Here is a 72,089-nt window from a genome sequence, read left to right as displayed (position 1 = left end):
AACAGTACAAATCTCCATCATATTCAATCATTAACAACACAACACACAACACACATATGATACTGGAATACATCCATTCATATCATATGCCATACATTCATTATGCAATGAGACTCTATGCATGCGGTACCGACTATTTGTGAACATATAGTTCAACCTCACCGTCCAAATCCAGGCACGGCTACCAAGCTCACTAGTCCCACTCAATTGAGACATAGTGACTCACTCACTAATTCCTCACCATGGGAATTAGCTACCACCCCAAATGGGCCATGAAATGCACGCTAATCACCTAGCATGCAAACAACAACAACAACAATCAACATGACTTACTCACTAATTCCTCAGCATGGGAATTAGCTACCACCCGAAGGCCACAATACGCATGCTAATCACCTAGCAATGCAACATCAACGATAATCAAGAATAGACACATGCTCACACTCTAAGCCATAGAATAGTCTATTCACAAATGCATACATTCACAACATCATGTATACCATTCCACATTATCAACACAATTTATCACAAAAGCATATTATATCATGCCAAACAACAACCACAATATTAGTACACTCCACTAATATCTATACTGCTCAAAACAGCGGGAATTAATCTCTATTACATCATAGGCTAACATAGGCCAACCCTCAATTAGGCACACAACATTAAAATTAACATTTTTCCACTCTGCAACAGCGTTAACCGGTTAACGCCCTGGGTTAACCGGTTAACGCAGCACAACACGCCTTCTGTCTCAAATTTAACAGTGTTAACCGGTTAACGCCCTGGGTTAACCGGTTAACGCAGCACAAACAGCCAAATGTCAGAAATTACAACAGTGTTAACCGGTTAACACCCTGGGTTAACCGGTTAACGCAGACAAAACAGCACATACTCATAATCCACACAGTGTTAACCGGTTAACACCCTGGGTTAACCGGTTAACGCAAGACAGAAGCTGTTCCTGCGCTAACTCAAGGCAGAATGCAGAATTCTTCGCATTTTCCGCCATTGGAGGACTTCCGGACCTCCGAATCCGATTCCGTAAAAAGCCATACGATCGGGAAATTACAACAGACTCAATTACCGACTAAATTTCAACTTCTAACACGGTTCATCCAACAAAATTTCAGCATTCACAATTCCCAATTAGGGTCAATCAACAGCTTATCACTACCCATGACATATTATCCCACAATACCCATTAATCGACGATAAACCCCCCTTACCTGAGTTAATCCGGCAGCCTCTGAGCTCCAAGCTTCTCCTTCCTTCAGCCTTCGTTCTCTGGCTTTTTGCCCTTTCTGCCTCTTTTCCCTTTTCACGTGAAAACCTTTTTACCAAAAATGGGATTTTTCTAAATTCCAACTTATATATTATTCCAATAAATAATTATCCCAATAATTATTATTCCAAAATAATAATAAAATAATAATAATCCAAACTTCCAATTATTCAATTAAATTAATAAATAAAATATTAATTTAAATTAAATAATTAGCTTAGTTTAATTGGGGTGTTACAACTCTCCCCCACTAAAAGAGTTTTCGTCCTCGAAAACATACCTCAATCGAACAACTCCGGATAAGATTCTTTCATCTGGCTCTCCAGTTCCCAAGTCACATTGCCACCTGCTGGTCCTCCCCAAGCTACCTTCACCAAGGCAATCTCTTTACCCCGCAACTGCTTCAACTCTCGATCCTCGATCCTCATAGGTGATGTCTCAACAGTCAGGTTATCTCTCACCTGTACATCATCTATTTGGACTACATGCGACGGATCATGAATGTATCTCCTCAACTGAGACACATGGAAAACATCATGCAAATTCGCAAGTGACGGCGGTAAAGCGATACGATAGGCTACCTCTCCTATCCTCTCCAAAATCTGATAAGGACCAATAAAACGAGGCGTCAACTTCTTCGACTTCAAAGCTCGACCAACTCCAGTTATCGGAGTAACACGAAGAAACACGTGATCTCCCTCTTGGAACTCAAGTGACTTCCTCCTCTTATCATGATAACTCTTCTGACGACTCTGAGCAATTCTCATCTTCTCCTGAATCATCTTAATCTTTTCTGTAGTTTGTTGAACAATCTCCGGTCCAACCACAGCACTCTCACCGGACTCATACCAACATAAAGGTGTCCGACATCTCCTACCATACAAAGCTTCAAACGGTGCCATACCAATACTCGAATGAAAACTATTGTTGTAGGTAAACTCAATCAAAGGCAAATAACAATCCCAAGCACCTCCTTTTTCCAAAACACAAGCTCTCAAAAGATCTTCTAATGACTGAATCGTCCTCTCAGTCTGACCATCAGTCTGCGGATGATATGCAGAACTCAATCTCAGCTTAGTTCCCAAAGCCCTCTGCAAACCTTCCCAGAACTTCGATGTAAATCTAGGATCTCTATCCGAAACAATACTCGACGGAATACCATGCAAACTTACAATCTTCTCAATATACAACTCAGCCAGCCTCTCTAACGGATAATCCATTCTGATCGGAATGAAATGAGCCGACTTTGTCAATCTGTCAACAATCACCCAAATAGCCTCAAAATTCTTACTTGTCCTCGGCAAACCAGAAACAAAATCCATACTGATACTATCCCACTTCCACTCTGGAATAGCCAACGGTTGCATTAGCCCAGACGGCTTCTGATGCTCAATCTTTGACTTCTGACAAGTCAAACAAGAATAAACAAAACTCGCAATTTCTCTTTTCATTCCCGGCCACCAAAATAACTTCTTCAAATCATGATACATCTTCGTAGCTCCAGGATGAATACTCAAGCCACTACGATGTCCTTCTTCAAGAATACTCTTCTTAAGCTCGGCAACATCCGGAATACACACCCGGTCACCAAATCTCAAAACATCATTCTCATCAACTCGGAATTCACTACCCTGACCTGAGTTCACCAAAGTCAACTTATCAACCAAAAGCATATCAGATCTCTGACCTTCTCTGATCTCATCCAGAATGCCACTTGTTAATCTCAACATTCCCAGTTTAACACTATTGTGAGTACTCTCACACACCAAACTCAAGTCTCTAAACTGCTCAATTAAATCCAATTCTTTAACCATTAACATAGACATATGTAATGATTTCCGACTCAACGCATCAGCCACTACATTTGCTTTACCCGGATGGTAATTCAACCCAAAATCATAATCCTTCAGAAACTCTAACCATCTCCTCTGTCTCATATTCAGCTCTTTCTGATCAAACAAATACTTTAAACTCTTATGGTCACTGAAAACCTCAAATCTTGATCCATACAAGTAATGCCTCCATAACTTCAGAACAAACACTACAGCTGCCAACTCTAAATCGTGCGTCGGATAGTTCCTTTCATGAACCCTCAGCTGTCTCGAAGCATAAGCTATAACCTGCTTATTCTGCATCAACACACCACCCAAACCCAACAATGAAGCATCACAGTAAACCTCAAATGGTTCCGACGAACTCGGTAATATCAGAATAGGAGCAGTAGTTAACCTTCTCTTTAACTCTTGGAAACCTTCTTCACATTTTGAATCCCAAACGAATGCTTGCCCCTTTCTAGTCAACATCGTCAACGGTAACGCCAACTTAGAGAATCCCTCAATAAATTTCCTATAGTAACCTGCAAGTCCAAGGAAACTCCTTATCTCAGAAACTGACTTCGGAGCTTCCCACTTAGATACCGCTTCTATCTTAGAAGGATCAACAGCAACACCACCTCTTGAAATCACATGACCAAGAAAACTAACTTCTTCTAACCAAAATTCACACTTAGACAGTTTAGCAAATAACTGCTTTTCTCGCAGCACTCCTAAAACCACTCTCAAATGCTCAGCATGCTCTTCTTCAGATTTCGAATACACCAAAATGTCATCGATAAACACCACAACAAACTGATCCAAGTACGGATGGAAAATCCTATTCATGTACTCCATAAATACTCCAGGCGCATTAGTCACACCAAAAGGCATTACAGAATACTCATAATGTCCATACCTCGTTCTGAAAGCAGTCTTCTGAATATCCTCAGTTTTCACACGTATCTGATGATACCCAGATCTCAAATCTATCTTGCTGAACACACTCGCACCAACCAACTGATCCATCAAATCATCAATCCTCGGCAAAGGATACCGATTCTTGATCGTCACTTTATTCAGTTGCCTGTAGTCCACACACAACCTCATAGTACCTTCCTTCTTCTTAACCAACAACACTGGTGCACCCCACGGTGACACACTTGGACGAATAAACTTCTTATCCAACAAATCTTCCAACTGACTTTTCAATTCAGCTAACTCAACAGCAGACATACGGTACGGAGCCATCGATATCGGTCTAGTACCAGGTACCAATTCAATCGAGAACTCAACTTCACGCTCTGGCGGTAACTCATTCACTTCTTCCGGAAACACATCAGGAAAATCACACACCACAGCTAAATCGCCAATCACCAGTTTACCTTTAGCCTCCAAGAAGGACTCTTGAGTGTGTTAGTGCAGTTCTATGATCCTCTCTACCGTTGTTTCACTTTCCAAGATTTTCAACTTGTGCCTACCTTGGAGGAGTATTCTCATCTTTTGGGGATACCTGTTTCTAGTAGAGTTCCTTTTAGTGGATTGGAGGAGATTCCCCGGTCTAGTATTATTGCTGAAGCTCTTCACTTGAAAAAGTATGAGATAGAGGCTCATTGGGTGCAGAAAGGAGGGTTATTTGGGTTGCCATCTGATTTCCTCATCAAGGAAGCTACTGCTTTTGCTCAAGCCGGTAGTGTGGACGCTTTTGAAGCTATCTTTGTGTTGCTCATCTATAGATTAGCTTTGTTCCCTAACATTGACGGTTTTATTGATGTTAACGCCATTAGACTTTTCTTGGTTGGGAATCTTGTGCCTACTTTGTTGGGTGATATGTATTTCTCTTTGCATCTAAGGAATTCTAAAGGTGGTGGAACTATTATCTGTTGTATTCCTCTGCTGTACAAGTGGTTTATTTCGCACTTGCCTCATACACCTGCTTTTGTGGAGAACAAACAATGTCTACGGTGGTCTCAGAGACTTATGTCTCTCAATAATGATGATATAGTTTGGTATGACCAATCTTTGAGCAGTTTAGAGATTATTGATAGTTGTGGTGAATTCTCTAATGTGCCTCTCATTGGTACACAAGGAGGAATTAACTACAACCCTAATTTGGCTTGTCGTCAACTTGGGTTCCCCTTGAGAGACAAACCTAATAACATGTTGTTAGAAGGTCTTTTCTATCAAGAGGGTAAGGATCCCCAACATTTGAAGGAGAAGATTGTGCATGCTTGACATAATATGCATAGGAAAGGAAGATCCGAGCTTGGTCCGTGCAATTATGTAGCTTTGGAAGCTTACACTCTTTGGGTGAAGAAGAGAGCTATGAAGTTGAAGATGCCTTATCCTTGTGAAAGACCTATGTCTATGGTTGTGGTTGAGCCATTAACTCTCCCTAACCAAGATGTAGAGGAGTTGGAAGACGCGCTCACCAAGATGAAGCAAGAGAAGGATATATGGGAAGAGCATTTCTGTGCTTTGAGCAAGAAGCATGAAGAGTTGCAGTTGGAGTCTAAGGACAAAGATGCGCTTATTAAGCTACTTGAAGACCGAGTGACAAAGAGACAGAGAGAGCCAGAGGTTTCATCTTCTAGCATGCCTCAGCCTTCCGTTGCTTGGAAGAAGATTGTTGATCAGCTTGTTCTCGAGAAGACTCAGATGAAGGCTTCTTTTGAGACTGAGATCCGTCGCATTCGAAGAAAGTATGCGCCTTCAGCCAGATCTTCTGACATTGTTGTTAGGGATCCTTAGGATGACTAGTCTCCTTTTCTCTTGTATTTTTCATTTTTTTGGTTTCTGAAGTTGTACTTAGTGTAATCCTTCCAATTATAAATGAAAAAAAAAGAGATTTTTGGTTATATCAAATTGTTGCAATATATATATATATATATATATATATATATATATATATATATATATATATATATATATATATATATATATATATATATATATATATAGATATATATATATATATATATTTGCAAAAGATATAGTAAGTTCCTTGAAAATAAAAATAAAACAAGCATTTCATTTCATGCATCATTTGCATAAGCAGGTTTTCTCCAGATGTCTGATTGGTGTTTCTTCTGTGCTTCATCCAAGCTGACACACCAGTACAATACCCGAGCCAATCATCTGAGAATTATGGAGAATTTGGAGCAAGAGAACAGAGAGTTGAATGACCAGATCGCCCGCCTGACTGCCATGATGGAGTCAGTTCTTGCTGCTCAGAGTCAATATTCTCCAACGCCTGCAACCTCTCCCGCGAGGACTGTTATTTCAGAGGTGACTACCTCTACCACACCTGCTGCTGCCGCCCACATCGCGCCAACTATGCCTGTCGGATTCCCGTGAGGAATGCCGTCCAACTTTGCACCTGAAGGCTTTGCGCCTACATTTGCTTCCATGCCGACATCTAGCCCGGTCATGTCTGTGCCACCTCCAGTTGTGTACACTTTGCCTCGCGTAGAGGACACCATCTATCATTCTGAGCCATCTGAGGGTCCGGATGTGTATGAGAAGATGGACGAGATGAAGGATCAGTTTCTTGAGTTACGCAAGGAATTGAAGACGCTAAGGGGTAAAGATCTGTTTGGGAAGAGTGCTTCTAAGTTGTGCTTAGTGCCCAACGTCAAGATCCCGGTGAAGTTCAAAGTGCCCGACTTTGAAAAGTATAAGGGGAAATCTTGTCCGCTCAATCATCTTGTGATGTTCGCTCACAAGATGTCTACTCATACCGACAATGATGAATTGCTTATTCACTACTTCCAAGATAGCCTGACTGGTGCCGCGCTCCGTTGGTACATGGGATTGGGCAGTGCCAACATTCACACTTTCAATGACTTAGGGGAGGCTTTTGTCAAGCAATATAAGTATAATATGGACATGGCGCCAGATACAGACCAGCTGAGGTCTATGTATCAGAAGGACAAAGAGACATTGGAGGGAGTTGGCTGCCCAGATCACTCCTCCTTTGGAGGAAGAAGAGATAACAAAGATCTTCTTCAAAACTTTGAGTTCATTTTACTATGAACAAATGATTGATAGTGCCCCCAGTGACTTTACCGAAATGGTAAACATGGGGATGAGGCTTGAGGAAGGAGTCCGTGAAGGACGTTTGTCAAAAGATGAGGCATCAACAAGCAAGAGATATGGTAGCAAATTTGGTAAGAAGATGGACAGTGAGACAAATGCAGTAAGCAGTAGGAGGCAGAGAAGGCGTCAGATCAGAAGGAATCCAACATCCCATCAACATCATCATCATCAAGTATCTTCCATTATTCCGGTATTTTCTAATCAACAAAAAACACCAGTTCAACAACAACAACAACCACAACCGCAACAACAAACGAACACCTACAACAACAACAATACCAACGACAATCATCATCAACAAAACTTTGAGAGGAAGAAGGTCTCTTTTGATCCGATTCCTATGTCATATGCAGGGTTGTAGCCGTCCTTAGTTCTCAAGAACTTAATTCAACCAAGAAACCCGCCACAGATTCCAGAACCACTTCCTTGGTGGTATAAACGTGAGCTCCGTTGTGCTTTTCATCAAGGAGCACCCGGACACGACATTGAAAATTGTTATCCATTGAAGTATGAAGTTCAGAAATAGATGAAGAGTGGTACGGTGTCCTTCGAGGACCGTGCGCCAAATGTGAAGCAAACCCTTTGCCCACTCATGGGAACTCTTCTGTGAATATGGTGGACGGTTGTCCTGGAGAATTCAAAGTTTTTGATTTGCGTTTTATCAGGAGGTCCTTAATGCAGATGCATAAGGATGTTTGTTTGGTGAGTGAATGTGAGCACGACCATGATGGTTGCGCTGTCTGTAGTGTTAACCCGAGGGGTTGTGAGGTTGTGAAAAGGGACATCCAACGTATGATGGATGAAGGCATGATCCAAATTGTTCAATCGCGTCATGTAGATGACGATGTTAATGTCACAGTGCCTGCTTTCAAGCAACCTGGGAAGTTGGTAATCCAGTATGACTCCAGTAACAGCAACAATCAAAGATCAGTATCGCCCTTGGTAATACGGTTAGCGGACCCAGTCCTGTATTCATCTGATAAAGTTGTGTCGTATCAGTATAATGCTACAATGATAAAGGATAGTCAAGAGGTCCCGTTGCCTACCACCAGTTCAGTAGTGAGCATTGCTGATGTTACAAAGGTGACCCACAGTGGTCGAGTGTTTGGGCTGGTGTTCCCAAAGTATAAAGAGGAAACAATTGTTGGGAAGAAAGTGGAGGTGCCTAATGTAGACCCAATTGGTTGTTCAAAAGATAATTCTGGTGAATCCAGCAATTTGAAAGCTAATGATGATGATGAGGTACTCCGACTAATCAAGATAAGCGAGTTTAATGTGGTAGAGCAGCTGCTCCAGACCCCCTCAAAAATTTTGGTGTTGTCTCTGCTGATGAATTCCGAAGCGCACAGAGAAGCAGTACAGAGAGTTCTCAAACAAGCGCTCATAGAACATGATGTTACTATTGATCAATTTGATCACATTGTGGCTAACATCACTTCTTGCAACAATCTCAGCTTTTGCGACAAAGAACTCCATAAGGAGAGAAGGAACCATAATCTGGCTTTGCACATCTCGATAAATTGCAAAGAAGATGCTTTATCAAACGTACTTGTTGACATCGGGTCGTCACTGAATGTGCTTCCAAAGTTAACTTTGTCGAAGCTATCTTATCAAGGAGCACCCATGAGGTACAACGATGTAATTATCAAAGCTTTTGATGGTTCGCGCAAGACGGTAATTGGTGAAGTGGACCTTCCAGTCAAGATAGGTCCGAGTGATTTTCATATTAATTTTCAAGTAATGGATATCCACCCGGCCTACAGTTGCTTATTGGGAAGGCCATGGATTCATGAAGCGGGAGTTGTTACTTCCACTCTGCACCAGAAGCTCAAATTTGTCAAGAATGGCAAGCTTGTGATTGTTGGTGGGGAGAATGCGCTATTGGTTAGCCACCTGTCATCTTTATCTTATGTTGAAGCTGAGGATGAGGTTGGGACTCTGTTCCAAGCCTTGTCTATTGCTGCTGAAAAGAGAGTTGGGGCATCCATGTCCTCATTAAAAGATGCTCAGAAGATTGTTGAAGAAGGTACTGTTGATCAGTGGGGGCGCATGGTAGAGGTCTCCGACAACAAGGGCAGAACTGGTTTGGGGCTCCAGAAAGGATCATCAACTGCAAGGTCTGAAGATATGCAACTTAGCTTCCATAACGGAGGATTCATTCATGGCAATGAATAACACTTAGCTGCTGTGCTAGAGGATGACGAAGAGGAAGACTGCACCAATTTTGTGACGCATGGAAAGGCTTGCAACAATTGGACTGCTGTTGATATTCTTGTTATTTTGCACCAATCTAAGTAATTACTTTTATATGTTTTAAAATCCTTCTCCTATGCCTAAGGGAGAAGTGAACATTGTTTGAGCATTTTCAAAATTGATCATCAATAAAATTAATTCTATTCATCCACATCTATGATGTTTTATTTTTACTTTTTGCTTTATTCTAAAAATGGTAATCACAAAAAACATAAATTAATAATATAATTGTCCATCTGCATAATATTTGGTCACAAATTCACTTCTCTAAAATCAAAATATCAAATCATTATGCAGGTTGGTTCCTAACCCCATTGAATACAATGATCCTTCTCCTTCTCCAAATTTTGAATTCCCTGTGTTTGAAGCCGAGGAGGAAAGTGATGTAGAAGTGAGTGATGAAATATCTCGTCTTCTTGAGAAAGATGAAAAGACCATTAAGCCATTCGAAGAGCAAGTCGAGTTAGTCAATTTGGGTTTCGAGGATGATGTGAAGGAAGTTAAGATTGAGTCTCGTTTGTGTCCAGAAGTCAAGAAGGGGTTGATTGATCTTCTTCGAGAGTATTCATACGTGTTTGCTTAGTTCTATCAAGACATGCTTGGTTTGGATTCTAAGATTGTGGAGCATAGATTATCGTTGAAGCCAGAATGCCCGTCAGTCAAGCAGAAGTTAAGAAGAACGCATCCTGATATGGCTGTAAAGATCAAAGAGGAAGTGTAGAAGCAGATTGATGTCGGTTTCCTGGTGACTGTTGAGTATCCGCAATGGGTGGCCAATATTGTGCATGTACTGAAGAAAGATGGAAAAGTCCGCATGTGTGTTGACTATAGAGATTTGAATAGTGCCAGTCTGAAAGATGATTTCCCTCTGCCACACATTGATATGTTGGTAGACAATACTGCTAAATTCAAAGTCTTTTCATTTATGGATGGATTTTCCGGATATAATCAGATCAAGATGGCACCCTAAGATATGGAGAAGACCACATTCATTACACCTTAGGGAACATTTTGTTATAGAGTGATGCCTTTCGGTCTAAAGAGTGCTGGTGGAACTTACCAAAGAGCAATGCCTACTCTTTTTCATGATATGATGCATAAAGAGATTGAAGTTTATGTCGGTGACATGATTACTAAATCGATTGATGAAGAGGAACATGTAGATAATTTGTTGAAGCTATTCCAGCGTTTGAGGAAATATAAACTCCGCTTGAATCCCTATAAGTGTACTTTTGGTGTTCGTTCTGGTAAGTTGTTGGGCTTTATTGTAAGCAAGAAGGGTATTGAAGTTGATCCTTTCAAGGTCAAAGCAATACAAGAAATGTCGGTGCCCAAAACTGAGAAGCAAGTCAGGGGTTTTCTCGGCTTCTTGAATTATATTTCCAAATTCATTTCCCACATGACTGCGACATGTGCGCCTATATTCAAGCTTCTTCGGAAAGATCAGTCTTGTGATTGGACCGAAGACTTCCATAAATCTTTTGATAGTATCAAGGAATACCTGCTCAAGCCTTCGATTTTGTCTCCGCCTATTGAAAGAAGACCATTGATCATGTATTTGACGGTGCTTAATGATAGTATGGATTGTGTTCTAGGTCAGTAAGATGAGACTGGAAAGAAAGAATTTTCAATTTACTACCTCAGTAAGAAATTCACCGACTGTGAGACTCGATATTCTGCGTCAGTATATGTTGAATCATACCACTTGGTTGATATCCAAAATGGATCCAATCAAGTATATATTTGAGAAGCCTACTTTAATTGGGAGAATTTCCCGTTGGCAAATATTGTTGTCAGAGTATGATATCGAATACTGATCTCAAAAAGCAGTCAAGGGTAGTATCTTGGCTGACCATTTGGCTCACCAACGAATTGAAGATTACCAGTCAGTGCAGTATGATTTCCCTGATGAAGAGATTTTGTACTTAAAAATGAAAGATTGTGATGAACCATTGCTTGAAGAAGGGCCAGAACATGGTTCCCGTTGGGGCATGGTATTTGATGGAGTTGTTAATCAATATGGGAATGGCATTGGGGCAGTGATTATTACCCCTTAAGGCACACATTTTCCCTTTACATCCAGATTGACTTTCAAGTGTACAAACAACATGGCAGAATATGAAGCTTGCATTATGGGGCTCGAAGAGGCCATGAATCTCAGAATCAAGTATTTGGATGTCTTCGGTGATTCGGCTTTGGCTGTGAATCAAATCAAAGGAGAATGGGAGATGAATCAACCCGGTTTGGTACCATATAGAGATCATGCGAGGAGAATTTCAACTTTCTTTACAAAGGTTGAGTTTCATCATATTCCTCGAGATAAGAACCGGATGGCAGATGCTCTTGTGACGTTAGCATCAATGATTATAGTAAAATATTGGAATGAAGTTCCTAATTTGACTGTGATGCGTCTTGATAGGCTAGCTCATGTGTTTGCTGTTGAAGAGATCAAAGACGAGAAGCCGTGGTATTACAACATCAAATGTTTCCTCCAAAGTCATATTTACCCGCCTGGGGCATCTTTGAAAGATAAGAAGACTTTGAGAAGATTAGTCAGCAATTTCTACTTGAATGGTGATATACTATACAAAAGAAACTTCAACATGGTTTTTCTCAGATGTGTGGATAGACACGAAGCAGACTTGTTGATGACTAAAGTGCATGAAGGTTCCTTTGGTACTCATTCCAATGGAGATGCAATGGCGAAGAAGATGTTGCGAGCAGGTTACTATTGGCTGACAATGGAATCTGATTGTTGCAAATTTGTGAAGAAGTGCCATAAGTGTCAAAATTATGCCGATAAGATTCATGTTCCTCCGACACTATTGAATGTTATCTCTTCCCCATGGCCCTTCTCCATGTGGGGAATTGATATGATTGGGATGATTGAGCCCAAAGCTTCGAATGGACATCGTTTCATTTTGGTGGCAATTGACTATTTCACAAAATGGGTTGAAGCGGCATCATATGCAAATGTAACCAAGCAAGTTGTTGTAAGGTTTATCAAGAATCAGATTATATGCCGTTATGGTGTGCCAAGTTAGATCATTACTGACAATGGATCGAACTTGAATAACAATATGGTGGAAGCTCTTTGCAAAGACTTCAAGATTGCACATCATAATTCTTCTCCCTACAGACCCAAGATGAATGGGGCTGTTGAAGGTGCGAACAAGAACATCAAAAAGATTATTCAGAAGATGGTTGTCACATACAAGGATTGGAATGAGATGCTCCCATTTACTTTGCATGGCTATCGTACATCCATCCACACTTCAACAGAGGCAACCCCTTTCTCTCTTGTGTATGGTATGGAAGCAGTGCTCCCCGTAGAGGTTGAGATTCCTTCATTGCATGTGCTTATGGAAGCCAAGTTGTCTGAGGATGAATGGTGTCAGACCAGGTTTGATCAGTTGAATTTGATTGAAGAGAAGAGATTAACTGCCATGTACCATGGTCAGTTATATCAGCAAAGGATGAAGAAAGATTTTGATAAGAAGGTCAGACATCGTGTGTTCAGAGAAGGTGACCTTGTGCTCAAGAAGATTTTATCATCCAAACCAAATTCTAGGAGAAAATGGACTCCTAATTATGAAGGCTCATATGTTGTTAAGAGAGCCTTTTCAGGCGGTGCATTGATTCTTACAACTATGGATGATGAAGAGTTCACTCGTCCTGTGAACGCAGATGCAGTCAAGAAATACTTTGCCTAAAAAATAAAAGAATAGCTCGCTAAGTTGAAAACCCGAAAAGGAGGCTTAGGCAAAAATTAGCGTCTCGGTGGATTGAAAACCCGAAAAGGAGGCTTAGGCAAAAATTAGCGTCTCGGTGGATTGAAAACCCGAAAAGGAGGCTTAGGCAAAAATTAGCGTCTCGGTGGATTGAAAACCCGAAAGGGCGATCAAGGCAAAAATTAGAGACATAAAAACAGAAAAAATTTCCCGATAAGTTGAGTTCCCCGCCCTGGGGCAACTTATGCAAAAATTAGGGATTATGGCAAATAACTGCATTCTGCTGATCTTCAAGGTTTTGAAGATTGGTTTGAGCACAAGGGTTGACATCGATTCATCACCCCAGTAGCGGTCAAGAGCACAATGGATATCAAGAGTTGGTAGAAGGATTAAGGATCATTTGTATTCAATGTAACCCTTTTCCATTGTAAATTACCATTTTCAACTTTGTAAAAATCTATGGAGTGTTGTCATTTACAGACTACTATTCCATTAAATAAAGTTGAGCTTTTATCCAATTGTTTCTACTCTTATTTACTTCAGCCAATAGTTTTAAATTTTATTATGATAATTTTTGGAAATTAATTTTATTAAAAGGAATATCAACAACATTTTAATAGATAGCAAGTCCTTAAGTGCGAAACTTCAGAGGTTCCCCAAGAAGTTAACCCTTTGGGTATCCTTGGATGTTTGTGTTGATTTAGTTCCTCAGAGGAGTGTTTGTTCCCCCAATGGAGCTTCGTTCTTTTTCCCCAGCTGAGTTGGTTGATTCAGACACCCTGTGGTGTGTTATTTTCCCTGACAGAGTTTCTGCCTTCCCCAACAGAGTTTGTGTTTCCTCAGCAGGGTTGATCTTCAGCAGATGTGGTTGACTTCCCCAATAGATCGCTTTAGTTTCCCCACCGATCGCCGTTCAACTTGCTCCCAGTCAAAGTTTCCTCCTGGTTTCTGAGAAGCTATTTTTTTGATCATTCTCTGTAGGGTTGTCTCCCATTTTTATGGTGTTGACCTAAAATTCCCTACAGATTTGAGGGTTCTTTCTTTCCTCAGCAAATCTCCTCCTTCCCTGGCTAGGTTTGAGCCTTTGGGTTGTTGATCTCTCTGTTCTCCAGCAGTTGTCTCCATATCTTGTGGATTGACCGAGGATTGTACCAATGATTCAAATTCTTTGCGACGCCTTTGTATCCTTTGGGATCGTGTTGTCAACATAATTATATATACATATACATACACATTCATATAATTTCATGATTTGCATTATCATATTTGATTGATTCATTCGAGATTATTATTCTTTGTTATGGCGGTACTCTATCCCCATAAAAATCTGGTGTCTGTCCTCCTTCAATTGTAGACTGTCATCCCCTTAAGTAGAAAGACTTTAACCTTTCTCCTTTTCCCCACTGAGTTTGTTTCCTCGTGTATGGTTATTATTTCAGTTTCCTCCCCAGTTAATTATCTGGATAGAATCACTCCCCTTGGGTTATGTCCTCAATGGGTTGAGTCTTGATTGACTGTTTCTTTCTAGTTCTTACCTAGATAGATGCTTTGAGTCTTCTGAGAGTTCATTACCCAGTAACTGGTAATATTCTTCTTAGATTGCAGTTTGCTACTTCTTGCCCAATACCCGACAAAAGTACTCATGTTTTTCCCTGCAGTGGAGTCCCTAGTGGATTCATGATTGATTCCCCAGGAAATATATCCTTGATATGTTAATCCTAACCGATGACGGATATCTTTCTTTCCCCTGCTTGAGTCTATCCTTGATATGTTCATCCTAACCGATGACAGATATTCTCATCCTTGGTATTCTACCCAGTAAAAAGGTAGTTGTAATCCCTATTTTTGTTCCCCAGAGAGTTAATCCTTGATATGTTCATCCTAACTGATGACGGGTTTCCTTCTCCTTTCGGTCTTCTACCCAGTAACCGGTAGTTATAAATCCTACTTTTTCCCCTATGCAGAGTCTATCCTTGATATGTTCACTTTTACCAGTGACAAATTTTCTCTTCGACGGTTTTCTATCTAGTGTTTGATAGATGTAATTCCTACCTTTTTGTCCAGTTGGTATATCCTTGATATGTTCATCTTAACCGATGACGAGTATCCTCCTTGACATGTTCATCTTAACCGATGACAAGTCTATCCTTGATATGTTCATCTTAACCGATCACGGATCTTCTTCCTGTCGAGTTTATCCTTGATATGTTCCTCCTAACCAATGACGAATATTCTCTTCTTTGGTCTTCTGCCTAGTAACTGGTAGTTGTAAATCCTATTTTTCTGCAGTTTTCCCCAGAAAGGCTATTCTTACCCAATAACCGGTAATGAATACTCCCTCCTAGAATCCTCAACGAGTCATCCTTGGTATGTTCATCCTAAGCGATGACGGCTGTCCTCTCTATCAGATCTTTATTATCTCCTTACCCAGTAACAGGTAGTGGATAATGGATTTATGCTCCTCCTGTGTTGAAGTTTATCTTCCCTAGTTGAGTTGAGTGTGCATTTCCTTAGTGAAATCGTTTTCCCTGCATGATTCAAGTACTTCAGTTTTATCCTGATTTACTCGTATCCTCTCCAGATGTTGTTGTTCCCCGGTTGAGTCTTTCCATTTCATATGGAATTTCCCTAGTCTCCCAGCAGTTTTAAGTCGTAGCCTGGCCTACGAGTAACCTCTTTCATCCTCTCAGAGTCTTTGTCTCCCCAATGAGTTTTCCTTACGGAATGCATTATGCTCCTGCGGATTTTCGGTCTCTTTAACTTCTTTTTCCTTTGTGGCAATATTTCCCCATAGAGCATTAACTTTTACATTCATATCATATGCATCATGAGGTCTCTTAGGGACCAAAATTTGTTTCTATATGTTGTTATTTAAGCCCATTCTACTGAGTCGACATGAAGATTTTAACCTTCGCCTCCTCAGTTAGAATGTCCTTAAATAGGGGTAGCTGTAAGACCCTAATTTTGACCCTAAGATACCTCATGCAATTTCATCATATGTATAAGCATTGGGATCATACCTTGGCATCCTCCTTACCCCTCTTTCATTGGGTTTATTTTGGGAGATATCACCAAGTACTTTGTGATTGTATCGTACTTGTATATTATCATTTTACTAACCAAAATACAAAAAATATGTCTTTGCATTTTCCTAACTCTTTTGTAGGTAGGGCATGATCTCCATTGATCTATCAAGTTCACATCTAGGGTTTGAGACCCTCATAAAAGTAAGAGCACAACCAGGAATTGATCCCAGGATGGTTATAAGCATCATATATGAGTCCCATTGATTACTACATGTCATATTGATCAAGTTTTCTTCAAAAGTTTGAGGGTGATTTGCCTTGGAAACCCTAGTTTGACTTGGTATCTTGAGTAACTTCTCCAACAAGCTATCTCACCAATTGATCAAATTTCTCAAGGGGCACTTCAAAAATTCAACATCTTATGCATATATGATCTACCAGGAACCTGTAAAGTCAAGAGAATTGAAAATTAGCAAGTTGGTTGATGGTGGTTGGCCAGATGATTTCATCTGATCAAAACTGGGTCTCCCTAGACAATATCTCCTACAATCTTTACCATATGAAAATTATTCCAAGAGCAAACTTACTCTAAATGACATTCCAAACAACTTTCATGTTGATACCTAGAGCTATTTTTTCTTGTAAAATCATTTTCTATGTTGAAACATTATAGGTCATTTTGTCTAACCCTAATTTGAAAGTCAACTTCCCAAGGCCATAACTTGCTCAATGTTTATGAGATGAAATATTTCCAAGTTGCACAATCAAATTCAATATGTCTACTTCAACTTTGATGTTTGGAGTTAAAGCTAATTCAACTTTTATGAGCATGTGATATGAGGCTACATTATAGGTCACTTTTGACCTATACCATTGATCAAGTGATTTTTCCAAACTTCAAAAATGCATAACTCTATCATTTCAAATCCAAATGACATGAAATTGGTGAAAATTTTGAAGGTCTTTAGAGAGCTACAACTTTGATGAAGACATTTTTCTCATTTGAAGCTCACATAAAAAGTTAAGCAAGGTGAAATATTGAGACATATGGCTTGACACTTAGAAAAATTTGTGATATGTTAAAATTTCCAAACTTCCACCTCAAAATTCATCATGATACAAGCTCCAAATGAAAAAAGTGTTGAACATGAAAGTCGTTCCTCTTGATCTCACCTTTCTAAAAAGTTCAAATTCATTCATTTTGGACAAGAATTGAATAGGTTACGCATGGCTTGAACATTGCATCATCATTTGGCAAGATTGAACTTCAAACATCCATGCACAATTGCCTAGCATTCCAACATGACTTCAGCCTTGCTTACACTCAATTATGGATCAGATGGAATGATTTCATGGGCATGTACACGCCCATGCACTCATGTATCACACATTGCTAATTTTGGAAGTTCACTTTAAGTGTGCAAATATCAATTGAATTGGCTATAAATAGAGACCTTCAGCATCAGAATTTGACACACATTCGCGCCAACTTTGATCCCAAACCACTAACCCTCTCATTCCAAAGGATAATCCTGAGAATTTCACTTGAAATTGAGTTTGAATTCTCATTGTTTTGAGATTCAAAACTCCAGGGATCCAAGACCTTTTGTGCATTCCATTCTACTTCTGCAAGCATTTGGAGTAAGATCAAGCACGAGCCAAGGCAAGAACAGTTGAATCCAGACCTACATTGAAGGTATTTTTCAGAATTTTTCATCTCTTTGATTCTCTCTCAATCTTGCTCAATTCTCTTGATTCTTTGGTTGTCTGAAGTCCTACCAATGTAGGCAAGAAGATTGAGTTGTTTTAAGGCCAAATCGAAGTAACTCAGTTCATGTACCTCAAATTTCAACTCCATGTATCTCTCAATATACTTGGAGTTAGGATGAATTGAGGTCAGATTTGTGCTCTACGCCATTTTTTCTTTCAGATCATGTCCTCATTTTTCATTTTTTGGATGGTGATGAGTGAACCAGTTCGGCCAGGGGTCGTCGAAGAAGACGACCAGCCTTTGGACGCCAGTGATGTGTTGGCTTGGTTCTGAGCCATTGATCTCATTTTTATTATTTTAATCACGAGCGTGCATTGTAATTACCTTTCCTGTGGTGCATTGACTCAAGACCACAATGGAACGCGCGCTGGTGGCCACTTGATCTGCCACCTCAATTAATGAGGGAGATCAAGTGACTCACGTCTTTTGGTTATTTTCTGATTTTCTTTTATTCCTTTTATTTTCATTAATTCATATTAATTTTAATATTGATCCAAAAAATATGAGAGTTTCACCAAATTTTTTTAAATAATTTCCTCTTTCATATTCTGAATTAAAATTATTTTTTGGATCATTATTAATATTTTTCATGATTTAATTGGTTTTTCATTTGTTTTTAATTGTTTAAAAATACTTTTAAATGTCCGAAAATTATGAAATATTTTCTCCAAGGTCCTTTGACCTTGTTTGACCTATGGTAAATCTCATGGCAATTCCTTTGGTGTTTTGATGAGGTTTTAGGAATTGGACAAACCATATTTAATTTAAATGCCTTATTTTAGTATTTTTAATTGGAATAAATGCCATATAATTTTGTTGACCAATTGTGATGACTTGTTTGTGTTTGACTATTGTTGTTGGGCCTTAGTCAAGGTTGATTTGACTTTGTTGAGTTAATATCATTGGATTTAGGAGATTGATGGAATGTACATCCCATCTCCCAAAATGAATGGATGATATTGTTTGGTAAAAGTCCTCCTTTGACCAATTTGTGTTTTGATCCATCCCTCTCCCACTTCATCTCATTCCCCTTCTTCATTCATTCATTTCATTTGGCCAATGATGTCTCAAGATCCTAAGGCTAGTTGATTGAAAAATTAACATAAGTATGGATGAGATTAGGCCATCCCTTTTGCATATTCTTTTTGTGTGTGGTATGTTTCATGAGCATAGTCCATTATACTATGTCTCTAACATGCATTAACACCAGAATTCTATTGCCCGGTCTCAAATAGTTGTAACTTCTACATAAGTCGAATTACGATTGCTTAACATAACGCTAAATTTGTGACATAAAAGGCATAAGCATTCTAGTTAGTGAGATTGTAAGTCTCCCCTCTTTCATGGTATTGTGCGGAAACTTAGCCTTTTTTCCTTCCTTTGGAAGTTGTCTTGGTTCAAGGATCCATGCTTGTGATAAGTGGGTTGAGTGTTCTCCAAAGAATGTCTTAAAATGGAAAGCAAAAGTAAAACAATACTAACTTCTAACCTATTAACTACTAACTTTTAATTTCAAGCCCTTTATTTTAATGCCATTTAATTCTAGCTTTTATACATTTGTCATTGTTCATATCATTTTAATTATTTATGTTAATGCAATTTTCACTTTGTCCACTTGGACCATATTGTGTGTGTATGACCCCAATTTTGACCCTAAGATCCCTCATGGCATCATAACATTGCATTTGCACAACCTCAAGGATCATGAGCATCTTGGTTCCCTTTGCCTTTGGATGGGACTTCTTGTGATTGGTTTGAGATCACCAAGCATGCTTGAATTATACATCATTGTTTCTCTTACTTTTGTTTACTAAAAAAAAATAAAAATAAAAAATAATAATAATAAAAAAACGAAATAAATAAATAAATAATAATAATAATAATAAATAAATAAATAAATAAATAAATAAATAAATAAATAAGTAAATAAAATATAACAAAAAAAAAATTGGACTTGGGTCTCTCTCATTTGAGCCCACAGGTCCACAAAAACCAGGTTATAAATTCAGAGTTTCAGTGAAACAAAAGGACAGGCCATTCCTATTACCCTGGCAGGAAAAAGAAACTGAGAGAAGAGCTGACAGAGTTCAGAGCAACCTCCAGAGGCAAACCCTCAGATTGCTCTGCAAACCCAACGGTGCAATTCAATTTCATTCGATCTCTCCAATCAGGTTTGCCCTATATCCATCATCTTTATGCCTTCAATTTGAATTTTCTGAATATATGAGGTATTATGGGTGAATTTGATACCCTTTTAATATATGTGTTTGACAAGAGGTTTAGGCCTCCTACCCTTGGTTGCTTTTTGTGAGCTTTTTTTTTGTGAATTTTAATGGCATGATTCATGTGGTTACATTTTGATTTGGGGGCAACTCTTGATTACCCTATCTTGTTTCTCTAACCTGTTTGTTGAGTTTTTTTTTGTGAGGGCTCACATGACTCTTGAAGAGATGGCCTGGTGTTCCACTTTACTTGTGGGATACCCCCTGGAGGTTTATTCCGATTACCTGTGCTTAATGGCTTGAGATATTTGTTTGTGACTGCTTATTCCAAAGGATGGGAGCTACTTGGATCATCAATATGATCTCAAGAGGGGAACTCCTAATGTGGTTTTATTTTCTTTTCCCTTATCTCTTGTATGTTTAGGAATTTAACCCTTTTTTTCCCCATTCTAACCCAAGCCAAAACTTTTTGTGCAAACAATAACTTTTGTTTTCAACATTAGAAACCTAAGCCTTATGCTTTTGATTTTCAAACTTATTTTTCATAACACTTATTTTGAATTGAACCTTTTAATCCACTTTAACCATATTTTTGTAAATACTTTTAATTGGTAAATATAACCCATTCAAATACTTTTTGTGGTTTCAATGGCCACTTTCTTAATCAAACCTTTTTTTATAACCATTAGCTATTAGGTTTGAATTATCCTTGAGGTAGATATAATACTCACCTTTATCCTTAGTGATGGACAATGAGTCTTCCATGCTTATTATAGGGTTAACCCCTCACTAGCATGTTGAAGCTATCCTCACATGGTGGATTTGTGGTTTTAGGTTGAGTTTTCTCCCTTTGATAACAAAAGACCTTAAGGTTTTTGGACCAATCAATTCACCAACTTTTTTTTGAATTGTTTTACCCCGAACTACGAGGTTTTGATCCTAATCTTTTTTTAAGATGGTACGTAGGCAATGGGTTCATCCATTCAAACACAAAATGTAAATAAATTTGTATATTCTTTTCTCATCCCTTCAATCATGTTTGCACAAACAAATTTTCACAAAAAAAAAAACAACAACCTTACAACAAATGTGAAAAGGGCTCCCTAGGAGTACCTAGGATGCTTTGGGTGCCTAATACCTTCCCATTGCATAACCAACCCCCTTACCCAGATCTCTGACATTTTTACTAGTTTTTGATTCGATAAAACTTTTAGGTTTTTGTTCGCTTTCTAACCATTCCTTTGGATAAATAGAAGTGTGGTGGCGACTCGACTTGTATGATTTACCTTGGATTTAGTCAATATCTCTAATGGTAACGAATACCCCGCTACAGAAAAATGGCGACTCTGCTGGGGACAAATAATTTGCCTAGTGGGTTTTGCCTACTTTTCATATTTGTTGTATTGTATTGTATATTTTTTTGTGACATATTTTTGTGCAATTTGGGATTACTGTATTGTATGTAATGATTGAATTGTTTGAATATTAATTCCTTGTATGCTTGGTGATCTTCGTGAGATGAGTTCTATACCCGAACTCGAGTGCACTTAGGATAGGAGAATGGCATAGTCTTGTCGACTTGTGTGGAGTTATTCCTTAGCAAGTTGACTTGCAAGTCCATTCACTTGGTGGAGGTTATGTTGGGATCAATAATGTCACACAAGTAAGTTGTGGTTAGACATTACTTTTTCCAATATAGACCTTAGAAGCCAAGGACCTTAGTTTACCAAACCCATCTTGGCCTATTCTTAGGATGTAGTGCGAAAGTCGTTCAAGTGTAAGATTTGATACGATTGTTACGCGATACTACACTCATAAGAGTCTCTCTTGAGGATATTTTCGGAATACGAGTAGTCGTTTCTCCGACAATATCCAAAAGATGGAATGATGACTATGGGAACCTCTTGTAGAACATGTTTGGCAGGTTTAAACCTTAGTACATTCCCTTTGGGTGGTTCTTAACCTAAACTCCATGCTCGTGACTTGCAACAAACCCTTGATTCATGGTTGATCCGTTCATGAATTCTTAATATCAATGGAACTTGGGTGTTGATAAGGTGTAAACCATAATCCACCAAAATGGATGATTGATATTAAGGATAACATGATCTATCCCATGACCTTTGTTTGGTGTGCTTTGCTTGATCCTTGAGTGTGATTGTTGCATTCATGCATTCATGCACCCATTTGCATCCATATCATCAATAAATAAGAAAGTTTTCAAGGAACTTAAGGGGTTTATTTGCAAAATTTTCAGACATGGAAATACAAAGAAGGAATACAAAGAACTACAGCTTCAGGCAACCAGATTTGAAAGAGTTAAGGAATCTGACATCCTATGTATTAGATCCTTTGGGTTTCAAGACTCGTTTTGGGAAGCTTCTTCCTCTTCTGACTACTCAGGTGGATGAAGGATTGGTGAGTGTATTGGTGCAGTTTTACGACCCTTTGTACCGTTGCTTCACGTTTTCGGATTTCCAGCTTTTGCCTACCCTTGAGGAGTATGCTTATCTTGTGGGTATACCTATTCTGGATCAGGTGCCGTTCAGTGGCTTGGAGAGTATTCCTACTTCACAAGAGATAGCTGACATGTTACACATAGATGAATCTCTGGTTGGTGCTCATATGACTACCAAAGGTGGAATTCAAGGTCTCCCTTCGGAGTTCCTCATTGCTCAAGCTACTATATATGGGAATGCCATAAGTGAGGATGCCTTTGAAGCCATATTTGTACTTCTCATCTATGGGCTAGTATTATTCCCCAACATCGACAAGTTTGTGGATGTGAACGCTATTAGGATCTTCTCTACTCTTAATCCCGTTCCGACTCTGTTGGGCGATACCTATTTCTCTTTGCATATGAGGAATGCAAAGGGTGGTGGCGTTATTGTGTGCTGTTTGCCTCTGTTGTATAAGTGGTTTATTTCTCACTTACCTCAGACGGTCGCCTTCAAGGAGAATAAGGGATGTCTACGGTGGTCCACGAGACTCATGTCTCTCACTAATGATGATATCTTTTGGTATAACCGTGTGTATAATGGTGTGCAGATTATTGACTCTTGTGGCGAATTCTCCAATGTACCTCTTCTTGGTACATGTGGTGGTATTAACTACAATCCTGTTTTGGCACGTCGGCAACTTGAGTTCCCCTTAAAGGATAAACCCAATAACATTCTGTTAGAGGGTGTATTCTTTCAGGAGGGTAAAGATCCCCAAGGCTTGAAAGCTAGGATGGTCCGCGCTTGGCGCAAGATTCATAAGAAAGGAAGGAAAGAGTTGGATCCTAAGAATTGTGTTGCTATGGAACCTTACATTGCTTGGGTAAGGAGGAGAGCTTCTGAGTATCTCATGCCTTACGAGTATCCGAGACCTACACCTATGATTGTGGCTGGGCCTTCAACCCTCCCTAATCAAGGAGTAGAGGGGTTGAGAGACGAAGACCGATCACGTGCTTGGATCCGTGAAAGGGAAGAGTTGCTTCAGCAGATTAAGGAGAAGGATGCGTTGATTGAGTTTCTTGAGCATCAGGTTATTGATGACCCTGATGATGTATGGACTTCTCTACTTCCTCAGTCTTCTAAGTTCTAAAAGAGGAGGTACCATCGACTCGCCAAAGAGAAGGCCGATATGGAGGCAGCCTACGAGAGGGAGGTGAAGAGGCTTCGCGCATCTTATCTTCCTGTGTCCCGAGCTTTAGATGATTGTTTCTAGGGGTCCATAAGACGGTTATTTTCCTTTTCTCTTGTATATGATTGACGATGCTGCACTTCTTTCCCTGATATTATTTGATGAGATATTTCCATATGTGATAAAATGCTTAATATTTCCAAAATTTGCAAATAAAACTCTAAAGTTCCTTTGAAATAAAAAACAAATCATATGCACAAGCATTGCATGCATCATATGCATAAGCAGGTTCTGTTTCCGGTCCCTTGCCCTGTGGTCTAACTCTGTGTCCTTCATTTATTTTGAAGACAAGCTGACTCACCGGTACTACACTAGAGCCAACATTTCAAGACTGATGGATCACTTAGAGCAAGAGAACCGCGAGCTGAAAGAGGAAGTGGTCAGATTGACTGCCCTAATGGAGTCACTCATGGCTGCCCAGAACCAGTCTTCTCCGACACCTTCAACTCCTCCCTAGAGGACAGTTATCTCTGAGATTGTCTCCTCTACTGTGCCCGCTGCCAGTACGCACTTTGTTCCAACAGCCATGCCAACCGGGTTCACGTGGGGGATGCCTCCCAATTTCATGCCTGAGGGTCTTGTCCCTGCCTTTGCTTCTATGCCGGCATCTAGCCCGGTCCTTGCTATTCCTCCTCCTGTCATGCATACTTTGCCCAGGGTAGACGACACCATCTATCATTCTGAGCCGTCTGAGGGTCCAGATGTTTATGAGAAGATGGATGCTATGAACGATCAGTTTCTTGAGCTTCGCAAGGAATTGAAAACTCTCAGAGGGAAGGATCTTTTCGGCAAGTCTGCTGCCGAACTCTGCTTGATTCCAAATGTGAAGATCCCTGTGAAATTCAAGGTCCCTGACTTTGAAAAGTACAAAGGAAATACTTGTCCTCTCAGCCACCTGGTCATGTATGCCAGGAAGATGTCGACTCAAACCGATAATGACCAACTACTCATCCACTACTTTCAGGACAGTCTGTCCGGTGCCGCTTTGCGTTGGTACATGGGTTTAAACAGCGCGAACATCCGATCCTTCAATGATCTTGGCGAGGCCTTCATCAAGCAGTACAAGTACAACGTGGATATGGCCCCCGATAGAGATCAATTGAGAGCCATGTCCCAAAAGGATAAAGAAACATTTAAGGAGTATGCCCAAAGGTGGCGAGAGGTGGCAGCACAGATCGTGCCTCCGCTAGAAGAGAAAGAGATGACTAAGATCTTTTTGAAGACTTTAAGTTCTTTTTATTATGAGCGGATGATTGCTAGCGCTCCTTCTGACTTCACCGAGATGATAAATATGGGGACGCGTCTAGAAGAAGGGGTCCGTGAAGGACGGTTAACCAGAGAAGAAGGCTCTTCTGCCAAACGTTATGGGGCATTTGCAAAGAAGAAATATGGAGAGGCACATGCTGTGACCTTCCATGAGAGACCAAGAAGACCCTCTGTGATGAGGAAGACCGAGCGTCCCGCCGGTAACCAGCACAAGGTGGCTCATATAACACCTGTTTTCAGAGACAATCAACAATATCAGCAACAACAGCTTCGTCCGCAACAGCAAGCCTACCAGCCTCGAAACAGTAATCAGACCAATACAAGTTACGAGAGGAAAAGGGTCACCTTCGATCCTATTCCTATGACGTACGTAGAGTTATATCCCTCTTTGATAGAGAGGAAGCTGATTACTCCGAGAGACCCACCGACTATACCTGCTAACTCCCAATGATGGTATAAGCCCGAGTTACATTGTGTTTACCATTCTGGTGCTCCCGGCCACGATGTGGAGAATTGTTACCCTTTGAAGACCAAGGTTCAGGACCTTATGAGGTGTGGATTTTTGTGGTTTGAGGACGTAGGTTCTAATGTGAAGAAGAACCCATTGCCCGAGCATGGGAAATCCGTTAACATGGTCCAGGGGTGCCCTGGAAAATACAAAGTCAAGTATGTCAGTCATATCCGACAATCTCTGGTCCAGATGCATCGTTTTCTATGTGACTATAGTCATTATGAGCATGACCATGATAGATGCCGAGTCTGCTCTGTTAACCGATTGGGTTGTTGCCAGGTGCGCAAGGATGTTCAGGAAATGCTGGACGAAGGGGTCATTGAGATCCTTCAAAACAGGAGTGTTGATGAAAATGAGCCTGAGGTCAATGTGATCTCCCCAGTGTTCCGGATACCCGAGCCTGTTATCATCAAGTACAATGGTAGCAAGCAGAAGGCTTCTCCCGCTCTGATCATTAAGCCTGCTGATCCTATTCCTTACTCTTCTGAAAAGGCAGTTCCCTATCGCTACAACGCCGTAGCAGTAGAGAATGGGAAAGAGGTGTCCTTGCCCTCTTCTTCTGTTGTGAATATTGCCGATGTTAGCGGTTTGACCCATAGTGGCCGTGTATTTTCAGCACCGCCGAAGCCTCAAATTAATGCTGATTTTATTGAACGCCCAATCGGGAACGCTGTGAATTCTCCGAATCCGGCACTTGCTGTTAAGCCCTCCTCCGTATTGAAAACTCCTACTTCTATTGGTCCTAGTGGCAATGAGAAAGAAGACTGTGATGAGATACTGAGGCTCATCAAGAAAAGCGAGTTCAATGTTGTAGATCAACTTCTACAAACGCCATCCAAAATATCTGTGTTATCCTTACTCTTAAATTCAGAACCACACCGAGAGGCTTTGCAGAAGGTGTTGGATGTGGCATATGTGGATCACGATGTCACTTTGGAGCAATTCGATGGCATTGTTGCAAATATTACTGCTTGTAACAACCTGAGCTTTTGTGACTCTGATCTCCCTGAGGAGGGAAGAAACCACAACTTGGCTTTACACATATCTATGAATTGTAGAGACGACACCATGTCCAATGTACTGGTGGACACTGGGTCATCATTGAATGTATTGCCAAAGTCCACTCTCTCAAAGCTATCATATCAAGGATCTCCCATGAGGCAGAATGGAGTAGTTGTGAAGGCTTTCGGTGGGTCTCGCAAAACTGTGATTGGGGAAGTTGATCTCCCAATCAAGATCGGACCAAGTGATTTTCAGATTACCTTCCAGGTTATGTACATTCAACCATCGTATGGTTGTCTCTTAGGCAGACCATGTATTCACGAGGCAGGCGCCGTGACGTCCACCCTACACCAGAAACTGAAATTTGTGAAGAACAAGAAGCTGGTGGTGGTAGGGGGAGAAAAGGCTCTCCTGGTTATCCATTTGTCTTCCTTCTCTTATATAGATGCTGAGGTTGAAATTGGAACTCCTTTACAAGCTTTATCTATAGCTGAGCCTATTGAGAAGAGACCTCCTTCATTTGCTTCTTACAAAGCTGCAAAGTTGGCCATTGAGCATGGTGCAACCACTGGTTTAGGAAAAATGATTGAGTTAGAAGACAACGAGTCCCGGGCTGGCACAGATTTTTCTTCTGGTACTTTCAACAAGCAAGGTTATTCAAGAGTGGAGGTTTTATCCACACTGGTCTAGATGAGGAGGCTGTTGCCGTCTTAGAAGAAGATACAAAGGATTCTGGCAATTTCATCATCCCTGGAGGGGTCTGCAACAATTAGGTCGATGTGGATATTCCAACAGTTATCCATAAGTCAACGTAATGATCACTTTGTTTAAAAACCCTTCTCCCATGCCAAAAGGAGAAGTGATGACATTGTTGGCGTATAAACACAATGATATTTTCATTCAATAAATTCATGTTAAATGTTTGTTTTTCCATTTATTTCCCCTTTTCGCTTTTTGCATGAAATTGGTGATCACATAAAACCCTAAATAAGAATAAAATCAATTTTTTCATCTGCATAATGATTTGCCTTGTTTGAAATCTAAATCTTTTCATATCCAAAATCATTATGCAAGTTGATTTCTAAACCCATTGAACATAATGACCCAACACCATCTCCCAATTTTGAGTTCCCTATATTTGAGGCAGAGGAAGATGATGTTGAAGAGATTCCTGACGAGATTACCCGTCTACTTGAGCATGAAGAGAAGATCATTCAGCCGCATCTCGAGAATCTGGAAACAGTCAACTTGGGGTCTGAAGATTGTGTGCGAGAGGTAAAGATTGGGGCACTTCTGGAAGAATCTGTTAAGAAGGGGTTGATTAAGTTGCTACGAGAATATGTTGACGTCTTTGCCTGGTCATATGAAGACATGCCTGGTCTAGATACTGATATTGTGCAACATTTCCTACCTCTAAAGCCTGAGTGTGTGCCTGTAAAGCAGAAGCTCAGAAGAACTCATCCTGATATGGCAGTGAAGATCAAAAAGGAAGTTCAGAAGCAAATTGATCTGGGGTTCCTGGTGACTTATATATATCCTTATTGGGTGGCCAATATTGTGCCCGTGCCTAAGAAAATGGAAAAGTCCGGATGTGTGTGGACTAGAGAGACTTGAATAAAGCTAGTCTGAAAGATGATTTCCCTCTACCACACATTGATATGTTGGTAGACAATACAACTAAATTCAATGTCTTCTCGTTTATGGACGGATTTTCCGGATATAATCAGATTAAGATGGCACCTGAGGATAGGGAGAAGACAACATTCATCACACCTTGGGGAACATTCTGTTATCGAGTGATGCCCTTCGGTTTGAAGAGCGCCGGAGCCACGCATCAACGAGCTATGACTACCTTGTTTCATGATATGATGCACAAGGAGATTGAGTTATATCAACAAAGAATGAGGAAATCTTTTGATAAGAAGGTCAAGCCTCGTGTATTCCTAGAAGGTGACCTTGTGCTCAAGAAAGTCTTGTCTTTCGCGCCCGATTCCAAGGGCAAGTGGACTCCAAACTATGAAGGTCCATACGTTGTTAAGAGAGCCTTTTCAGGCGGTGCTTTGATACTTACAACTATGGATGGGGAGGATTTCACTCGTCCTGTGAATTCAGATGCAGTCAAGAAATACTTCGCCTAAATAAAATAAAAAAAAGAAGAACAACTCGCTAAGTTGAAAACCCAAAAGGGCGACTTAGGCAAAAATGAGCGTCTCGATGGATTGAAAACCCGAAGGGGCGATCCAGGCAAAAGTTAGAGACATGAAAAATTGAGTATATGTATCCCGCTAGATTGAGTACCTCATCCTGGGGCAATCTAGGCAAAAATTAGGGATTTGGCAAGTAACTGCATCCTGACAAGACTTTGTTCTACAACTGTCATCTGTCAGAGATTCTTGCTCAATCATTATGAACTGAAGCTCCAAATAGATCGGATTCAGAATTGGTGGAGAAATGGTCATTATGTTCAATGTAGCCCTCTTCCAATATATATCACCAATTTCAAATGTGAAAAGATCTATGGAGTCTTGCCATTCGCAGACTACCATTCTATCAAATAAATTTGAGCCTTTTATCCAATTATTGGCACTCTTATCTGTTTCTATTCAACAAATGTTTTGCATGTTTTGATTGAGAAAATATCATTGCTTTAAACAATAAAAATTTTCATAACTTGTTTTTAAACAAAGTGAACATTCACAATGACAGAAAGATACTTAGGAGATCCTCAGTGCTCTCCCGAGGGTGGTACGATCCCCAACAGGGTAAGATTTTTGTCCATATTCCTGGCATGACTGTATCTCCTCCCTCCGGAACCTCTTGTGGTTTATCCTACCTAGTGGATTGCTTGTTGAGAGTCACCTCTCTTCCCTTCAGCAAAGTAGCAATCTTTCTTCCTCAGCAGCTTGGATCTCTTTGGGCAAGAGCGGTATTTGGTGGTTGATCCCGATAAATCCTTTATCTCCTCGGATAGATTACCCAGTAGAGTTGTTGGTGTGGTGGACCTTATCTGTGATAACTCTCGTCCCCCGCTGGAATAATTGATGATTCATCCCTTGCAGAGTTCTTTGCTTCCTGGTATCTCTGATCCCCAGCAGATTGGATATTCTCCGGTGAACTTGGCTTTCTCTCTTGAGATGTAGTACCGGGTGGTTAATTCTTGGACCTGGTTGTGTTAGATATGTCTGTCTGTTAGCATACATCATACATAAACCACGCATATTCATGGATAATTATAACATTCAGGTATTCATGTTGCATTCTTTGCCATATATCATTGTTTGTTGTCTCCTGCTATTTGGTGATATACTTCCCCAAGCAGACGTGTGTGTCTGATCTCTCTATATAGAGTCAGCTCCATAAGCAGAAAGCGTCTATCCTTTCTTCCATATTCCCCACGGGTTATATCCTCGTGGATGTTGATTGTTTTTGTTCCTTCCCAACACATATATTGGGATGGTTTTCCCCATTAAGTTATATCCTCACCGGGACAAGTCTTGATTTGGTGTGCCTATCTAGTCTGATCCTAGATCAGTCTCTTGAGACTCTTTTCTTGTTTCCCCGTGGTAAATGAATAATCTCTCAATAATTAGTAATTATTATCCCGGCGGAGTCTGTGGTTCTCTACCCTCATACCGGTAGTTGTAAGTCATATTTCTATGGTCTACTACCCAGTAACCGGTAGTTGTAACCCCATTTTGTCCCCGTGCAGAGTTAAACCTTGATTGTTGTTCATCCTAACCGATGACGGGTACTCTCTTTTGTGGTTCTCTACCCTCATACCGGTAGATGTAATTCCCTCCTTGTTTGTTATCTTTATACAAAATTCGATATTGACATTCCTTAATTTTTTAGTATACCACCCAGTAACCGGTGATATATCTCTTGGATAATTGCTCTAATTACACAATTTATCCCCAGCGGGTCATCTCTCGTCTATCTTGTTGTTGTTAGTAACGATTGTTCCTCCCCTGAATTGGTCATCATTATATACCTAGTTTTGGTATCCCGATGCCTTTTCTTTTCGGTCGATTTATCCTTTATTAACCCAGTAACCGGTTGTGGATAATCGTCCATGCGAGTATATAATCTATGTTCTGACGGTAATAGATAGTATATCTCATGCACTCTTTGGTCGAAGCCTTTTGTTCTTCCCCAGTTGAGTAAGATTCGTACCCCCTTTTCGGAGTCGAATGTCCATCCCATAATCGAGTTTTCTTTTTGCCCTCTTTTTGGATGATGAGTGTTTTGGGAATATTCCCCAATTCACGCGTTGATTGGTCATCATTATATACCTAGTTTCGGTATCCCGATGCCTTTTCTTTTCGGTCGATTTATCCTTTATTAACCCAGTAACCGATTGTGGATAATCGTCCATGCGAGTATATTATCTACGTTCTGACGGTAATAGATAGTATATCTCATGCACTCTTTGGTCGAAGCTTTTGTTCTTCCCTAGTCGAGTAAGATTCGTACCCCCTTTACGGAGTCGAATATCCATCCTATCATCGAGTTTGCTTTTAGCCCTCTTTTGGATGATGAGTGTTTTGGGAATATTCCCCAATTCACGCCTTAGTTGGTCACCTATTATATGCCCAGTAACCGGTATCCCTGGTGTTCCCTCCTCTCTGCTCCCTATTATGACTTTTTATCCTCTGTGGAGTCAGATTTTCCTGAGTTGAGATATACCTTTTTAGGTCTTCCTCAGATGATTTGGTTGATTGATATCTCTCACCCTTATATCGGTCTTAGATATTCATTCTTCTCGAGCATGTTGTATCTCACCCTCATACCGGCGATCAGATCACATGTCTCCTTGAGCTTATTACCCAGTAACGGGTAATACCTCGTCCCGCTGCTTCCCCAGGAGTGTCCTTTTAGGCATCCCCAACGAAGTCCCTTAGTGGATTGTTTTCATCCGGATTTTTATCCGAAGTATCCGTTGTGGATAGTTTTTGCTGTATTGGCATATTCCCCAATACATGCACCTTTGAGTCAGCTCGGGTCTTTCCATTGGATATTTTCCCTTTGGAATTCTATTCCCCAAGCGTTGAGTCGTGACCTGCTCACGCATTTTATTCCCTCTCCTATCCCCAGAGTCTCTGTCCCATTGAGTGTATTTCTCATATGGATTGTCAGTTTCTCCGGATGTCTTTTCTTCTTTGTGGACATATATCCCCACAGAGTTCGTACTATTTGCATACATACATCTGCATCATGAGGTCTCTTAGGGACCAAAATTTGTCTCTTCGTTATTATTTAAGCCCATTCTACCTCGTCGAGACGAAGATTTTAACCTTCACTTCTCCGACTAGAATGACCTTAAATAGGGGCATCTGTAAGACCCCAATTTTGACCCTAAGATCCCTCATGGCATCATAACATTGCATTTGCATAGCCTCAAGGATCATGAGCATCTTGGTTCCCTTTGCCTTTGGGTGGGACTCCTTGTGATTGGTTTGAGATCACCAAGCATGCTTGAATTATACATCATTGTTTCTCTTACTTTTGTTTACTAAAAAAAATAAAAATAAAAAAAATAAAAATAAAAAAAAAAATAAAATAAAAAAATAAAATAAAAAAAAACGAAAAAAAATAAAATAAAATTATATTAAATAAATAAATAAATAAATAAAATATAACAAAAAAAATTTTGGACTTGGGCCTCTCTCATTTGAGCCCACAGGTCCACAAAAACCAGGTTATAAATTCAGAGTTTCAGTGAAATAAAAGGATAGGCCATTCCTATTACCCTGGCAGGAAAAAGAAAGTGAGAGAAGAGCTGACAGAGTTCAGAGCAACCTCCAGAGGCAAACCCTCAGATTGCTATGCAAACCCAACGGTGCAATTCAATTTCATTCGATCTCTCCAATCAGGTTTGCCCTATATCCATCATCTTTATGCCTTCAATTTGAATTTTCTGAATATATGAGGTATTATGGGTGAATTTGATACCCCTTTAATGTATGTGTTTGACAAGAGGTTTAGGCCTCCTACCCTTGGTTGCTTTTTGTTAGCTTTTTTTTTTGTGAATTTTAATGGCATGATTCATGTGGTTACATTTTGATTTGGGGGCAACTCCTGATTACCCTATCTTGTTTTTTTAACCTGTTTGTTGAGTTTTTTTTTGTGAGGGCTCACATGACTCTTGCAGAGATGGCCCGGTGTTCCACTTTACTTGTGGGATATCCCCTGGAGGTTTATTCCGATTACCTATGCTTAATGGCTTGAGATATTTGTTTGTGACTGCTTATTCCAAAGGACGGGAGCTACTTGGATCATCAATATGATCTCAAGAGGGGAACTCCTAATGTGGTTTTATTTTCTTTTCCCTTATCTCTTGTATGTTTAGGAATTTAACCCTTTTTTTCCCCATTCTAACCCAAGCCAAAACTTTTTGTGCAAACAATAACTTTTGTTTTCAACATTAGAAACCTAAGCCTTATGCTTTTGATTTTCAAACTTATTTTTCATAACACTTATTTTGAATTGAACCTTTTAATCCACTTTAACCATATTTTTATAAATACTTTTAATTGGTAAATATAACCCATTCAAATACTTTTTGTGGTTTCAATGGCCACTTTCTTAATCAAACCTTTTCTTATAACCATTAGCTATTAGGTTTGAATTATCCTTGAGGTAGATATAATACTCACCTTTATCCTTAGTGATGGACAATGAGTCTTCCATGCTTATTATAGGGTTAACCCCTCACTAGCATGTTGAAGCTATCCTCACATGGTGGATTTGTGGTTTTAGGTTGAGTTTTTTCCCTTTGATAACAAAAGACCTTAAGGTTTTTGGACCAATCAATTCACCAACTTTTTTTTTGAATTTTTTTACCCCGAACTACTAGGTTTTTATTCTAATCTTTTTTTAAGATGGTACGTAGGCAATGGGTTCATCCATTCAAACACAAAATGTAAATAAATTTGTATATTCTTTTCTCATCCCTTCAATCATGTTTGCACAAATAAATTTTCACAAAAAAAAAACAACAACCTTACAACAAATGTGAAAAGGGCTCCCTAGGAGTACCTAGGATGCTTTGGGTGCCTAACACCTTCCCATTGCATAACCAACCCTTTACCCAGATCTCTGACATTTTTACTAGTTTTTGATTCGATAAAACTTTTAGGTTTTTGTTCGCTTTCTAACCATTCCTTTGGATAAATAGAAGTGCGGTGGCGACTCGACTTGTATGATTTACCTTGGATTTAGTCAATATCTCTAATGGTAACGAATACCCCGCTACAGTGTGATACATTTTTTGTGTGTATACTTTGTTTGTTTGTATGGTCTTTGACTATTAATGTACATAATAACAACTAAAACCCTAAAAAAACTTTTGTATGGACAGTTGGCTTGATCTTGGACAAATGGACTTAGAATTTAGGCAATATTCCTATGCTAAAGGACTTGGCCAATTCCAACTTATTGAGAAACCAAGTGCTTGCAATTTGAAACTTCATCTGATACATCATTCAAGATTCTTCTGAGTTCATCTACAACATAATCATTGTGAAGCTGTTATTCTGAACCTGTGACTTGTGAAATTCATCTGTCACATGGGCTACCTTGAAGAAGATCATGGATTGGATAAGATTGGATGTGGCCATCTTTATTTGATGCCTTGCTCCTCAAGATAATATAATTGTGCATTTATGTGTTGCTTGATTCTAAAAGTCAAAGGGAATTCTGGGTTTTTATTATCATTCTTGTCTATTGGATGGCTACCCATTTGGTCAGATCTTTTCAACTCTAAACTTTTAATTTTGTACATAGGATAGTCTCTTCATCTTCTCCCCACTTATTTAATTTCAAAATCTCTCCCTCTCTTTTTCAAAACCTTCTTTGATTGAACTTATTTTGTTCGAAACTTTGACCACTTTTGCAAAAAGATAGAAGCTTTGGTCTTATGCCATTGCATTTTCAAACTTCTTTTCTTGAATCAAACTTGTAAATAGACTTAACTATACTTGACTTAAATTTTCAAAAAAAGCCAAAAAGAACTAACTCATTCAAACCATTTTTAGGTCTTTGTGCCTTTTAACTTAATTTTGTTAAAAGCAATGCATCCACTTTGAAATTTGTATCACGAACTAAGAGGTTTTGATCCCTCTTTTTTATGTTGCTACGTAGGCACAAGATCGAAGGTCTAGCCAAACACAAAAATATAATTAATGAATTCTTTTCTCATCCCCCCATTCTATTTGTTTGTAAACATCACTTTATACCAAGTACATATGCACACAAAAAGGGATCCCTAGGAGTACCTAGGACACTTTGGATGCTAACACCTTCCCTCTGTGTAACCAACCCCCTTACCTGTAATCTCTGACATTTTATTAGTTTTGATTTGAAAACTTCTTACTTTTGGGTTTTGTTTGTACTTTTTCCCTTTTCCCTTGGAAACAATAAAAGCGCGGTGGCGACTCTTGTTATTTGATCTCTTGCTTATCCATAGCTTTATGATCATGAATTTACCGCTACACACCGCATGCAACAAGAGCTTGGATCACGCTTAAGGAAAAGTTGACAAGATCCTGAAACTATTCCTAGACAGCATGACAACAGACTTTTCGGATCAAGTCGTGTTGGATGGACGAATTGATAATAGACCAAAGGTGGACAAAACCCAGAATGCAATACAAGCATTCTGCTAGTTTATCCCCAAAAGCAGTATCTCCTACCGTATCAAAAGCCCACTCAAGGCAATCATAAGCATATGCAGAATCAAATAAGCAAAGGAAACAACAATCAAGGAAGGATTCACCCTCACCATGATATGATTTTGACGGCTTATACACATCTACTTTCTACCATGATCCATTGGTTTAAACACCACTTCTATCTCTTTCTTGTTTTTAGCATCACCTTTTTTTCTGTTTCGGTCTAAACATTGCTTTTATCACTTTTTGGTTTAAACACCACTTCTTTTCTTGGTTTAAACACCAATCTTATACTCCTTCAGTTTAAACACCGATTTTATTTTCTCTTTAGTTTAAACACCATTCTTTTAGTTTAAACACCACATCTTTGGTTTAAACACCACTTATTTTCTTGGTTTAAATACCACTCTTATACTCCTTCAGTTTAAACACCACTTTCATTTTATCTTTTATATAAACACCACTCATTTGGTTTAAACACCATGTCTTTGGTTTAAACACCACTTCTTTGGTTTAAACACCACTTCTTTGGTTTAAGCACCACTTTCATCTTCTCTTTGGTTTAAACACCACTTCCTCAGTTTAAATACCACTTTTATTTCTCCTTCGGTTAAAACATAATTTGTATTTCTTTCTTTGGTTAACCACCGATTCTTGGTTAAAACACCACTTATACTATCCTTTTGATCTAAACACCTTTATACCTTCTCAGTTTAAACACCGCTTCTATAAAATCCTTTTTTCCTTTCGTATCCTTAGTTCCACGAACTACGAAGCTCTGATTTCTTTATTGCACTATGAGGATACGTAGGCATGAGATCCCCAATCCTCATCAAGCATACTAATTAATAAACTTATTTTTTCCCTTTTACCCATTCGAGCAAAGAAAAATTAAAATGGTTCTCGTTGAGTACAATAGATATGAGGGATGCTAATACCTTCCCCTTGCATAAACGAATAAATAAAGTTCGATGGTGACTCTATTGTATCTTCGAGCGTGCGATGCGCTCATGTATTTTTCACGGTGAGACACGATGGTTAATATTTAGGCTGAACCGCCATTATTAACGCTTAATTATGAGTAGTTCATAGTAGATATCACCTAGGCCTAGGGATACCCTGTGGAAACTAGAATATTCTTTATATAAATAAAGGTTAATTTCATTTGTAATTCACTATGGACATAACGGTTAATTTGAATGAATAAAGGGTTTCTCATTAAGAACTTAGGAGTAAACACCCTTAAGGACTGAAAGTCAATATTATTGAATTAAGTTGTTGCAAGGTTAATTTACTGTTGTTGATGAATCCAATCATACACCTTCTCTAACATGTTCACTCATAAGATATTTAAAAGTGTTCAACTACTTTCTTTACCTTATATTGAATTTTACTTCCAATTGTTCAAACAAACAATCTAAAACCCCCAAGGCTTTTGTTTAACTAATTTAGAATCAGAACTCTGTATCGTCAAACAGTCCTCGAGATTGATTTTTGGGAAATTTCCCTTATTACTCCATTGGAATATTAATACACTTGCTAACTTATCGATCGACGATGTATTCACCGCCCTCTAGATCGTTGCCCTCGTCTAACAAGTAGTATCACGAGCACCGATTTATCTTGTACTTCAAAATCACTTATTAGATTATGGCTTATGAACCTAAAGGGGCGTATAATAAAGCGCCTATTTTCAATGGAAAAAGTTATGGTTATTGGAAGGATTATATGCATATCCATATCAACTCTATTAATAGAAATGTATAGAATGCCATCCAAAATGGTCCATTTGAAATTACTATGCCCAATGCGGATGGTGTTGTTGTACCTAAATCAGAAGCACAATGGAACACGGAAGATGAGAAAAAGTGATCATGTGATTGGAAAGCAAGAAATATTCTAATATCAACTTTAAAAGTTGATGAATATTATTGTGTTTCTCATTGCAAAACTGCTAAAACTATGTGGGACTGATTACAAGTTGCCCATGAAGGCACAAATGAAGTAAAACAAGCTAGAATCAATACTTTGAACCAAGAGTTTAAACTCTTTCATATGAAGGATGGTGAAACCACTGCCGATATGCAAAAGAGGTTCACTCATCTTATAAACCGTTTGAATGCACTTGGTAAGTCGGTTTCCAATGAAATTTCTACTACCAAAGTTTTGAGATGTCTTAATAGGGAATGGAAACCTAAGGTCATCATCATTAAGGAAGCTAACAACCTATTGACATTAGACACTACTAATTTATTTGGTAAGCTTGAAGAGCATGAGCAAGAGCTCATTTTTTTGGAGAGCATGAGAAGAATATTCAGAAAGAAAAGAATAAGGAAAAGGAGGTGGACAAGAAGTCAATTGCTCTAACGGATTTTAGTTATAAGTCCTCTATTAAAGATCAAGATGATAGTGGAATATGTGATAATCAGTGTTTGGATGATGAAGAAATGGGTTTTTTGTTAAACTGTACCATAAGTACATTAAGAGGAATATAATGAAGCACTCCGACAAAAATCTCATCAACTATAAAAGACAATCAAAATCCTCAAAGCAAGATTAGAATAAGAAATACAAATCTAGAGGTTCATGTTACAATTATGGAAAAGTCGGTCATTATAAGTCGGATTGTCCATTTCTTAAGAAGGATAAAGGAAAGGGTTAACACAAGAAGTCTAGCAAGCCTAAAAGAGCATACATTGCTTGGGAAAGTGATAGTGAATCCTCAAGTGAAGGTAGCTCAAGTGAAAGTTATAAAGCGAATTTTTTTGCCTCATGGACCATCATAATAATAAGAAGAATGTAAGTCATTGTAAATATAAATCTATTGATAACATATCTTATTAGGAATTACAAATTTCTTTTGAAAATCTACATGGTGAAGCCGTAGAAGCTTTTAAAAGGTTGGCTTCAAATAAAAGAATATTTTCATACTTAGAAGCCATGTTTTAGAAACCGAAAAAAAAATGGAAGCTCTTAAGAAAACCATGTTAGAGGCTTCAAAATTTAATTTTGAGGATGATAAATCTTCTTGGTTTGGTTGTGAAACTTTTCACATTTGGCAAAAATAAGTTATTACTCTAAAGCCAAACTGAACAAGGCTTTAGAACCAAAAGTTACATTCGCTATTAATCCAACAAAATTTAAAAGATCTTTAAATGTACCATAAAAGAAATGTAAAATTTTGTTGTAAAGGAATGAAATAGCGAAAGTCATTTTCATTATCACTTGACTTGTACCTATTATTGCAAGAAAGGACATACGATTGATAAATGAAAATTTAGGAGATACTTGGTTCCTAAAGGTGTATTTCCATGGTTGCCCAAGTGCAACAATGTTTCCACTCACTCTCAAGGACCCAATGAAAATTGGGTACCTATCACTCTTGTTTGATCTTGTAGGTTGAACGACTTGGCTCTATGGAAATAATGTGGTTTCTTGATAATGAATGCTCAAGGCAGATGATGGGTGAGATTTCCCGATTCATTGACTTCATGCCAAAGAAGAAGGGCTTTTTGAGCCACGAAGACAACAATAAGGGTGAATTACTTGGTAAAGGTAGTGTAGGTAATCTCTCTTCTACTATGATCTCCGATGTTATAATTGTTGAAGGTTTTAAATATAATCTACTTAGCATTAGCCAACTATGCGGAAAAGGCTATAAAATAACTTTTAAAAATAGTTGTTGCATAATTTAACTTAATGAAAATAAATATTATTCATTTAAGGGATTGAGGGTTAATAACATCTATATGCTTAACTTGAATGATGTATGATTAACAAGTACTAAGTGTTTAGTAACCATGAGCGAAAACTCTTCGTTATGGCATATACGCTTAGCACATGTTAACTTTGATTTACTAAACAAAGTGGTTTCAAAGGATCTAGTTATCGATATACCTAAAATTAAAATTTCAAAAGACCATCTATGCGAAGCATGCCAAATGGGAAAGCAAACAAGAGTCTCTTTTAAATCTAAAAATATTGTTTCAACTTCTAGACCTCATGAGCCTCTTCATATAGATCTTTTTGGTCTTTCTAGGACAAAAGCTTAGGTGGTAATTTCTATGGTTTTGTTATTGTAGACGATTATTCTAAATTTTTTGGACCATCTTTTTGCATCGTAAAGATGAGACTTTTTCAGCTTTCACAAAGTTTGCAAAGTTGTCCCAAAATAAAATGAAATTCAACACAGTTGTAGTTCAAAGCGATCATGGAGGTGACTTTAAAAACCACCTCTTTAAAGGATTATTGTGATAAACATGGCATTGAACGTAATTTTTCCACTGCAAGAACTCCACAATAAAATGATGTTAAAAACAAAATTTTACAGGAGTTAGCAAGAACTATGATTAATGAAAGTGGTCTACAAAAATATTTTTGGACTGATGCTATTAGAACGGCGTGTTATGTTTTAAATAGGATACTTATTTGTCCTATTTTAAACAAAACACCTTATGAACTCTTAAAAGGTAGAAACCAAATTTATCATATCTTCATGTATTTGGTTGCAAATTCTTTGTGTTGAATAATGGTAAGGACAACCTTGGAAAGTTTGATGCAAAAGTTGATGAAGGTATCTTCCTTGGATACTCTTTATCAGGCAAAGCTTATAGAGTGTATAATAAGAGATTACTTACTTTTGAGGAGTTCGTGCATGTCACTTCTGGTGAATCTCATATGCGAAATGTCAGGAGATGTATTTCTTTTCATGATGCAAGTGTATGTTCTGAAGACATACTCAAAGGCACCAAAAAAGGAATTGATCAACTTGAAGCGGTGAAACCTAAGGAGTAGGAAGATGACAATCCTGAAAAGGAGAAGGATGTGAGTCTAACTAAAATGGATGATTTTCCTTTGGCTTGGAAGTCTTCCAAAGACCATCCAATCGACAACATTCTTTGAGACATCACAAAAGGCATGACTACACGCTCTAAGATAAGTAATTTTTGTTATCACTTTGCACTCATGTCACAAGTTGAACCTAAAAATGCAAAAGATGCCTTAATTGATGAGCATTGGCTTATGGCCATGCAAGATGAGCTAAATCAATTTAAAAGAAATGATGTGTGGGACCTTGTCCCACCTCCACGAGATCATCACGTTATTGGAACTAAATGGGTTTTTAGAAATAAACTAGATGAAAATGGAGTGATAGCAATGAACAAGGCCTGACTAATGAATCAAGGATATAACCAAGATGAGAGCATAAATTATGAGAAAACTTATGCTCCAATTAGCCACCTCGAGGCTATACGCCTTTTAATAGAGTTTGCATGCTCCAAAGATTTCAAACTATTTCAAATGGACAAGAAAAATGCTTTTCTTAATGGTTCTATAAATAACGAAGTGTTTGTTTCACAACCTCCCAATTTTGAAAATCATGAGTATCCTAATCATGTTTTAAACTAAAACGAGCTTTGTATGGTATCAACCAAACCCCTAGGGCTTGGTATGAGCGACTTAGTAAGTTCTTACTTGATCAAGCATACTCTAGATAGAAGGTAGATACAAAACTTTTGATTAAACATCAAGGAAAACATATCCTCCTAGTTCAAATTTATGTTGATGACATCATATTTGGTTATACTATTATGCAATTAGTCAAAAAGCTTTTTAAGCTAATGTAGGACAAATTTGAGATGAGTTTAATGGGTGAGTTAAACTACTTTCTCGGACTTCAAATCAAGCAGCTCAAAGAAGGGACATTTGTGTGTCAAACAAAGTACTGTCAAAAGTTGCTTAAATGCTTCAAAATGGTATATGCAAATTCAATCGACACTACAATGCCAACTAATGGGAACTTGGATAGAGATGAATATGATAAGGATGTTGGCATCAAAAGGTATAGAGGTATGATCAAATCATTCTTGTATCTAACTGCATATAGGCATACCATTATGTTTAGTATGTGCATGTGAGCTCGATATCAACCTGCTCCTAAGGTATCGAATTAAAAGCTATAAAGAACATCCTTATATACCTTCATGGTACATATAAGTATGGGCTTTGGTTTACCAAAGGTAGCGACTTTAGTTTGGTTGGTTACTCGAATTCTAATTTTTCCAGTTGCAAATCAGATAGGAAAAGTACTAGTGGAACTTTCCACATATTTTTAAACTCTTTAGTTAGTTGGCATAAGAAGAAGAAAGTCTCTCTTGCTTTGTCAATTGCAGAGGTGGAATACGTTGCAGCTGGTAGTTGTTGTGCTCAAATTTTATGGCTCAAACAATAACCACTTGACTTTGATATTAAACTTTAACGTATTCCAATAATGTGAGATAATACTAGTGGGATTAACTTACCCAAAAATATAGTGCTACACTCTCGTACTAAAAATATTGATATATGTCACCATTTCCTACACGACCATATTGAAAAGGTGATATCATTTTTGAACATGTTGATAGCAAAAATCAACTTGCCGACAATTTCACAAAACCTCTCGTGACTGATCCATTTTTCAATTTTCGACGAGAATTGTGCATTCTCGGTATCTCAAATCTTTCCTAAAAATATTTGGTTGCATACACTCTTTACATTTGTTTTAACCTTCGTTCAAAAGTTATACTTCATGTGAGTGCATCCTGCGTCTCTCATCCTATGAGGTGATACCGTTTCACTTATCTCTTTATTCTTAAGTTTTCATATGATATGTTGCTTTTCTATTACTCTTACATTTGTTTGTGTGTTTATATTTCAACATTGTGTGATATATTTTATGTATGATACACTTCATGTTTGTTCACTTCCAAAAATTTCATTGATAACCTATGAGTGTTTCAATCTATATGTTTATAGTGACATCATATTTTTATTTCATCATCATATGTATTTCATGTAGTTGTTTCTTCAAATTTGAAGTATTTTTTATATTATTAATGTTTGAGCATGATATTTATATATTCTTGCATGAAAAATATCTTTTTTGCATGATTTTTCTAAGTCCATAGTGAATGTATCGACACAATCTCCTCGTAGGTCGACCCAAATGTCTTCATATCTCAAATTTTTCATTATGGACCAAGTTTCTTTTGCATGCATATTTGTTTTCATGTTCTTATGTTTTATTATTCTAATGTTATATCGTTACTTTCGTATGACAAATTTGTAATGAATTTCATCTCTTTTGTCTGACTTGATTGTTATATCGTCACTTTTGCATGCATTTTTGTTTTCATGTTCTTATGTTTTTTTTCATGATGATTCTTATGTTTTCGTGACTTTGTCTCTTTTTAATGTTATAAAAGGGGGAGAAGTTCATGCAAGAACAAAGTCTAGTGCACATATTCAGGGGGAGCTATGATCAAAACATGAAATATCTTGTAAGTTTTTCCATCATCAAAAAAGAAGGGTATGTGAGTGCAATATCCTCTTAGAAATATTTTGAATGATGTCAAAACTAGAATACTTAGTATTAGTGTATATTTGACCTTGCTATCTTTGTTTAGATGTGCATTTTCATCATAGGACATTTAAAAACATGTTAGAATCATGTTTACAATTTAAAAATGAGTTTTATGTGAAAAACAATGTTTTGGGTCGACACATACATGTTTTGGGTCGACCCATACTGAAGGTTTTTAAAAGTAAAAAAGTATGCCTTGTTTGGGTCGACACACTATGATCTTGGGTCAACACAGAAATCAGGTGGGTCGACCCATAAAATTTTAGGGTCGACTCCAACGGATGCCTTGATAAACCAAAATTCCCTTGCCTTGTTTGGGTCGATCCGTATACTGCTTGGGTCGGCCTCTATGTTGCTTGGGTCGACTCCCATTCATTTTGGGTCAATCCATTATGCTTTAATTTTTCCAAACTTGTAATTTTTTATAAAAATCTGTTTTCTGTTATTTTTTCTTCTACACACACAATCATATAAATATCCACCTCGAATCTTGGTCTCAGGAGCTCGTGGTATCCACCACGTTCCTTTCCATCTTTATTGAAAAGTGTTAAATAGGAATTACATGTTTTTAATTTTCATTGTGAAAATGACTTGACGTAGGATCAAGCATTTGATTAACGATTGCAAAAGGTTCGACCAAAAATGGTTGGAGAGTTTGAAAAGGTAGAAGATGAAATGTTTGAGAAATAGGGAATGGTAGAAATGGATTGAAAAGAAAGGTTTGAAATGGTTGAATGGTTTGGTCTTTAAGAAAATACTCGACATTGGATTTAGTTTTTATTTTTGTTCTTTTTGAAAAGGGGTTGATTTTATTCTTGTGTTAGGAACTACCTAAACAAAGCAATAAAATTATTACACGTCATGGGAGTGGGGGTACATTTGTCGAATGGGGATATGAAATAATGGAACAATTAAGGTAAAATCCAATCAAACAAACGCAAGGAAGTGAATGTACGTGCATAAAAAAAGTCTCATTATAAGAAGATCCAAGAGTAAGCCAAAAGATAGGAGATAGCAACACACACGTCATAGGCACAACACATGTTTATCGTAATTAAATCGAAAGAAGTAAAATCAAAACAAAAAGTGCACGAATCAAGATCATGATGCGGAGATGTGAATCAATGTCACATAATGCAAGGACGTTCAAGGAAGACGAAAGTTGAGTTCAAATTCTATTCAAATAACAATGACATTGAATTGGAGCTGTTATTTGAGAAACAAAGTTGAGCTTATAGTTGTTGTTGAGTGACAATGAGAGCGCGTCATAACTTCATTGATGGCAAGTTGGTCTAAGAATTAAGAAATTCAAAAAAACTCCAAGTATTTTCCTGCACTAAAAACATTCACACGATTCCAATTTCAAGAAGTAACCCCTCCAAAATAACACAATATTCAAATATACACAAACAATTGGGAGAAACATATCAACAAGCAGTTAACGGGCATCTCGGGTAAAATCGATGAAAAAACTAGTTTCTTTGATTAAAACAAGTTACTAAATTCCAATGGTTTTTTTAATGGCGAGCAAAAGTAAATGCAAAATTTCATCCCTAGTTTAAGAAAGACTTAGAAATTAATGAGAAAATATATGGGATTGTGAAGTGAAAAGACTAAGTTAAGAAAATAAGAATACTGTGAGGGAATGGAATTGGAAAAGGAGGATGAAGGTGATGAGGTTTGACTGTGGTGTTCAAGGGTGTTTCACGGAAGAACATTTTTGGAAGAAGTGTATGGTTGCGCTGTTAACTTGGTGATGGTTCAGTAGCAATTTTGTTTTGGGGTGGCACAAAGGTTGCGGGTTATGTGACGATTTGGAAGAGGAGGGCATGGTTGTTGCAACTGTGAGGAGTGTTAGTCGGAGATGATTTCGGTGGAAGAAGGAGTATGTTTGTGGGATGAAAAACTTGAGGGAGTTATGGTTATAATATGTGATGGTATGTGGTTTCTCCAGAGGTGAAAGGCGGAAAATGGAGGAGGAAATAGGAGAGAGATTGACGAGATTCTTGAAGAAAAGGATAAGAAAAGGAAGATGGTTTTCGTTGGGTGAACATTGCATAGAAGGGTGAATGACAATGAATGGATATTAATGGTGGGTTTTTCGGTTCTTTGAAAGAAAAGGGAAGTCTCAGCCTTTTTCTGAAATCCCTTTTCTCTCTCTCCTTTATTGAGTGTCTTCCCCCCTCCAAATGAACGCCATGGTCCCTTTTTTAAAAGTTATTTTCATGTGCACCGAAATCGTTTCTTCTCAGGAGTGAGACTTTCCCCCTTTCACGTGTTTCGTACTTATTGGCCAGCTAGATGGATTTGAAATAAGCTCATGTGACTCCTCTAAGCAAAAACGAAAATGGATTAGAGACGTTGGGATGGATTTTGGGAGAGCCACATGTCTCCCTCTTAGTGGAGGAAAGGAGATAATTTAGAAATTGAGAAAGAAATCTCCAAGGTGATGTCGCGTGGCCCCCCTCCTTTGCATTTCCAGCTTTCTTTTCCATGATTTTAGTTTTATTTATTTATTATTTCAATTTTTAAAAATGAAATTAGATAATTAAATTAAAAATAAACAACACAAAATGCAATTAAACTAAAAACATGATTAATTCTAATTAATCATCCTGATTATTTTGACTAGAAAACATAAATAAACAGATGAAAAATGACAAAAAATCAAACGCGAAAGTTCCCAAACAAATAAAATGAATGGGCCATAATAATCAGCACGAAATAAACTTCTTCGAACCATACAGGTTTTGATCAAATTTTGAAGTAAAAAATGGCTTGTGGTTAAAAAGATCAGGAGGATCAAAATGTGACCGAAAAAATAAAACGAGTGCACCAGGTTAAACTATACGAAACGTAGATTAATAAAACTGATGTCTACAAGCTTGATTTTGAAACACATTTGGAAATGATTCAACCGGTTTTCCTATAGATCCAAAAATTTATTTCGACTGACATTCTAGGCATTATGCAGTATGAGATGCATGTTATGATATGCATGTTATGATATGCAGAGATGGAAAAGATGTGATGAATGTACCGATTGAGAGATTCATGGTCAAAATTGGGATGTGACAGTTGCCTCTATTTAAGTATCTTCAACCAGAGGTTATGAAGAAGAACACTCTTCATATGATCGCAGTGAGAGATAGTTAAATACTAAAAAGACCCGAATTTTGATCCTTAATGCATATGACATGATATGACATGCTATGCATGTATGCAGGACTTTTTTTTATTTTGGTTTGCTAGGGATATGATGTGATATGTTATGAATCCTAACTGGATATATATGATGGATGAACAGAAGGGACCTGTGGGGAATGCTGGAGACGTGTTATAATGGTGGCCCGCATGAAACAAAGATGAAGGTGAAAAATCATTGGGGATAATAATTTTGCTGGAGTAAAGTCATTGGGGAATTGCAAATGGGTTTTATCAACAGGTTCAGACATGACATGATGACATTGAGGCATATTCCAAGAAAGTTTTATCGACAGGTTCAGACATGACCTGACAACACTTTAGAATATCATAGAGAGTTTTATCAACAGGTTCAGACTGACCTGACAACATTTTAGAATGTATTTAACAGTTCTAGAGATTTCTCATAAGAAATTCATCCAATCAAAGATTTTAGAGATTTCTAAACAGGGAATTTATCCAAGACAAAAATAATCTGAAGTCTTCTTACGAGAAGATCATCCATGAAAATCTTTATAGGTTCTTAAGAAATAATTGAACCGAGACAACAATTGGGCGTCTTCTTATGAGAAGATCATCCACACAAAAATAAATTGGAGTTTTCTTACAAGAAAATCATCCAAACAAATAGGACCGGGAATCTTATTACGAGAAGATCATCCATGCAAAAATAAATTGGAGTTTTCTTCTGAGAAAATCATCCACTCTTCTAGGGAATTCCTTTCAATGAAAGAGTTGAACCGACAACTTTTCTAGGAAACATTAGGATAAACAAAGCACAAACTTTGGATGTGCCAGACAAAGGATGGACTTTGAAAGATGCCAATGAAATTGGTTTTGGGTCAAGGGATATAGAATCAATAACAAGACCTGGGACAATGCAAAAATGAGCGTGAATAACTCTTTAGTTATGAAATGATTTGAATTTTCTTCTATGTATGATGTATGCATGATCATGTTATGCAAATGCTAACATTAATGAAATGACATGAAATGAGGCTTGGTGAGATGCGTTTATTGGTGAACGGAAATGCAAGGTGAAATCACTAGGGAGAGAAGTGGTCAGCTACTCCGACTGCTTGCATGTTCTTCGAGAATAATCTTCTAAAGAAGTCCCACCGGGGAAGAATACTGTCGAGGTTCCTTGGGGAAGATTCAAAAGAAACTCATTAGGGAGTCTACTGCTGAGACTCACTAGGAAATACCTAATGTCGAGGTTTTGCTTAGAATATACCTACTGTCGAGGTCTACTAGAAAATCTTCAGGCGAGATCAACCAGGAAGTTTATTGTTGAGATTTTGTTTGAGGAAATGTACCTTCTATCGAGGTTTTGACTGGTAAAACTTCTATCGAGATCAATCAGGGAATCTACTATGAGATTCTGTGGGGAAATACCTTATGTTGAGGCCTTTTGGGAAATCTACTGTCGCGATTAAACAGGGAATCTTCTGCCGAGATTTAATGATAAAAATACTTGTTGCCGAGGTTTAATTGGAAATATTCTGTCGAGATTAGCCATGGAATCTTCTATCGAGATTTTGTTGACAAGCGTAGAGTAGTTGATTATAATAATAATTATTGTCTTCATATGTGGTTGAGACATGGTTCATATTTTATTTATGATTGAGTATGCTTTGATGTACATTTTTATTGATGCATGTAATGTTATGGTTACTTAGTGTAATGCCTCCACTAGTAGGTATACCACACATGTAATGATGCATGGAATGTAACAACTGATCAATGCATGTATGTGTGCCAATAAGAATTGGACTTTGAGTGGTGCCAAGTAAAGTTGGACTTTTATTACAAATGACTTTCAAGGCTTCATGCTATGGGAATATGCCAGATGAATGCGATGATATGCATGGCTTATAGTAGAGCAAAGTGACATGATTAATGAATGAGAATGATCTATGCAAAGACTCAAATGCTTCCAAAGATGCCCTTCCGATGGGTAATGGATGGAAGGTCCATTTGCAACAAAGCTTCTTTATCAAAAGGCAAAGGATTATTTGACGGGGTGATAACATGATTTCCCGACACTTGTTTCAAACTCAAAGATTGCTGACATATTGTAGGATTTCCATTTGAGTAGCTCGAAAGTCTGGAGAGGAATTTCCCCTCGGTAACTCTCTTGTTCCAATCTGCTGGGTCTTTGAAGACGTTCTCCTCACAAGGAGTTTGGAAGCAGCTAGCTATAAAATGACCTTGAGATGGCTTTCCCTAATGTTTGAATCTTTGTAGAATTCTACCTCTGGTTATCCAACTCTTGGAATGGTAGGCTTATGATCAATCGACCTTTGAAGAGTTGGACTCACTGAGCTCTTTAGGTGGCTTGCCCCTGTCTGGACTTCTTTCACTTGATCAAGCTCCTCAATTGGATGCATATTATTGGGGTTACTTTAATGCTAATAGCTAACTTGCAAATAAATTTGTTCATTCACAAATGGTATTTTAATGCAATGAAAATGAAAATTTTGAAATCAATTATTATTGAAATGACTAGGTGAAATGCAGTGAACAAGTCAATGATCAGGACACAATGTTGATCTAGCCATTGACAATGTGGAAAATGTGATCAATACAAGTGATTAGCAAATATCATTTAGGACTTTGTTGGGGAGTCCTACTTCCCTAAAGAGAGTCCATCCTAACCTCTAGCTCTAGGGTTTTGTGTGTTTTCTTTCTCTATTTATTTATTTAGTTGCTTCTCAGTTATTTATTTGATGTTCCTTTCCATATTTTATGATTTTTATTATTACATATTTTTATTATTTATGTTGTCATATCATTGGTTGGGAATGTTACTATGCGAGAAGCTGAAACCCAGGCTTGAGAGAAACCGTAAGTTAAGAAGTAGAACTTAAATGTTTTATGTGAGATGCCACATCTCAAAGATACATGGAAGTTACACTTATAATAGACCCCCCCCCCCCCCTAAAAAAAAAGATATATTCATAGTAGGGCTAGCCCCTAATATGTTGATTATTTGAATGTGGTCCATGACTCTGAGAACCATTATCTAGAACCCATTCCACTTGTGGTGACCTCATGTTATTTCCTATTGAAAAAGACTTTGTCGATTATACAAACATCAATTTGTTTTTGGCTATGAAAGTTGGGGATGAAGATCATGTACCCGCTCTCCTTGTTGATGTCTACCATACTCTTTATCAAAGGCATACAAAAAAGGGAGGTATGATGTTATGATATGCTCCCTTACTCTATAAATGGCTTATTTCTCACCTATCCAAGGATATAACCACTGTTGTAGAAATGAACAGACACAAGTGGGTCCAATACTTGGTCTCACTCACTCATAAAGACATTTTGTGGTTCCCTTAAATCCTTAACCATAAGACATGATCTCGAGTTGTGGAAGTTCCTAATGTTCCTCTTATAGGATCAAAATGAAGCATAACTTTCAATCCCATATTATCTATAAGGAAATTGGGGCATCCTTTGGCTTATAAACCTGTAGATAAATTTTTGGAAGGTTTCATCTTACAAGAAGCAACTAGGAACCATCCTATTATCTAGAAGGTTATTCATGCTTAGGGGAAACTCAACAAAGGAATCCTAAAAAGACATAGGGAGGATTCCACTATACCTTATGCTCAATGGATGAGAGAAAGGGTACACATAATAAAGTTACCATTTGTTATAGAGGGTCCATTTGAACCAAGAGCTCGTGTTCCAATTATGATATCTATGGAGGAGGGAAACAACCTCAATGCCACCATCCTTCAACTAAGGAGAGAAAGGAGGAGTTGGAAGAGAAGTTTTACCATACTACATGTAAGAAGAATCAATTGGACAAAGATCTTAATCTGGCACTAGAACAACTTAAAAGGAGCAAGGAAATGACCAGAGTGGAATAGGATCAAAAGGAGCAAGCTTATGTTGACCTTAGGGTTATTAGTTCGAGCCTTAACGCCTATAAAGATGAATTTGACAGAGCCTGGCGCTAAAGGGATGAATAAAAAGATATCAGGATGAATTCAACCAAGACCCAGAAGAAAGCAAATGAAGAATACGAAGCTCGTATCCAAGCTTTGGAAGCTGAAGTCCAAAGTCTTGTCAACGCTCTCCGTGAAGCCAGAAGCCAAGCTATGGATTCAATACTGCAAAGAAGAGTGGCTGAAGGAATTCTTTCTTTACGTGTTTCTAAATGGGGGTAAATCCTACGAAGAGGTAATGGATCTTAAGAGACAGATGAATCTACTGGAAGAAGCCTGTGTTGAGATAAGGAAATGGTGCACTTATGTATAGGGGCATAATCAAGCAATGGCTGACACCATCGAGGAAGACAAGGCCATAATGCTAAAACTTCAAGAGAAGGCTAGATATTATAGGGAAAAATACCTAAAGTTGGTCATACTATCTAATGATCTAATTGAGGAGATACCCTGAATTCTGAAGGAAGTTGAGTACATGGTAGACACATTCAAGCCTCAAAAGGAGATTTGTGACTTCCTCAAGATGTGTCATTACATGGTGGACGAATTTAGGGATAGGATCAAGGAAAGTTGTTAGAAGTTTTTTTATTTGTAATGGGTTTTCAATTTTGTGTGTTTCCCTTTTCTACATGTTATGAACAATCTTTGGGTTTTCTTTGTTACCATTTTCGAATTATGGAATAAATAAAGTACTTAGAATTTCTGATATTTTTATCATTCTTGAAATAAATGAATGGTTAAGATTCCCTTAAAAAATTTACATACAAACTCATGCATTCATTCATACATACACATTCATAAAAAGAAACAAAAATCATTTTCTCCCCTATTTTCTCAGAATGATCGCTCAAGACAATCTGAATCTCCGACGACCTTACCAAACTCGGGCTCACCAAAATAATACCATGGAGCAAATCGAACAAAATCAAGCTTATCTCAGGGAGGATATGGACTATGTAAAAGGAAATTTCTAGGAAATGAAAGACAAAATAGACCAACTCACGTGCGCCATCACTAACATGATGGCAAGAGAAGCTAAGACTGGTAAAAGGAAGCTTGCTTCCACATCTAACCCTCCACCTGTGGATGGTACCCCCTGCAAGGATTCATCTCAGATATCCAAGGGACCGAAGCTAATACTACTTCACCAAAAATTAACACCCTTCATCCTAAAGGGTCTATCCCGATTTTTGTTTAGAGTGGGGCATCTCGTCCCGTACAAATATCAGTTCCACAAGACAACTACGCGGACCTAAGCCAACAATATGAGGATGAAGACCAAAGGGGTATGGGTCAATAATTTGGACCAGTTGCTCACCCTTCCACCATTATTGGGAAACCAAGGGTCAACGACAAATATAAGATCCTGGAAGAAAGGTTGAAGGTTGTTGAAGGTTTCAATGTCTTCAGAGTCGATGCTACGGAGATGTGATTAGTACCAGACATGGTTATACCTCCAAAGTTTAAAGCCCCTGAATTTAAGAAGTAAAAGGGCGTCAGTTTCCCTAAGAAACATCTCTGAATGTTTGTCAGGAAAATGGCTGCCTACATAGTAAATGAGAAACTAATAGTGCACAGTTTCCAAGACAGTGTAAGTGGTGTGTCTTTATATTTATATATGCAGTTGGAGAGAACTCATATCAAGACTTGGGAAGACCTGGCTAATGCTTTCCTGAGGCAATACCAGTATAACTTGGACATGGCTCCAAATCACATGCAATTACAAAATTTGTCACAAAAAGGCAATGAATCATTCAAGGAGTACACTCAAGTATGGAGGGAACTGGCCTCCCGTGTAAAACCTCCATTGTTATTGAGTGAACTAGTGGATATGTTCATGGGAACTTTACAGGTCCCATACTACAAAAATATGATAGGATCAATATCAGTAGGCTTTGCTAACCTGGTGATAATCGGGGAAATAATCGAGAATGGGTTGAAGAGTGGTAAGATCAGAAAATCACCTTCTGGTCAACATAACAATAAAAGGTACTCTAACAACAATAAATAAAAGAAGGGTGATACAAATTTTGTTACGATTGATGGGTATTCCCAAATGCCTTACAATCCTTATGTGGCTACAGTAAATCCTAATCAGTACCCACAGTAGGCATACTTTAGGCCAAACCCAACAGCCTAGGGCACCACCTCCATAAAATCAACAACAAATTAGATATCCCCAAAGGGATCAGCAAAGGCCTATGAAGGACTTTGGCCCCATACCAATGACGTATACTTAGATCCTACCTTACTTATTGCAAAGAGGGTTGGTGGAGACTAGACTTCTTGCACCCCCACCAACACCTCCTCTTCGTGGATATGATACCAATTCCATATGTGATTTTCATGTTGGTTCACCAGAGCATACTACTGAGAAATGTTTGGCTCTCAAGTTTAATGTCTGAGACTTGCTCGATCGTAGGATTATTTCTTTTTTTGTCGAAGGTCCGAATGTAAAGAGTAATCTGATGCCAGAACATGATCGCTAAATTATCAATGCCATTGAAAAAACAGAAGCTAATGTCTTAATCTAGAGGGTGGACCAAATAAAAACCCCTATGTCTAGAATATATGAAAGATTGATTGGCTATGAGTTGTTCAAAGAGTTACATGTTGATTTCAAAGTTTGTCTGTTTAATTCAGACAAATGTGAAAAAAGGAAGAGGTGTCTTCAACAAATGGTAAACCAAGATTTGGTTCAAATTGGATACTCAAGGAAGATATATGACGTTTCAACTATAGAATCTCAAGGGCACATACCCTTTGAGATCCCTTATCAAAGAAGAGAGACACATGCATCATTCCAGATTCCTGTACACATATCTTCTCAGGAGCCGATTCAGATACCGACTCCGTTATCTTTTCAAATTCCAATTCCGATGAAGTCAGAAGACCCTATTGGCTTCCATGTTCCGACACCATTATCTTATAAAAGTACTAAGTCCGTACCTTGGAATTATACCACTGCAACATATGTAGGAGAGAAGCCTCTAGTACTTGAATCAGTAATCACTAACATAAGTGGTATTGGAGGTATAACTCGGAATGGAAGAGTGCTCCCTATCAAACAACCACCAAAGAAGAATACTCCTGAAAATTCAAAAGGAAAAGAAGCGGTAGGCTTTGGGGAAGGACCTTCTAAGAAGGGTGTGCCCCAAGAAGAATCTACAAAATTCTTGAGGCTGATTAGGAAGAGTGACTATAAGGTGGTGGACCGGTTAAACCAGACGCCTTCTAAAATATCTTTATAGCCTCTTTTATTAAGTTTTAAGGCTTATAGGGGAGCTCTGTTGAAGATCTTGAATGAGGCACATGCTACTCATGATATAACAATGAGCCCGTTTGATGAAGGATGGTGTTTAAACTAGAAAAGCAATGTTTAAACCAAAGGGCCGATGTTTGAACCTGAAACGCGATGTTTAAACTAAAGGGTCAGTGTTTAAACCGGAAAAGTGGTGTTTAAACCAAAGGGCCGGTGTTTAAACCAGAAAAGTGGTGTTTAAACCAAAGGGCCAGTGTTCAAACTGGAAAAAACGGTGTTCAAACCGGAAAAGTGGTGTTCAAACCGAAAGTGAAATAAGAATGATATTGCACAAGAATTGACAATCATTTGAATTGAACCATACAAAGTCTATGAGTCAAGGTGAATACTCTGAGCAACTGGGTCATTCGTCACGTACCCAAAGATATTCATAACGAGGATAGGAATGCTCACTCTCACCCCTTCTCCACTACTTAAGGCTTGTGTCGTCTTATCCTCATCATAACTGATAAGTTGCTAAAGAAGATTCTGATTGTTGATCCTAATGATGAAATGTTTCTTGTTGTAGGAAGTTACTTGACAATCGTTTGATTTGAATTGTACTAAAGTCTATGAGTATAGGTGAATACTCTGAGCAACTAGGTCATTCGTCCTGTACCCAAACATAATCAGAATGAGGATAACAATGCTCCCTCTCACCCCTTCTCTACTTCTTAAGGCTCATGACACACAAATTGAATCATGATTGACAAGTGTTGATATACCTTTGTTGTGCTTGAATAGTAGTCCATTTTGTCTGCAATGTGAATGGTTTACACCGACTTGAAGTCTTGAACTTGATCTTGAGTCTTGAGCTTGTGAGATCTAGTACAACTTATACACAAGGGACTTGCCCTATCAAGTGATCAATGGTCTTTTGATCACTTGTATAGGCTTAGGTAATAATGACATATCAAAGGAATTGTTTGATCAAAATGAATTTTGATCAACACAATCAATGGGAATTAAAAGGTCAATTGAATTATATACAACATACTCAATTAATCAATCGGTTTAATGCTAATTGATTCTATACAAACCCTAACACTAAGGGAACATGAGAGTTGCATTAAGTTTCTAAACTCTATGGGTAAAAATTTCAATATCCAAAGGATTAATCAACTAGGAGTTAATTTCTAAATCAAAATCTAATTAAACCAAACTAAATCCTAATTAAATCCTAACTAAAATGCTAATGATGTGATTATTTTCATGATTAAAAATATTAAAATAAAACTAATCAAATCTAATATTAATTCTAGAAATTTAATTCCATGCACAAAATATAAAACATAATTTTAAATCATGCAAAATCAATTAAAAACAATTAAAATAAAAGGAAAATGGACTTAAATGAAGACAAAGGTGTATATGTGGATCAGGGTGCAAACAAAAAAAATTTGGGCCCAAAAGTACTAGCCATCCCAATCCGGAATGAGGGGAATGGAAAATTTAAGCTCAAATTGAAAATCCACGTGAATCACATTATTCACGTTTTACACGTGCTCTGAATTTTAAAATAGACTTCATCTCCCTCCTTTCGCCTCTACCGTGCTAGAGCTTACCATCGTCGGTAGTGGATCCATCAATCACAAAATCACCAAATCTAACATGCTCTAAATTTCATGCTCAATCCAAATCCACTAACAAAATTCACAGAAACTTCACATAATTTCCAGATTGAAGAATAACATCCAAGAACACTAACTCTAAGAATAAAAATTAAATTATGAATATATGGAATCAAAGCCCTATATGTTAGGGATTTGATTCATCTTAAGGATCTCTACATTGTGGTAACTTATTTGCAACAAATTGAGAAGAAAAAAATACCTCTGAAGCAAAGAATTTCTCCGATGAGTGGTTGAATCGAAGAAGACGAAACTTGCACTGAGGAATCACTTGAATCATGTACTTCTTGCTCTTATCTTCTTACTGTTTCTTCTATTTCTCTTCTTATTCTTTTTTTCTGGATCTTGGGATGAATTTGAGAGATCGAAGAGGTTGTAGAGAGAATTTGTGAGGTTGAGCTATACTCCATTGAAGCTTTAATGGATTATTTCAAAGGAGATTTGTGTGAGGGTGTGAATTGAGTGAGAGAGAGTTTCGAGAGTTCTAATAGAATGAGAGGTAGTGTAAATAATTGAGTTCAATGAAAAAATGATTGAGAGCCCTGAAGGAGTGAGGATGAATCAATTTATAGGACATGAGTTAACCATTTATGTTAGCAATGTTAGCTCATTGAAGCAGAAATCAGTTGAGAGTTAACATGGGGTTAGATTAGGTTAGTTATGTTAGTTAAGTTTGGTGAATTTGGTTAGTTGAAATGATTTGGTGAAACTGAATGAAATGTGGTTAACTAGAACTGCTATTAAAAGTAACTGAATCGAGTTGTTAGTTCCTATTTCTGTTAGTATGAAAAAGGTTTAGTTAACTGATTAAAAATGTTAGATGATGTAGGTTAATTTGTTAGGTGTTAAAAATTGTTTAAAAAATGAAGTGGTAGTTCAAGATCTTTTTGCTCTATTTTCTGAAATGCCTTGCTACGATGTTGATATTTTACTACTACGTCATGGATGTGTAATTGCTAGCTTGCTGCGTATTATGTATAAAATTGGTCATGCTATTGTTATGTTAAAATGTTGTGCAGAAATGCTATTGATGTAAATTTTTATGACGGAATGTTAATTTGCAATACAATGTGAGTGATTTGTTTTTATATTGATGTGTTGTTGCTGGGTGTTTTTGTGGTATGATGCAAGTGATAATGGTCTGATGTAGCAGGCCCTGTTGAATGTATGATGTTGCAAGATATGTCATGGCCATGAAGGTGCGATGGTGATGAACCAGTGCTGCAACAGGAGGACTCATGGCAGGGCAAGATTTGTGAGTTGATGCCAAATTTATTCATGTTAAGGTGAGTTGCAAATGGCTCGTTGATGTATCATCTGCATTGTATGTCATGTATGTTAGTCATTGTTTGCGTTGGATATGGTTGCATGTTGATTTTGGTGAGTGCATGACTTTGGTTTGTGCAAGGTTATAAGGCTTGTGGTTGGCAAGTCATCAATCATGGAAGTTGAAAACAAAGATCATCAACCATGAACGTTGGAAACAAAGAGGGTCATCAACCATGAAGGCTAGAAACAGAAGCCATCAACCATGAAGGTTGGAAAACAAAGGTCATAAACCATGTAGGTTGGAAACAAAGATCACCAACCATTAAGGTTAGAAATAAATAGGGTCATTAACCATGAAGGTTGGAAACAAAAGCCATCAACCATGAAGGATAGAAAACAAAGTTCATCAACCATGTAGGTTGGAAACAAAGATCATGAACCATGAAGGTTGGAAACAAAGATCATCAACCATGAAGGTTGGAAACAAGGATCATCAATCATGAAGGTTGGAAACAAAAGGTTTATCAACCATGAAGGTTGGAAAGCAAAGACCATCAACCATGAAGGTTAGAAACAAAAGGATTATCAACCATGAAGGTTGAAAACAAAATATTACCAACCATGAAGGTTGAAAAAGGATTCATCAACCATGAAGGTTGGAAATAAAAGTATTATCAACCAGGAAGGTTGAAAAAGATTCACCAACCATGAAGGTTGAAAAATATTCATCAACCATGAAGGTTATAAACAAAAGGACTATCAACCATGAAGGTTGAAAACAAAATATTATCAATCATGAAGGTTGAAAATAGATTCATCAACCATGAAGGTTGGAAATAAAAGGATACCAAGAAAACTAAGCTTTAAAAGATGCTAAGCGGGTTGAATTTTAAGTGAGGTGCTAAACTAGGTGAGGTTTAAAAGGTACAAAGCGAGCTTGGGGTTTGGAAATGCCAATAAATATTGGGCTTTGGCTCTTCTGGTTTGTATGACAAAGCTTTATGATATCCTAGATGAGTGATATGCATGAGTGAAGCGACATGATTAATGCATGATGTTGATTTATACAATGGTTAACCAGATGCTCCATGTGGTGAGAAGTGGGTGATATGAGGCTAGGATAAAACTCAGAAAGACGTGATTATCCGAAACCTACTTTGAAGCTCAATAGTTGTTGTTATACCTTTGAACTTCATTTGAAACATGGGGAGAGCTTGTACCTTCGTAGTCTACTTCTGCCCCAGTTTGTTGGGTATCTGTATGTATTTCCCCAGTCACAAGTTGCGAAGCAACCTTGTCAGTGGAAGATCTCAATCTGACTTGCCCGAGTGTCTTGAAACTATATTCCCTTGATTAACTGTCTCCAAGGAGTGGTTGGCTTCTCGTGCTCTTGAGGTGGTCTGTCCTAGATGAGCCTTGAAGTAATGTTTCCTCTGTCTGGATGATTCAGAACTATTTTTCGAATCTCGACGTGATTTCCCCAGATTGACTGAATCGTAAAGATATTTTCCCTTTGGAGTAATTAATCTTCGCATTGTGTAAGATTTCTTGATATCAAATGCTTATTCGCAAGTAAAAATGCTCATTTTTAAAATGATAATTGTAATGTCATGCTCATGTTAGTTTTGAAATTCAAATATGTTCACTAAGATTATGACATATAGTGAATGAATTACTAGTTAGAATGCCATATCAATATCAACACAAGTGATAAGCAAATCTTTAGGAGTCAGCTTTGACTTGATCTTACCATAGTATGCTTTCGAAATAAACTCTGCTTCAATTAGGTCTTTTGAGGGTTATAACATGGCCTTGTTCACGATTTCAGAAAGAAAGGATATAAGGCTTAAAACCTATTATAACCCACCCGTTCTGCTTGATGTTCTCCAGTCCTATGTCCAGTTAGCTCAACACAAGCATTCATCTTTCAGAAAGGATTTTGAATGGTAGAAATGATGTTTATGGAACCAATGAGAGTTTGGAGCGACATTCACTCACCTTTTGCTTTTGTTTGCAGCCACACGAATTTGTTCTTACTGAGGAATTTGTTGCTGATTCTCTGTTATTTTGTTTTGTTATTGCTTTCCCTTATTTTTGTATGGACTGATCCTTTGGGTTTGCAGTCCACCGAGATACCCTAATTTTTGCCTAAGTCACTTGTTTTCAAGTTTTCGACTTAGCGGGCTTTTGTTTATGATTTTGATTTTTTTTTTCATTTCTCATTTTTTCGTGTTGGAATAAATCGAGTGACACTTATTTGATTTTAAAGTGTCGTGATTGTTTCAATCCTTTTGTTGGTAAGGGACAACCATTGGGAATTTGTGATTCTCGACCTCTTGTGAGGGATAGGATATGGTTGATCCTTTGATGGAATGCTTCCTTTTTTTTTGAAATTTGAACGCAAGGTCAAACTAATTGAAGACTACCCTGCCCCTGGTTAAAATAGAGGGTTTTATGTACATAAAGAAAACTCCTACTCTAAGTCCCAAAAGGGTTGACTATGGATTATCTTCCTTATTCCTTCGGTGTTTATGTATTTGAAACAATGCCTTACATCATGAGTAAGGTTCTATTCAAAAGCATACAGACAACAGTTTTGCGTATTTTATTTCATCATTCTCTTTTGGTTTTGCTTGAACAAAAGTTTGATACTGATAAATAAAATATGAGTGAGCACAAATGGATTTATTCAAAACATGCACGTTTATTTCATTATTATTATCATCTAAAAACCCGACAAATTTTACAAATGAACAAACACTTAACAAACAAGAAAAAATTACAAATGAAAAATGATTGAACAATATGATGTTGCTGGCATGACTAGCCTTGATATTCATCTGCAGAGGCACCCCTCATAACCATTTATGTGCATTCTCCATCAATAATTGCGTTCACCACTTGTTCATTGTGATTGGGCAAAAAATTTGTCCTTAGGTTGGGCCCTTCCTCTGAGAACGGCAAGATCTTTTGGTTGATGAGCTCTTGTACCCTGGTTTTGAAAAGACCGTAATCCTCGGTTGAATTCCCTATATAGCCAACATGGAATTCATAAGAAGCATTGGGATTATACTTCAGGCCATAGGGTTAAACAACAGGTGGTATTTCCTTTGGCACAATTTTCTATTTGATGGATAAGATATGGTAGCAACTGAGCATATGGTACCAGGATCTAGTCACGCTGATGATGCTTTCCACTCTGATTATCATTCCTACGCATATTTTTCCCTTGATTTAGGTTATGTTGCACAATTGGTTGGCTTTTCAGAACCTGAGCCTGAGGAGGCTGTTGATGTTGGGATGTAGTAGCATATGGGATTGAATAGTACGACATGCGAGCCAGAGGTACTTGAAACTGAGAATGAACCTGAGGAGTAGCCACTCATGGGTACATATGAGCAGAGTGCATTAGGCCAGGATTACCCATTTGATTAGAAGTCTGATCATGTTAAACTCCAAATGGAACATAAGGTGCCCCAAGGTAAGTATATGGAGGTGCAATAGCAGTGGAAGATGATGCCCTAGGATAGGCAAAAGGCATTCCTGGATGACATCCTTAATACTGATACGGCATAGTAGGCTGGACCATAAAAAGAGGAATATCCACATAAATTAGAGGACCTTTGTAACAACCCAATTTTAGTATTTGTTTCTTATATTAGTATTATTATATTTTATTTTATTTATTTGGAGTATTAATTAATTAATTGGTTGTTAGGTAGTATAATAATTGATTATATTAATTAATTTGGTGTGTTAATCAATTATTTAGTTGATATGAGATATAATTAAATAATTATATTAATTAACTTAGTGTGTATGTTGTGTTGGTTTAATTTATTTGAACTAAATAGAGATATTATAATACTATGTCTTATTGGGCCTAATAATTAAACTAGAGGTATCATTCTTTAAGCCCAAATATAATAATATAAATAGTAAGAGGTGAGGAGAGTGAGAAGTAGGATTCATTTGCTCATTGATGGCAATAGAGAAAGAAAAGAGGAAAAGTAAGGAGAAGAGGGGAAGAACAAGAGAGAAGCTAAGATTTCTAGAAAATTGAAGAGGTAAGGGGGAGAATCCTTATTATTATGGGTTAGTATGATTGGGTCAATGGGTAGAAATATGTTTACGTTGAAATCCCTAAATTTCATGGTTTTGGAATTGTTAGGTTTTGATGAGTATTCTTAATTTGTGGTGATTTGGTTGTGTTAAAACTGCAAATTAACGTTATATACTTAGAGTATTGTATGAGTTATAATTTTCTGAACGTTTGGCTTTTTACGGAATCGAAATCGGAGGTCCGAAAGGCCTTCAACGATGAAAAACGCAGAAAATTCTGCATTCTGTTTTGTGTTAACCGGTTACCCTATGAGCGTTAACCGGTTACTTGCTAAAAACCTGTCTAGAAGTTGATTCTGTTTTGTGTTAACCGGTTATCCTAAGAGCGTTAACCGGTTACTTGCTAAAAACCTGCCCAGAAGTTGATTCTGTTTTGTGTTAACCGGTTACCCTCAGAGTGTTAACCGGTTAACACTGTTGAAAAATAAAAAAAAAATTGAGATTTTAAAAGTTGTATTCATTTTGAGATGCAATTTAAGTGTGCGTAGTTGATAATTAGCCTATATTTGTGAATGATATATTGTTATGAATGTGTATATGTACCATTGGTGGATAATTCATAGAGTTGAGTTATGGTGATATGTGGAATGTTAAGATGGTAGAGATGATCTTAATTACATATGTGTTGGTATTTGTACATTCATTCATGGCATGGTCGGCTTCATGGTGGAAGCGGTGAAACTGTGGGTTCACATGGTATTAGACGTTGATCCTTGAATGGAAATAGGCGTAGCAGACGTTGATCCTTAATTGGAAATAGACGTAGTGGCTTTGATCTTGTCCGGATCGGAAGCGTGGCTTGGATTCTAGATATTGAATCGGAAAGCGGTGAAACGTTGGGTTCACATTGCGGTACCACATGCATAGAGTCACATGTCTTGCATTGAGTCACATTAGAGTTATGTGATAATTGAATGTATGCATTGACGTGATTGTGAGGTGTGTATGAGATATGGTAATTGAATTTGATGATGTTGGATACATAATTTGGTAAAATATGTCCCTATGTGATAGTTGTAGTTGTGTGTATATTTGGGAATATAATATTGGATTTGAATATTATACTCCTTGAGTTTGATGTATGCTTGAAACCTGTGAAATAAATATTGGTTAGTATTATTTCCATGGTTATACAAGGTGTGATGAATTCCGTTAATTGTTGATTTAATCATTGTGCCTTATTATACTTCTTCATAATTATTTGAATTCTCACCCTTCTGTTTGAATGTTGCTTTACATGGCATCGTGCAGATACTCAAGAGTAGTATTGCTGAAGTAAGTGGACGGTAGCTCACTCGAGATTTTACCGGAGAGTTTCCGTGTTTTGATTTAGAGACTAGGTAGTGAGTCAATGCTCTGGTCATCTAACACGGGGTAGATTAGTAGTATTGAACTCATATCTTATTTGGATATGTATTATGTTATTACTTGTGAACATGTTTAATTGCATTTGCTGTTTGAGAGACCATAGTGCCAAATATTCAGGATATGGTTTTATTTTATCTTGAGAAGATTTTGAGAGATGATCATGGTATGGGACATGAATCATTTTATGAAATACATGAGTATTCATTATTTTCCGCTATATTCTTGAATATTCATGATATTGGAAGTGTGTTATTTTAAATGACCAGGTGTATTGTATATTAACGATGAATGATGTTTGGTTTTCGAAAGCTTTTAGTTTTTGAAAACGTCGGTGTGACGCCTTTTTGTTTATATGCGTGCTTATTTACTCTGATTATATGTTAAGTATTTTGGGGTAGAAAAAGGGGTGTTGCAACCTTTATATTCAAGCTTATTCTCATTAGGTGCCACAGTTGCCACAGGTGTGAAACACAACAATTTTTGGTTAATGAACTCTTGAACTATGTCCTTGAAAGAATAACAATTCTCTATAGAATTCCCTATATGTCCTACAAGATATCCTCATGTGGCATTGAGATCATTCTTACGATGGTAGGGAAACCTGGCATGATCGATCTGTTTGGGCATAATTGCCCCATCATTAATTAGTATAGGGAGCATATGTGCATAAGACATAAGGATTGGATCATTGTGAGGATGTCTCCTTTCTTGATCGTTGTTTTCTTTGCTAGTTTGTTTCTGCTTCCATTTCTGATTGCTTTGAGTGGGCCTCTGATGTGGTAGGAGCCGATGTTCTTGGGGAGGAAGCGGTAGGATGCCTGTAGTTTCATTTTGTATGTTATTCTTCTTCAGACTGTTCTTGATTCGTTCATCAATTGCAACCCGATCTGAGAAGTCTATTGTCGTGCTGTCAATGAATAGCTCCAAGATCATGTCAGTCTTGCCTTGATTATGATTCAAGCGCTTCTTGCACATGGTGCTCTCATGATAACCATGTCCCATGATTCTTTGGCGTCAGATAATCGTTGTCTTTATAGTTGGCATGCATGAGATGAAAATGAATGCATATGTTATGGATGGAACAAAAATAATTATGTAACATCCATAGATTTAAAGTCTTGATAGTGTAATACTCAGATCAAAATTTCAGCATACATACAGTGATACATTAATAGGTATGCAATAATGTATGTTAACATCATAACATAAACCAGATGATCCGTGTATACTTCCTGATATAGGATCAAAGATCTGACGTATACATGAGAATAAAGGTATGTAGAGCCTATGGTTTCCTGCAAAAAAAAACATATCCTCCTCACATGTGGGTTCTAGTCTTCAAGAAGGCATCCCCTAGAAGGTTCCCAGAGTCATTGATCCAAAATGAAAATACCATGTCGTAGCGAATTCTTACAGGACAAAAGTACTTCTAAGTGAATCTAGTCTAGATGCGGGTCTCAGGCCAACCTAACACATGAAACACAGGTCGACACAACTATCCACGAGTCTATCATGTATGTATACTCAAGCTCGGGTATAGAACTTCTCTCATGTAACATCATCCCAACCCAACATAGAGTATATAACAGATATCCAACATATAATGAATATTTAAAGCAATCAGGAATGCGATAAATAGAATAAAGATAGAACGAGTAAAGTGATAAAGATAAACACCTAAAGCATGCAAAGAAAGAAAATAAGACTACACTTGACTTGCTTAGGCTATCCCTAGAAGAGTCGCCAGCTGAAGTTTCGCAAAAAATTCCCGAGCGCATCGCGCGCACTAAGATAAAATAGAGTTGCCATCAAACTTTATTTATTCCCGAAGGTAAGGGAAAACATCGATAAAACCCAGAGAAAGACAAACGGGTAAGGAATTAGGTTATACAAGGGGAATGTATTAACATCCCTTAAATTCGTTGTACTCTACGAGAACCATTTTGGTTGTTCTTTATTCGAATGGGTGTTACTATTTAAACATTACTTACAAATGATCTGAATAAGAGGGAAAAAAAGAAAAGAATAATTAGGGTGTTCGGTGAGGATTAGGGCCTTCATGCCTATATATCCTTATAGTGCAATAAGGAATTCATAGCTCTGTAGTTCATAAAACTAATGGTGGGAGATGAAAGAAGAGTGATAAAGATAAGGTTTGAACCAAAAGATTATGTTCTTTGAACCCATAGGGTAGGTATGTCTCAACCAATGAGAAAAGGTAAACTGGCATATTAGCCGAAAAATAAAGGGTATTGCCTATAAGGCTGCAAGGTAAGTATTCAAAGGGATAGTTCGTCAACGAGATAAACAAAAGGGCTCTTGGTTTAGAGGCATGCATTGGTTATTGGATCAAAAGTATGTATGGAACTCAAAGAAATATTGTATTTGGGTCAAAGAGAAAGTATATCACATGGGTGAATGATTGTTGGTATTGAATGAAGGTATTGAATATTGAATGATGAAAGTTGAATGGAAGGATAGAGAGAGATAATTAATGTGCTCGCCAAGGATTCACATCCTCGTGCCTATGTATTCTCATTGTGTCATGAGAAATTCAGTGCTCCGTAGTTCGTAGAACTAAGACACAAAAGAACTGAAAGATTTGGCAGAAGTGACGAAATAGTATAATTTGGAAGCAAAATTTAATGGTATTATTTGAATCCATTAAGTAATGACATTTGAACTAAAGATTAAATCAGGCATACTGGCTAAAAAGAAAAGAAAAGGAAATTTGTGTCCATGAGACAAACAACTCTTGGTTCAAAGGTGGGTATTGCTTATTAGCCCAAAAGGTATACATGGAATCCAGTAAAATATTGGTTTTTGGTCCAAAGAAACAGTATATCACTGAGATGAATGATTATGATTGAAGATATATGATAATGGATCATGAAAGATATGAATGGTGCCCTAAGGTAGAAGAATGAATAATAATAAATATGCTCCCCAAGGATTAGAACTAGGGGTGGTAAACGGGCATGCCCGCCCCGCAAAAAAACGGGGCGGGGCGGGGCGATCATAGTTGAGGATGCGGGCCTAAAACTTAGACCCGCCCCGCAACAAAGTGAGGGCGGAGCGGGGAAAGCCCGCGGGCACTTTATTCTTTAAGCTTAAAAATGCAAAAATTGATGTAAATACACGTGCCCGCAAAAGCCCGCAAAAAAAACGGGGCAGGACGGACACATTTGAGGGTGAGGGCCTAAATCCTTGGCCCGCCACGCACAAAAGTGCGGGAAAAACGGGCATGCCCAGCGGGCCGAGCCCGTTTTGCCACCCCTAATTAGAACCCTAGTGCCTACGTATTCTCATCATGCAATGAGAAAGTAAGAGCTCCGTAGTTCGTTGATCTAATGCGGAATAGGGAAAGAAATAATTGATTGGATTGGTGTTTGTGGTGTTTGAACCGGAGAAAAGGATTGTGGTGTTTAAACCGGATAATGGTGTTTAAACCGAGGTAAAGGAATAAAGGTAAAATTAATGTTTAAACTAAAGGGCTATATGAATGTGGTGTTTAAACCAAAGGATGTGATAATGTGGTGTTTGAACCAAGGAAACAATGTTTAAACCAAAGGATGGGCTAACAGTGGTGTCTAAACCGAAGGGTTAATGTTTTAATAGGCGGAGTTGTGTTTAAACCGAAAGGTGGATGATAATATGGTGTTTAAACTAGATAACAGTGTTTAAACCTGAAAAATGGCGTTTAAAAAAATTAAATGGTTTTTAAGCCTAAAAAGTGGTGTTTAAACCGAAAGGTCAGTGTTTAAAGCGAAAAGGGGTTTATGTCAATGCAATGGTAATGGCGCTCAACCAAAGCAAGGGTAATCCAGGAAGGCATTCAAATTAACGCAATGGTGTTTAAACCAAAGTGACAGTGTTTAAACTAGAAAGTGGTTTTATACCAAAGGGACGATGTTTAAACCTAAAAAGTGGTGTTTAAACCAAAGGGACAATGTTTAAACCTGAAAAGCGGTGTTTAAACCTAAAAAGCAGTGTTTAAACCAAATGGTCGATGTTTAAACCGGAAAAATGATGTTTAAACCTGAAAAGCGGTGTTTAAACCAAAGGTTCGGTGTTTAAACCTGAAAAGAAGTGTTTAAACCAAAGGGTTAGTGTTTAAATCGGAAAAGCGGTGTTTAAACCAAAGGGTCGGTGTTTAAACTAGAAAAGTGGTGTTTAAATCGAAAGGGAGATGAGAACGATGTTGTACAAGACTTGGCAGTCATTTAACTTGAACCACACTAAAGTCTATGAGTAAAGGTGAATACTCTGAGCAACTGGGTCATTCACCCCGTACCCAAAGATATTCAGAATGAGGATAGGAATGTTCCCTCTCACCCCTTCTCTACTACTTAAGGCCCATCTCGTATAATCCTCATCATAACTAACAAGTGGCTGAAGAAGATTTTGATTGTTGATCCTGATGATGCAATGTTTCTTGTTGTAGGAGGAGACTTGGCAATCATTTAATTTGAATTATACTAAAGTCTATGAGTAGAGGTGAGTACTATGAGCAACTGGGTCATTCTTCATGTACCCAAAGATATTCAGAATGAGGATAAGAATGCTCTCTCTCACCCCTTCTCTACTACTTAAGGCTCATGGCATACAACTTGAATCATGATTGACAAGTGTTGATACACCTTTGTTGTGCTTGAATAGTAGTCCATTTTGTCTGTAATGTGAATGGTTTACACCGACTTGAAGTCTTGAACTTGATCTTCAGTCTTGAGCTTGTGAGACCCAGTACAGCTTCAACACAAGGGACTTGCCCTATCAAGTGATGAAGGGTCTTTTGAACACTTGTATAGGCTTGGGGAATGAGCACAAATGAAAAGATTTGGTTGATCAAAGTGAACTTTGATCAACATTATCAGTGGGAATGAAAAGGTCAATTGAATTATATACAACATACCTAATTAATCAGTCAATTTAATGCTAATTGATTCTAAACAAATCCTAACACTAAGGGAACATGTGAGTTGCATGAAGTTTCTAAATCCTAGGGGTAAAAATATCAATATTTCAAAGGATTAATCAACTAGGAATTAATTTCTAAATAAATAACTAATAAAACCTAATCAAATCCTAATTAAAATGGTAATTAGTTGATTATTTTCATGATTAAAAATATTAAACAAAATAAATGAAGACATGGGTGTATATGTGGATCAGGGTGCAAACAGCTGAAATTTGGGCCCAAAAGTATAAGTTAGCCCAATCCGGAATAAAGGGGAATGGAAAATTTGAGCTCAAATGGAAAATCCAAGTGAACCACATTCTTCACGTTTTACACGTGCTATGAGTTTTAAAATAGGCTTCATCTCCCTCCTTCTGCCTCGACCATGCTGGAGTTTAGCACTGGCGACGATGTAGCCACCAATCACAAAATCACCAAAGTTAACTTACTCTAAATTTCATGCTCAACCCAAATCCACTAACAAAATTCACAGAAACTTCATAGAATTTTCAGATCGAAGAATAACATCCAAGAACCCTAACTCTAAGAACAAAAATTAAATGTTGAATATGTGGAATCAAACCCTAGATGTTAGAGCTTTGATTCATCTCAAGTTTCTCTACATCATGGTAACTTATTTTCAACAAATCAAGAATAAATAAATACCTCTGAAGCGGAGAATTACTCCGGCGAGTTGTTGAATTGGAGAAGACGAAGGTTGCACTGAGGAATCACTTGAATTTGATACTTCTTACTCTTATCTTCTTCTTCTTTCTTCCATTTCTCTTCTTCTTGCTTATGGATCTTTGGATGAATTTGATAGATCGAAGAGGTTGCAAAGAGAATTAATTGAGTATTTCAAAGGAGCATTGTGTGAGGGTGTGAATTGAGTGAGAGAGAGTTTCAAGAGTTCTGAGAGAATGAGAGGTTGTTGAAGGTGAGAAAAACAAGAAAGGGGGGTTTGAATTGTTTTGGAAAATAAGCGCTTTTTCGGAATAAGAACACACAGGATTTTATACTGGTTCGCTTATAACACAAAGCTACTCCAGTCCACCCGGCCAAGGTGATTTCGCCTTCAAAAAGGACTTAATCCACTAATCTTGAAAGATTATTACAACCAACGTCTAAGAGAAGGATCTCTTAGTCCTCCCAAGTATACAGACTACTCAGAGTCACTTGAGGAACAAAGTCAATTTAGCAAAAGAAAAATGTAATCTGAAGTGCTTCTAAGATAAAGCAAATATTACAGCAAATAGAGCAAGCATGTGATTTCACGTATGAGCAGCAGCTCGTGAAAGGCTAAGAAGGAGAGTAGAGTATTTCTGTGCGTTCAGGTGTGTCTCTCAATGAAGTATGTCGTCCTTTATATAGTGATGAAAGGACCGTTTGTAGTGATGGCAGAATATTTGTCTTTGATGAGAGTTTAATGCCATTACTTCTGTGTTTCTTGCCATAACAAATTTGTCTCCCTGAATAACTTCTTTCCAAATATATTTTCTTTCCATTTGAAGTTGCAGTTGTCGTTACTCTTCCTGGATTAGGAGATCCTTCGTCAGAATCTGCGTTAACTCTGTTAATCTGAGATTGTGTTGAAGTTACATCAGAGCTTCTGATAGTCCTGGTCTTTTAGATCATCAGCGTTGATTCTAGAGGAAGTTTAGATCTTCTGGTATTCTGCTATGCTGTTTTGCTCAGAGTCAGAGCTTCTAGAGCACGCTTCTTCTTTAGATGCTTCTGATCTTTTGGTACTTTGTATCTGATTCGATTCTGTATCTGATAAAGCGATCAGATTCCTTTGTTCTTGTTCAGAGTCCTGCACACTTAGAGAGATTTCGTTAGAGTGCCACTTTTGGTTTCATCCTTTGTTATCATCAAAATCCTGGAATCTGTTGTAGAACAATTTTTGTTCTTACAATCTCCCCCTTTTTGATGATGACAAAACAACCTTAAATAATAGATGAAACATTCAGATATAAGAATTTATCAAATCAGATAGAATGAGCTCCCCCTGAGATAAGCCTGGGAGTTCAGAAGTTCTTACCAGAGTTTCCATGCAATGATGTTTCTAGATACTCTTCTACAAATATCTTAGTCAAGAAGGGTTAGATTGATTTTTATTGAATAATATGTTTGCAGAGTATTGAAGGAATTAGATATGTTTTCATCAGAGCTGTTTGGATTTCTCCCCCTTTTTGTCAGAATGAAAAAAACTTGATAAAAAAGAAGAAAAATATGTATATATCCAGATAAGAGCATAAACATCAGAGACAAACAAAAGAAACAAGCAGAGACAAAAAGCAACAAGCAAGGATTAATCCTAGGTGCCTAAGGGTTGGGAGGAGGAGGCATCCTCTGAAGCAGTTGGGTCAACAGATTCTGGATGTTGGCGTTGACTGTGTCTTGTTGATCCAATCTGGCTCGAACTTCCTTCTGCTCTTTCTGAAGCTCCTCAAGGGTCTTGAGAACCAGAGGGGCAAATGTAGACGACTCCCCCTGAGTCAGAGCATTCTGTTCTTCAGCACGAAGAGCTTCAGCGTCAACAGCGGCTTTAGCTTCAGCTTCAGCAGTAGGAGCGTCAGCTAGAGCTTTGGCTTCAGCTTCCTTAACCCTTTGAATTTCTTCTTGTCTTTCTCTTTCTTCTGCTTCCCTTCTGGCCTATTCCTCAGCTTCTCTGGCTAAGCGCTCTTGTAGTCTTGCCTCAGCGTCTCTGATAAAGTCGTTTCTGACTTTCTCAGAGAGGTTCTTCAGTTTGAAGGCCTCAGAGGTCATCCAGCCAATAACTCTGTTCCAGTGTGTCCTAACAGAGGAAGGATCATCACTGATGCCAGAGTTGATGGTCAGAGACTTGACCTTTTCAACTGATGCTCCTGCAAACAGCATAATTGCTTCCTCTAGGGTTGGCAGGGAGTTTTCTGGTTCAGATGGTAGAGGTGAAGAAGTGGGAGGGCTTAGGTTGAGAATTTGAGGTTCAGCGGAAGTGTTTGGAGGGGTAATGTCAGAGGTGTTGGGGTCAGAGGGTTGAACGTCGGATGGAGTGATGTTTGGTTGTTCTGTGGGTGGTGAGGTTATTTCATGTTCAGGTGGAGGTTGTTGTGGTTGTTGTGAGGCAAGGTTCTGAGTCTGAAGTTGGGCTAGAGTGGGAGAAGAGGGGTCAGAGAGTTCTGTGTCAGATGAGATGACAAAGTAAGGAGGTGATTCTGGGGCTGAAGATGAGGAGGTGGTTTCATTCATCTTTTTAGCTTCAGATAAGGGTAAGGAGGTAGAGGTAAGGTTAAATTTTGGGAGTGGTTGAGATGTTTTGGTCGTTGAAGGAGGGGTTTCAGATGGAGTGTATAGAGGTGTTGGTAGAGGAATAGAGGAAGCAAGTTGTTGTGTTTGTGCAGAGGGAGCAGGAGAGACAGACTTACCAGAAGACTCATGCAGAGGTGCTGGAGGTCTTGATACAGAGGATTCTTCTAGCTTTGCTTTCTTCGCCTATGATGTCTTCTCAGAGGGACCTCTTTTATGCCTCATGAAGTTAGGAGCAGTATCTGGAAGATCCTTTAAGTGCAAATCAGAGATATCTATTCCTTCATCCTTCAGACCTTGTAGGTAATGGAGAATTACCTCTCGGGGCTCTTCCTTTGAGAACAGATATAGACCATTGGGAATTTTCCTCTGATCTTTTAAGGCATCCCAAGAAGTGTCCAGAGTAGGTCTAACGTTGACCTTCTCTAGAATCCCCATGCTCTTCAGATTCTTGGCGTTTATGGGTTTTCCAACGTCGATTGCCACATCCTCCATGAGTCTGTGCTTTAACAGATGATCCACCATCTGACTTTCAATCAGAAAGTCGGAGATTAACCTTCCCAGAGGGATGTAGGTTCTGGGCTTCATGTGGTTTCTGGTATCCCACACAGAGTCTCTGAGGTACTTGAACAGAAGTGTTGGAAGGCATAGCTTCAGACCCTTGTGAATGCAGTACAAAATGCATTTCTGGTCTGTGTTGATGTAATCTGAGGAGTCTGACACTGGGTGATGATGGATTGTACCCAGAATGATCTTCAGCCAAACCCGGAGGTTCTGAAGTAGTTCCTTGTTCTTTGAGGGGTTGCCTTCTACGTTTTGTTTGAAGATTGTTGGGTTGATTTCTTGAGATATGTATTTTGCCATGGGATTGATGTTGTAGATTCTTATACCACCATCCTTTTCCATACCCAGAAGTGTAGCAATAGCCTTCTCAGTTATCACGATCTTTACTCCCAGAACATAGGAGACAATGAAGTGATCGTCAGCGTCTGCAAATCTCCAAAATTCCTTCACAAGATTTGGGTAAACTGGACCATAGAGACGTTGAAAGTAGTTTCCCCAACCTTGTTTGTAAAGTTCTTCAGTGAGGTCTACGCCATTTCTTTTCATATTATCAAAATCCACCAAGGATTCACATAAAACTTCCAATTTGTCAAAAGGCGTTGCAAGATGAATTTGGGGCTCACGATCGAGAATGTGACGCTCCTTGTAGATTGGTGTTGTAACTACGCCTGTGACCGTTGGAGTAGGGTTGCTGGTGCTTTGAACTTGATCGCTTGAACCCATTTGCTGAGAGTAGTTGAACACAACTTGTTGTTGAGCATCCATGATGTTGATGAAGAACTGAGATGAAGATGAAGAACTGCTTGCAAAAATGCCTTGAGAGAACTGAGGTTTAAAGAGTGAGTGAGAGTGAAATGTGTGCAAAGTGGGAAATGAGTGTTTAAATACCCAAATAAGGGCGCATGCAAAACGACACATAAATCAGAGTTTAGCACAAAAACCAAGTTAGCACGTTTAGAGGGAGAAATGATTATAGCTCATAAATGATGTCTAATCCCAACAGTCAGCACACTGCTCAAGGAGATCTCAAGAGACTATTCCTTGATTACTGCTGGACAACTGTCTAGAAGTTCCAAGGTCAGACGCAAGACACTCCACGTGTTTTGATTTATCTGATCTTCAGGAATACCAAAGGATTGGTTCCTGGAGATTTCTAACTCAGATGACTTCTAACTAGGTAGAAGTATCAGAGTCAGAGGCAGAATCCATTTGTTTATGTCAGAGTCTCATTTAACAACCTCAGAGGCACATTTTAATCAGGGCAGTTTTGAATGTTCAGATTTTCTAAGATAAAGAGGAATCTATCTTCAGCTAAGGGTTTAGTAAAGATATCTGCCCATTGATGATCTGTATCAATGAACTTCAATGTTACTATCCCTTTCTGAACATAGTCTCTGATAAAATGATGTTTTATTTCAATGTGCTTAGCTCTGGAGTGCAAAATGGGATTCTTACTTAAACAAATGGCAGCAGTATTATCATAAAAGATAGGAATGTTACTCTCGAAGATTTGCATATCTTCTAACTGATTCTTCATCCAGAGCATCTGAGTAGTGCACAGAGATGCTGAGATGTATTCTGCTTCTGCCGTGGACAGGGCGATAGTTGATTGTCTTTTGCTGGCACAGGATATCAGATTGTTTCCCAAGAGCTGACAATTTCCAGATGTGCTTTTTCGTT

Source organism: Lathyrus oleraceus, chromosome 3 (genome assembly GCF_024323335.1).
Source record: "Lathyrus oleraceus cultivar Zhongwan6 chromosome 3, CAAS_Psat_ZW6_1.0, whole genome shotgun sequence".
NCBI classification, from domain to species: domain Eukaryota; kingdom Viridiplantae; phylum Streptophyta; class Magnoliopsida; order Fabales; family Fabaceae; genus Lathyrus; species Lathyrus oleraceus.
Note: the sequence above shows the minus strand (reverse complement) of the source record.